The following is a 72089-nucleotide window of genomic DNA, read 5'->3' on the forward strand; positions in this document are numbered from 1 at the left end:
TTGAAGAAAAATTTAGCTTTAAGGGTGTGTCGTCCACCTAACCTACTCCCCCCCCCCACACTTCCTTTGACCCCCCACTCTTTTGGGGCATTAACCGCCTATGCAAATTGGAGTGTTTTGCTGTTTTATAATAATAAATAAAAATTAGCAGTTAGCAATAATTACTATGGTCTACAATGAAGGCTATTTAATTATAAATTTAACGACAAATAGTTAATGTGATAGTCTTTTTTGAGAAAAGAACCTGGGCTCCCTCTCAAACAGAACCTTGGCTACGCCTCTGCAAACTATTGACAAAAAACTAAGGGTTCCACGAAAAAAGTGAGCATTTAAAAGGTTTCCACTGATCAAAGATATTAAGAAACACTGTCCTAGTCATGACTTTCTGGCTAAAGTTCAAATGCTCTATTTTGTGCCTATTCAACAACTGAGGCTTAGTTGATTTTGCTTCATAAATAAAACTTTCACACCTTGTAATTGTGTTATGTATTGTCTTTTGACAAACGTTTAAGCCTGTCGTCTGAATAAGATTCCCGGTTGAGTACTTTCCACTTGATGTAAGTTTGCAAACTCTTATTTCATCACTTGAGGACAAAGCTCTAGTCTTCCACAGGTGTTTTTATAATAATTTTCTTTCAATCTTAAAAAATATTGATTACTGTTCAATCTTCCTATTTTTTTCGCAATAGTACAGCTACTCATCCTGTTGAAGAAAAAGCTTCAGTCTGCCCTTTTCATAATCAGTTAACGTCTTAATTTTCGACATCTTCACAAAGAGCACCAAAACTTCGAAAAATAATTGAAAAAATTACAAGTTAAAAGGGTTTTCACATTCTTATTAATTGCTGTGATATTTATTCCAGTATATGTACATTTAGTCTTTAAGAAATATTTGTGGCCTTAAAGTTGTTACTCAGGCTGAAATACTAACTTTGAATATACCATCTTTTTTTCTGGTAGCTGCATACTTCACAAAACCTGTCTATTGCGTTATTTCTTACAAATGAATATTAATAATTAATAATTCAATAATATTAAAATCCTTTCAATTTCATTTCCTGTTTTCTCAAAAGTTTTTCACTGGCCTTAAAGCTTTTACTCAGGCTGTAATGTTGTACAAAAGACCTGAAAATTCAAATTTTAAATAGTTGCCAATGGCCGGTAGGCACTTTTAGTTTAGCAGCCACTTTTATTAACTATTAGTAGGTACTTTATCTAAAGCTATTTTTTATGAAACAAATTGTACTGTAAAAGTTAAACTGTTGGTGGAAAATATTGGCATATGATGTCTAACTGCAATTTCTTTCATTCCCCCCCCCCCCCCCAACTCAGACATGTGATTTTTTCAGTATTTTTACTGAATTATGTATTTTTTGAGAGAGCAAAATACTGTGTGTAGAAAAGAAGAAGAGTCATTGGAAGCTAAATTCAACATGTTCAGGTAATTTCAAGCTCTAGTTAATATAGTCTGCTTTACACATACTAAATACATGGGAAGGCTTTCAGGTGTAGTAAAATATACTCAGGACCTGATTACTGCACAGGCCAACTTGGCATGGGCCTAGGGCCCCATCTTCCTAAGGGGCCTCGAATTTTTAAAAACTTATGCATAGTATTAAAAAATCATGTATTTTTGTGAAAATAATGAAAATTCCTCTTTTAAATAAATGTCAAACATTATTTTTCGTTGACTTACAAGTGATAGAATAGAGAGGGGGGGCCACCAAAACAATGTGGGCCTTGGGCTTCACTTTTAGTTAGTCGGGCCTGAATATACTAAGAGTGTTGTGTTTGTTCACAAAGCCATGTAATTTCAGTAGTTTTCATCCTGTTTGGGTCACATGTCTGCCAACTGCGTCCAAACTTTCGTATATGCCATGAGTTTATGCCTGTTAGCTCTTGAGGATGTGCAGTGGAAGCAAGGGCAAATCCAGCTTCTAGTTTTGGAGGGTATTATTATCAGGTTGATCATTAGTGATGTTTAGACTATTTTACCTTTTTGACAATTTTTTAAGTATCAGTTTTTGCATTTGATCCCACAATTGAAGACCCATGAACGTTTTTAAGGTGAAACTAATGTCACTTAAAAATCAGACTAGTGTTTGGAATTCAAATGAAAATAACTAGTTTTTGGATTATTAAGTCAGGGGAGTCCATCTTCTCCTAAGGATGATGGTTCCCCCCCCCCCCCAACCTAAACGAGATTTCAAACCTTCTACAATTATATCGTCTCCTAAAAATTTCAATAGCAAAGTCTGTGCCATGAACATATCCTTGTGAGCAACTCTTACTAAGAAACGAGCTGATGTGTGCCTCACATGACTTCCTTTTACTCCAATTTAATGTCATTTTCCCATCATTGATAATTTTAAGGTGATTCAATAGTTTACTCTCTAAATATCATCAACAATGGCCAAATTAAAACCAGATTTTAAAAAAAATCGCCAAATTTGTCGCCAAGTTGGCGGAAAAACTTGGCGATCAAAAGACTGGCGACATATCGCCAAGGTCCGCCAAATTGTAACACCACTTGAGTTTACATTGAAATTAACAATGATTTCCCCCCAAAAAGGGGCAAAAGACCCCCTTAGAAGCCCCAAATGCAACCAAAAGGGGGAGGTGCACAACTAGACCCCACTAGAAGTCTACATACCAAACTTCAACTTTCTTGGACATACCGTTCTTGAGTTATGCGACATACATACGTACATTCAGATGTCACGAAAAACTCGTAACTAACTCAGGAATGGTCAAAATGGGTATTTTGCGTGTCTATACGTTCTTAGGCACTTATCCACGTGTGGTCAAGTCGAGGAAAAAAACTTAACATTCACTCGGGGGTGAGCAAAATGGAAATTAGGTCGATTTTGAGGGAAATTTTTTTCGCGAATACAATACTTTCTTTTTGTAAAAGGGAGTAAAAATGATAAAATTGCAGTGACAATATATTCTTTTCAGATTGTTGGAAGATAAGCGAGTTTCGTACTGTTTCCTATTATTGATAGTAAATATTCAGTTCTGAGACAACTAGCTCCCACCTTTTTTTATGCTGCAGACTTCTGATCTGTATCATTGATTCATTTTTCAAATTATGCTGGTTGATTTTTAAAAACTTCAGTAATAACTTTAAAAGGTTATTGGGCATAATCACACCCTGGCAAAGAAAGTGACACAACTCAAAAAAAAAAAAAAAAAAGAAAAAAAGAAAAACAGTGGAGAAATTCAAAGTTTTACTCAAAGTAGTTTTAAGTGATTTAATCTCAAATATTACAATACGCAGAAACAATTACTAATGTGACGTTTACTGGTCAGTTTGTTGTGTAAATTAATAATTGCATACTTAAAGCTCTAAAATTTTACTTATAAATTATGAAATTTTAATGATGTGTCACTATTGATGATATTGTTTTTATGCCTACATGCACCAGTTACGGCAGCTAACTTTGTGCAAGTTTGTGATAAGAAAGAACACTGAATTTAGGCTTTAAATCAATAGCTAGTCCTTCCTGTCCTTGAAGATAGGCATATGTTACAAACAAAAAATAAAATTTTTAATTTGTGACATTTGCTCTTCTTTTAGGGACTTGTTCATTTGTACCAAAAATTCAGTTTTCAATTTTTTTTTTTTTTTTTAACACTTGTACCTTTTGCTTGTGGTAAAAGTGTTAATCTAATAAAATCTCTATTTTATTTTTTTCTCATAAAATTAGTTAAATATTTATTTTTATTTATTTAGGGTTTGATTCTGCCACATTTGAGAAAACCTGAAGTTTTTCTAAAAGCAAAGGAAATTAGGAAAAATTGAAAATTAAGAAAGATGGTACTATTGCAAAGAATACTTGTTGAGTTCATATTCTTTCTTACTTATTTTATTATCACTAGACCTATGTTGTGCAGAAACTGATTTTCTTTGTTCATCTCTATGAAAATATTTTTTATTTTAAGATTGTTCTTATTTATTTATGAAAAACATTTATTAGATAAAATATTGTTTTTTAATTCAAAAGTTTTGGATTCTTTCAAAACATTTTTTGATAAAAATCATTGTTTCCATACTTAAAATTGGAAAATGATGTGGTCTTTAGAAGAATTTGAATTATTCAAAAAGATTTTCTAGACCTTTTCAATGACATGTGTTCAAGTGTTGCAGTACAGCACCTTTATTTGGGATTCAGAAAATTGGAAAACCAGAAAGCCAGGGCAAATTTGCTTGCTTTTCCACCGATTAAAAAACAAATGAGAATTTTTTTCCCCTTTACTAAGAATATCTTTAAAAAATATATGTACAGTCGGACCTCAATATAGGTCATCCCTCGGGACTTTGAGAATGTGACCTTATAAGCGGATGTGACCTTACAACTGGTTTATAAACTTTTATCAAAAAAAACAAAATATAATGTTTTCAAAACAATATCACTTGATGAAGTTGTGATGTTTTCATCAAGTTGAATCAATCAAAATTAATGCAAATTAATATTTTAATTCAGAAATTAATACAAGTGAAAAAAACCTGTGATTTGCTGATCGAAAAATGGAAATGTGCTTACGACGGACACGTGATACTATAGGAGACTGCCTTCCAAATTTGTATGAATTGCTAAAAGCCATCTTTATTGACCTTGACCCTTATCTAAAAGCTGTCGCCCTCATCCACAAAGCCTGAATAGGACCAACACAGCTAGGGGAAACAAAATGATTCTCTCTTCTTACCTGCATTAAGGGGGGGGGGGTGATGATCCCTCCTACTCACTCCACTCGCCTTCTCTCTGCAGCATTCCAGGGTCTCTACACGCCTTTTCCTAGAATTTGAGGGGATAAAGGGTTCTGTGGAAAAGTTTTCCTTACATTCGTAGGGCAGATGGGCATTTTGTCGATTAAAGAGCATGTACTAGGGAAAATTTGTGGAACTGAATCAGTGAAGCATTGAAATCACTCAAAGAAAGGTAGACAAAAATGACCTTATAAGCGATGGCGGTTATTTCAGATCTGACCATATATCCGATAATCCATAACACAGAATCCCTATTCAATAACTCTGGAGTTTAAGAAAGTGTCCTTATATGCAGGGTGGACCTTATATCTAGGTCTAACTGTATTCATGTACAATTAGATTAATTTGCTCTAAAAACAAGATTCAAAGTTAGAGGGTTTACTTTTACTATTTTACCAAATTACGGCAAATTTTATAAAAAAATTTCCTGAAAGAAATTTGAAAAGAAAACTCAAAAACATGACATTCTCTTATTTTATTCTAACTGAACATCAAGGAAATTAATACTGACAAATTAAAATGCTACTTTTTATTGTATGACCATTAATTTAAGCCTATTAGAGCAAAAGTCTATACAAAAAATGCAGATAATGCCTGCATCCCAGGTTTGCAAGTGTTCTAAATGATTGATCGCATGGAACCTAGATCTTGGATTATTTTTTTGTTCCCTCCCCCCCATATACAAATGACTCAGAAATTAAAAAGCAATAATTTATATAAATATTTATTCAGTGTAAAACAGTAATTTAAAAATTCGTAATTGTGAAAATCAACCCTTTGCAAAAACGAACTCTTTTCAAATACAGTCGGACCTCCATATATCGAAGTAGCAAATTGCCGGAAAAAAATTCGATATATAAAAATTTCGATAAATAGAAACGATCTTATTTCATCATAAAAAAAATCTCCGAAAACATTAAAATTAAAGCTAATTTTCGTGTATGAAACCCAGTTCCTAATTTATACGAGCATCGGATTAAATGGATGTTAATAATTTAAAAATTAACATAAATTACATTTTTGCGCCTTCATACATCTTCATTCTTCGGCAATTCAACTTGATCCACAACATTAGAGGGTTTTCCTTTTGACAATGTAATCGAGAGAAAACCAAAAAATCAATCTACTTAACTTGAATGATTTTTATTAAAGCTAAAATAAGACTAGGAATGATAATCAACAGACAAAAGGGATAACTTGAAACTGATTTTAGTGTTGCTTGTAACAACTAAGATTGGAAATAACATGAGGGAATTTAAGAACTCCAGAACGGAACAACGACTTATCTACACACACCCCTCAATCCCAGATTCCTTATGAGTTTTGTAGCAACCTTCAGTGAACGTAGTTCTGTCCCCTAACCTTCATCTTTCATAAGACAAACAGTTTACAGTGGAAAAAAAATCCACGAATGTCACGAAAAAATTTCGATATATAGAGATTTTTTCGATATATAGAAACAATTTTTCTATGTAATGAACATAGGAATTTGCTGGGATTTCGATGGTATAGAAAATTTTGATATGTGGAAGTTCGATATATGGAGGTTCGACTGTACTAGAAATTAAAAAATCATTCGTTGCAACTTACAAACATACTTCTAATGCTTCATTTTTCTTCTTTTTGAAACGATTTTTACCTAAAACTGGAATGAAACGTTTTTTTAAAAAATGTCTTATGAATCAAATTTTTAGGCTTTTAAATGTTCCTTTCTTTTAATGCTTCCAAAGTTTTAAGCATTTCTTTTTCTTTGTTCTTATTTTGAAATGCATTATATTGCATTGTTGTAATTTAAGTTTTTATAAATAATCTAAACAATGCTTTTGTAGTGATTCAGATGATAAAGATGGTCCTGTGAGTATCCCAAATATTTGATTCTCTACTACTGTATTTTGCATTTCCTATCAACTTGAAGTTTTAATTATAAACAACTAACAATGGCTTCTGCTATTGCTTTGTTTAACTTCCTAATTTATTTCTTGAATTAAGGTGATTTACAAAAGATTAACTTGATATTCCAATCTTATGACATAAGGTCCCCCCCCCCCTTTTTTTTGATGGATTTTAATAATTTCAGTTTTATGAATGTAACAAAAGTCAGTCAATATTTGCATAAAAACCACACCTATGTTTTAGAAATGTGCCAAATTTTAATGAATAAACAGAGACACATTTTAAGTTTCATTCATTTTTCACTTTTTAAATGGTAAAAATTCTAATAACTAAATTTAAAAAAAAAGAAAATGCATATGATGATAACTTTTTAAGCATAACTATAAAACAACTTTTATGCTCATTGATGCATTCTTGAGCATTCATGTTTTTCAGTCACACCTGCTTTGTAATTTAAAACAAAATTCTCTAACATAAAAAAGAGTATCAAATTTTGTTGTTTCACATGATGTTAAACATTAGGCTAGAATTTTGAAACACAAAATACAAGTACAAAACTATTCATATCAGAAGTTCGAATTCCTGAAACAATATAAAACATTATATTACTGAGTTAGTTTTTTCAATAAGGTTGCACTAAGATACATTACATGAAGCATTTCATATTTCTGAATCTTAAGGTATGTAAGTTAGCTTGATAATGATTTGTTTGTCTCATTCTAACTTATTTTTTAATTGTATTGATTTTCCTTTTACCTGTGATATACTTGTATAATAAATCTTATTTGCTTTGAATAATTAATTTTATGAAGCTGATATGCGTGTGGCTTTTGCAAATTCAACATTAATAACAATGGATGGACTAAAAGCTAAGACTAATTTGCATACATACTTAGAATGTTTAAAATTTTAACTAAAAATTAATTTATTTTTAGCACATTTTTCGAAAATTAAAATGAGGAGCTTCCAGGAGTATTAGTGGAAGAATGCATTATTGAAAAATCCTTCTAGTTATACCTCTCATTTAAAGCTTTAATTATTTTATCTCCATGACTACAGATCAGCATGGTTTAGTCTTCAAAATCATGACCACTAGCTTAAAAAAAAACCTATCTTGACCATGTAAATCAAAGTACTTTCTTACAGTGCTACTAAAGTTAAATGCAACTGGGGGGGGGGGGGGGGATTGCATTATTGTGTTGCTCACTTAACATTTTATTTTTATCTGTGTACATCACTTAGTAATCCTCAGAATAGTGAAGGAAAAAAAGATGGATCAAATAATGATTATTAAAATACAATGCTTTTGATGTTATACTATTAAAACTGAATATTACTGTAAATAGAGAGTCTTTTGAAATATACATATTTATACAGGGTTCATTATGAAAGTAATGAGCATTTACTGGCAAAATATATTTATTGATTGTAATTTATACAAATGTTCCAATATTCTTCAAAATACATTCCTCCTGCATCAATAAACTTGCGGAGACGTGTTTGCTAGGCCTGAAAGGCACCCTGAAACTCTTCTAAGGGAATGCCTCTCAGGAACGTTGTAACATGGTGTTGGATGTTTCCCAAGGTTCCCCAATGTTTTCCTTTCTTCTCTCTCGAGTCACGGAAACAAAAAGAAGTCACATGAAGCTAAGTAGGGACTGTAAGGTGGTGTAGGATCACCGGGGGGGGGGGGACATCCATAACGGGGGTTCGTCGGTGACCTCCTCCTGGCTCTCTTTGAATGCCTTGTGCCACTTCCCAGACTGTGATCTTGAAATGCAATCGTCCTTGAAGGTTTCTTGCAGTATCTGGAATGTTTCAGTTGCATTTTTTCCAAACCTCACGCAAAACTTTATGGCGTATCATTGTTCAAGCGAACGCTCCATTGCGTTATGTTACAAAAGTTCAAAACATACTTCAAGCGGAGGCACTTATCTCCGCTCACACTGCTCAAAAGCAACTGACGACTGGATGCATTGAAAGGGCATATCCCGCACCACATTTCCCAGCCGGTTTTACCGTGCTGCCATCTATCGTCGCGTCACAATAACATTATGCTCATTATTTTCATAATGGACCCTGTACAATTTAACGATACCCAATTTAACAATTTCCTAAATTTAATGATACATTTCACTGGTTCAGATTTAACTGCATTGAATGTGTGTTAGGGCAAAGTTAGGTTATGTGCTCTCTGAGGCATTCCACAAATGTATATGCTCCACGATTTAACGATATCCTTGATTTAATGATAACTTTTTCCAGCCCCTTGACAATCGTTAAATGGGGGTTATACTGCATATATATTTTTCTATTTTTCAATAATACATAGCCTGTTCCGAAAATAATTCTCAAATTCATAGTTATACTTAAAAGTACCTCTTTTGTAACAAAAAACTTCAAAAGGCTAAAAAATTGAAAAGGGCCAACATTTTTACTTCTTACATAGTAAAGAAAATATTGTGATCGTAAAAAATTTTCCCCTCAAATTTCGGACTAAATTCCATTTTACTCGCCTCTAAATGAATGTTGAAGTGTTTTTTTAGCCCATCCACACCTGCAAATGTACCTAAGAACATACAGACAGTTGAAATGATCATTTTGACCATCCCTGAGTTAATTATCATGACTTTTCTCAAGACGTATGTATGAATTTCACATAACTCAAAAACTGTATGCTCTAGAAAGTTAATCTTCACTGCTGTAGAAAGTTAAAACTTCAGATGTACACTCTGAGAGGATGTACACTCTATGACCAAAAATATTGGGACACTTTCAAAAATTCACTAGAAATAAGAGACCGGTTGCTCTGTAATTTTTTCACATGAAAGTTATATTTTAGCTGTCATTTTCCAATAAAAATTAAACCTAATATTGATTTAGAAGACCAGCAACAAATTGTGAAAAAAATAAAGGTTTTTGACCATCCTTCATTGTAAAAAGCTGGGAATAAGCTACAAATTATGTAGAAATAAGTTTAAAAAACTATGTAGAATTTATTTTTATATTTTTACGTGAAAGTATCTCTTATACCCACGAAGATATAAGCATTCCTTTCAAAAAATACAAATTTTATTTGAAGGTTTTCAGCTCATAACACCCTTTTCCATCAAATGTTACTAAACATTCAGAATATTTGACAGCATACAAAAGAAACATTATAATCAAATTTGAAATTCAAAGATTGAAAGTCTGATGAAATATGAACGTTTGAAGCAATTAAATTTTCATGTGCAAAAGATAGCGATTTATAACCTTTATAATCTAAAGCCCTAGGTAAATCCTGCAACTCATAGTAAAATTTCAATTCAATATCCCTTAGTTATCAGCGATATCAATAAAAAAGTTATCGACGATCTAAAGATCCGAATTTCAATAATTCTTGGATAGGCGAAAAATCATAAGTGATCGTTCGCTAACCAGCAACACTTTTCTGTTATCGAGTGATTCATGATAGAAACGGATTATTTGCGAACAGTCCCTCAGAATTCATTGATTATTCAAGAATTATTGAAATTTGGCTCATTAGATCGCTGATACCTTTTTCAATTTACCATTTACCTTTGTTAATGTAATTAAAAAAAATGACTAGTCATAATCATATTTTATATCAAATTTTGAAAGCATAATACAAAATACTTTAATAATAATCTGAAACATTATACATATTGAGTCTGAAAAAATGATTTTTTTCAGACTCAATTTTTTAATAAATCCCTAACATTGATATTTCAGAATTTGAGTTCTTATAACTTCTATTCGACAAGGCTATTTTCATGATTAAGTAGCCATTCTTTAACATGAACACCACAAGAAAAATTACCGATGCTACCATCAGACTTCACAACTCTATGGCACGGAATGAGGAAAGGAATTGGATTATTCTTCATTGCAGATCCAACGGCTCTTGATGCAGCTCCATTGCCACAAAGCTTTGCTAATTCACCATAAGATAGTGTTTTGCCAATGGTCACATTTGACATTAAAGTTGTCCAAACCTTTTTTTGTAAAAGTTCCTATAGAGAGTTATTAATGAAGAAATAAGTTTTAAAATTCAGTTATATTAAAGCAGCTAAACTTCAAAGTAAACTAAAAAGTTCTTTTTTCTTTAAAATATTCAATTATATCTCTAGTTATATATGATCTGATAATTTTAATATATTTAGATAAAAATAAATTAAATGTAATAATATGTTAGTGAGCATCTTTTTTTTAAAACTCTTTATGAGGATGATGAATCCTGGCTCGGCTTGATTATTTTATATCAAGGAGTTGAAATCTGAAAAATGAAATCTTTCACTATTAAAGTAAGAAAAAGATAATGGGAAGTACATTTTACCAACTGTTATCAAATGGTACAAAATATTCACTTTGCCATAGAGGTAAAGAAAAGATATCTACTGATCTGGTGATCCCAAAATTCCAGTATCATATCACTATCTTCTTTTTTCCAATTTTATAATTAAATGAAAAATCAAGTAATACATGTCATTTATCAATGAAATTTATTTATTGACAAAATCTACTCCACTTCAATCACTACATTAACACTGATCTGGTGATCCCAAAATTCCACTATCATATCACTATCTTCTTTTTTTCCAAATTTATAATTAAATGAAAAATCAAGTAATACATGTCATTTATCAATGAAATTTATTTATTGACAAAATCTACTTTACTTCAATCACTATATTAACACTATACCATAAACTTTTTACTTTTTTTTTTCATACTTGCTCTGCGGTTAAAAAATAATGCAGGCTGAATTAACAGTTCATTTTACATACTTATAGGTCTATGTTCACTCTTTACCGTTCTTCAGTTCATCAAATGCTTTACTTTACTTCTTTATGCAACATAAAGTGAAAATTTTCAAACAGCAATAGCAGATGAACTGTAACAAGGTCATTCTCCCAAAACAGCACCATTTGGTTAGGGCAGGTAATGGGGTTTGGTTAGGGGAAGTGGCAGGGGAATGACAGAGGAAACAATACATTTTTCTGAAGGTATTGTAATCCCTCTGGGAAAAGCAAATAGTATTTCAATGAAATTTAAAATGATACAATGTGGTGGTTTGCAAAAAGTAGTTATTGTGGTCACTTTTTTCCCTTACACGTGACAAAATTAACTATGAGAGACAGAGTAATGAGTCATTAAAAATTCTTAACAAGATTTAACTTGGGAACACTTGACTCTTTTTTATTTTTGCAAAAAGAACCAATTAAGATTATTTCTATGATGGGGCTACAGCTCAAATGCTAAATTATGGGCTAGTATAATTATTTCCAGTCCATTCTTTGACAGGGGAATGACAACAAAATCAAAGTCCCCCCCCCCCCCCCCCCCCCCCAGAATAGTGCAAATCTTGAAAAGTCTATATTTTACAACATTGCATAATAGTTGTTAATAGATTAAGCAACAATTTCTTTATAAATGTATAGATGGCCCCTAAAGCCACCCCCTCTCATTTAAAAACAAACTAAAATTGCGTTTTTCAAACATTAGTTTCATACATACACTCATGCCTGCACACAGATTGCAGACTTCTTAGAACTAATTTTTCTTTCAGATAGAGGAATGAAATTTATCATGCAAAAAATTATTTAAATGAACAATAATAGAAAGTTTGTTTCATCATATCTTACAAACATCATGTTATAAAAGCATTTCAGCATCAAGTTAAATAAATACCTTTGTGCATAAAAACTTAAAAAAAAAAAAAACGTCAAAAGCACAAATTGCAGATTACTGCAGACACGTGTTTCGGCATTACAAGGATCACCTTTTTCAATGAAAAGCCAAAAACCCATTGTCTCTTATGTCTTTTCATTCATAAGCTCATTTCTTTTGCATTGAAAAAGGCGTTCCTTGTTACGCCGAAACACTTGTCTGCAGTAATCTGCAATTTGCTTTTTGATGTTGTTTCTTATTTTACATTCTTGCATCAGTTTCATTTTTATATAAGTTAATTTGTCACATTTGGAGCAATGACAAGAGTACTGCAGGTCAGAGAAAATGACCAAACAATGATTTTTTTTATAATTCAATCTGATTGAAAATGAAGAAAAGTTCAATAACCTACTCTGTTGGGATAATTTACTTCTGATAAATACAATTAATTGTAGAGACGTACCAAGTAGCACTTTGGCCGAGTACCGAGTACTCGGCCTTTCACTACTCGGCCGAGTACCGAGTTACCGAGTTTCAATTATGTTTTAAAAAGAACCATCGACACACACGTGATGAATTTTGAACTTATTGGAATAGAAGTATAGACCTTCATGTCCATATAATAGTTTTTAAAACAAAATTCCAGCTGAAATTTAATTACGCATTATGTAAAAGATTTTGTTTGTGTCAAAAATTTTATAAAAAGGTGATTTTCAAAATAAAAAATAAACGAATAAATAATAAGTATGATTAATCAAGTTGGAATTAAAACAAATTATATCAATTTATTTTAGTTCTAGTGTGCACAGAAATTTTGGGGCCCATCATAAATGACTTTTCCGGTGCCCCCTCCATATTATTTATCTCTATATTTCATGCCTAGTTAAAAAAATATTGGGCCGCCTACAGGCTTGGGCCAACAGGTGTCCCTTCTCCCCCCTCCTGTTCACGCCCCCCCTTCTAGTCCGCCACACGTAATAATATAAAAATTTCATATTTTTTACACTGCTCCATTTTCAATAAATAAATTTTATTAACTTTGCAAATATTGAAAAGATTTACTCCATTTAAGCATAACAAATTTCATTATTCTCAAAAATTAAATTTGACTTGTAAATTTGAATTGTAAATGATTGCAGTATATTATATGGTTGCACTCCTTTATTAATTTTAAAATCTGCCTTAACAATATTCCAATTTTTACAAATATTGGGTATTGGTCAGGTATCTGATCAAAATTTGGCCGAGTAGGCTGAGTACCGTGTAGTTACCGAGTACTCGGTACGTCTCTAATTAATTGTAATATATTTACATTTGTTATTTTAAATTATCTCCATAAAAAAGAAAAATGCTCATCGCAGTACAGTTTATTATAGCTTAATTTGCCCTTCAATTCACAACAAGGTACATATTCCATTTAATTTTTAAAAATATTTTCCCAGTATTCAAATAAAACCTCCAGTATAGTTTTTAGTATTTCCAGTATGTAAAAAAAAAATCTTGTGCATTGCCAGTACTTCCAGTATTGATAGAAACCTTGATTGAACAATGGTTTGGAGAAGATATCTTGAAAGGGAAAACTTGAAATTAATATTGACTTGCCATAAACAATGAGTAAAGAGACCTTTGTCAGTATCAAATTGCCACCAAAAGGGGATATGCTTAAATAGAAGTGTACGGATCCTATATGCGAAATTTCAGCCTTCTATGAAGCTTTATATTTATGCCAGATACAAATACATAAGTACCGACGTCAATACAAAACTAGTCAAGAATTAGAGATTATAAAAATTAATTTTTTTTTTTTGGTTGCCTATTGTACATACGAAGATAGGTTTGAAAAAAGAAGTCAAAATAAATGCAGGAGTAACTAAATTGGAAATTTAGGTTTAAATTTCAGTGGGAGAATTTTCATGAACACGTCTTTTACTTTGTATAAGAAAGTAAAAAAGAGGAGACAAGTTAAAGAGCTATAAAACTATGAAAAACTGAAAAATTGTTTTGCTGTTTTGATCTTTTATTTTAACACATAAAATTTATTCTGTTTGAAAGTTTTCTCACCCACAAGAAGCATACATTAATTTCACTGAAGGAGAAAAAATATTTTGAAGAATATAAAAATAAACCTAATTTTTGTTTATGAAAATTAGTAGATTGTGAGAATAACTTGTTTATTTTGATTTCATAACTTTTAAATATATTGTAGGGTTGGTTGGGGAAAGTGGGTCATGGGGGTAAGTGGGTCACCCCCCTAAAACTAAAATATAAAGTTTTCAAACCTTTTTGCACTGATCATGTTAAATTTCATCACAGTGATTGGTTTTGCACATATTTGGGATAATCTTTAAGATAAAATAAAACAATAAGATCAACTTTTTTTGTTTCAAAACTTTTGTATAAGGTTTCAAAAACTATTCTCAAAAGGGGTACCACTCACCCCAATCAACCCTATTTTTAATATACAAAAAAATGTATATAGCATAAAATTAACTCAATTAATGAAAAGATTCCAAATCATTTGTTGACTTAAATTTTAGTGAACATCAGAAATTTGAAATTGGTCATTACCCTTTCCTAAAAACACAGTAGGACATATAGGAGGTGAAGTCATTTTAAGGCAGTCCAGAGGTGCATTGAAATATGATTTCAACCAACTAACCACTGCATGTTTAGGCGCTCGCTCTTCTTCAGGCAAATCACTGCAAAGTAAGTACAATTCAATACAAATACAAAACAAACTACCAGCAACCAGTTTTTTAAACCAAACTAGTTGGATTGAATATCTTAGTCAAGATATTTAATCCGAATAGTGGTCAGGTGCCCTCTTCATACCATTGACCCATTACAAAATTACAACACAAGTTTCAACGTTAGTATGAGTTTTAGTTAGCAAAGAGTATGAGTTTTAAATAGCTTTAAAAAAATGTATTGTTTACACAGGTGGCTATTGGTACTGAAAAGTGGGGGTGCAAGAGCAATCAACAACTAAAAGCCATTGGATTTTTAGTGGCAGCAAAAAAAAAAAAAAAAAAAATGAAAGAAAAAGGGGGGGGGGAGTACAAAATTTTGCTAAAGCTGGTTTTGAGAGCATATGAACGGTAATTGATGTAAATCTAACAGTTTAACTTACGTTTTTGTTAGAATTTGATAAATTATGTGAAGAATAACTTACCTCAAAGAAACACTTAGACATGAATTAGACTTACATTGTTTACCCCAAAGTATTTTGAGGTCTCAAACACTTGTTAATACAGTGAAGCACCGTTTATATATTTTTGAAAGGACTGTATGAAAAAAGCGTACAAATGAAAAACCATATAATAGGTAAGATAAATAAATACCTTTGTGCTGAATAGTAAAGTCAGACCAAACAACGTATAGGTGTTGGTTAATGTGTATTAGACTCTGCATGGACCAATTTAAAAAACGTAAAAATTATTAAAAAACATAGGGGGACCCGGGGTAAAATGGGTATAGTTGCGTTTTTCTTGTTTTTATTCTAAAAGACAAAATTTTTAGAAAAGAAAAAATTGTGTTGAAAATGTTTACATATCTGGAAACATTTTGAAATGAGAAAAAAATCTAGCAACTCATTTATACCAGGCTTAACAGACATTTTATTTTTCAGAACACAAAACATGTATTCATAGTGAGTAATAAACTTCTTTCTGAAAAAATTTACAGAAAGAGTTCTGGAAATTTTTTATTTGGATTTGATAGAAGAAGAATTTATCTAACAGAAAACTCAAAAAATAAGTAAATTTCAATAATAACAAAAAATTTATAGTACTTTTAGTTGCGCGGGGTAAAATGGGTATAGCCAATGTTTTCGAGTTTGAGACATTAAATGCATGAAGATTAACAAGCTTAAATTATGTTTGCAAGACAGCTGTTAGATAGTGTTCATGTTTTAAACTAAAAGTATGTTTTGTAAAAGTTTTATTAATAAGTACCCTGTATTTATTTGTTCTATTTATTATTTTAACTACTATAACTTATGCCAATTAGTATTTAAAGGTATTATATTTTTTGATTATTATTGATAGTTTATGATTACTGTAGGTTGGTAATTTACTGTAGCTATACTATTATATACATTTACATTATAAGACATATTAAGTATTGATAGCAAATATGTTGTCTTTTTAATTTCCTTTTAAAATCAACCATGCCCAGAACATAATCTGCGTACAATTTCACACACAATCACAACAGAATCCTTATGCCTCATTGCAAAGTTGTACTGAAAAAACCAAATTCTCATGCTATACCTCTAGCATAAATGTGTACCTCTTTGTCCGCAGCCATTTTCAAGCAATGAAAAGGCTATGAAAAATTTACAAAAGAAATGGAAGAGAGGGAAACACAGGTGGGAGAAGTTTTTACTACAAAGCAGGTGGCTGCAAGATTGTATACAAAACAGGCAAGAAACACAAAAAAAAAGCAAAAAAGAATAAAAAAAATAAATGTACAATTAATAAAAAAGGACATTAACAATAATTGATAAAACAGTCAATGAAGTAGACGTTAAAACAAGAGGTTCTCCCAGTAGTCAAGGACGTAGCCAAGGGTGGGTCCATGGGGTACGGACCCCCCCCCCTTCCCGAAAGACCACTGTCTGCTTTTAGTCAGTTGTTGCACCCCACGTCAACAAAAAATTTTCAAAAGAGAAAAATTTTATGAAAACCGGTAATTTCCCCTTAAATATTCCCATTAATCGGCAATTTTCCCGCATCCGAGACAATTCAGAACACGAGAACCTCGTGAAACTGCAATTCTCTCTTGCGGCCTTTCTTTTACTGTTTCGCGTACTCCATCCGAAAATGACGAATTTTCGTTTCTGCTTTCAACTCAGCTGGGTTGTGACCTTGAAATTCGGCCCCTTTCCCTTGATCCACCAGATTGCCATTGGCAAAGTAATTGAAAACTAACATTTATTGTCACTTTCGCCTTATCCCCAGTCTCATTGGCGTGTTTTTCTTTCTTTCTTTTTTGTTTCGACTCTTTTCCCGTTTGGACTTGATTTCCTAGACACATGCTGCACGAAGGAAGGACAGCCAGAGTGGGGTGCATCTGTGGTGAATCAGTAATTGAAAGTCCTATTATTTTCTGTTTTAACACACAGTATTTTTCCTACTACACACTTATAGGAAACATATCTGGAACAAATTTGTAATCAGAAGAAAATTAAGTTTACACAAACTAGGTAAGTTGTAGTTCCTTTTTAAAGGTTTCTTAACAATACAAGCAATTTTATGTGGTAATGTGTTTTCCCATTTAAAAATTAAGTTCAGACAGAAATGAAAAAGAAATTCTGCACATTTCGTGTGTTTGAGGATGTGAAAAAATGATCATTAATTATTAATTAATTTATTTTTACTGTTTATATTTTTGGGATGATTCATTTCAGATTCATTTATATTTTGATTTATAATCTTATTGAAACTTTTAGTTTATTTTTAACAATAATATGTTACTTATGTCCCCAGAAGCTTACAACTTTTGAACTGTAATCCTAAAAAAAAAGTTCTTTTTTTTTTTTTTTTGAACATTTGTGTCTTGTTTTTAGCTGAAGATAACATTGAGAAACTTCTCTCTCTTTTCTGAGAAACAAACTAGATTTTTTACGGATGTTTTTCCACCCAATATTTAAACCTGACCATGAAACATAATAAATGCCCAAAAAAGAATTTGTGTTTGAAGGTAAAGTAAGTGAATAAATAAAATTTGAAGTTGACGCGTTTATTTATTTATTATTATTTTTTTAAGTTAGTTGAAAAGCTAAGAAAGTTCTGACCACACTATTCAAATGAAAATCCAACATAAATAAAGCAAATTCTCAAGAAAATACAGCAAATAACTATTTCAAGGCTACAATGGAGCTTCTTCATCAGTGCAAAAAGCTCCCCCCACAACAAGAAAGTCGAGAACTGTTCATGTTTCATTTAGTCCCGATCATTGGATGCATGAATTCAGTCAAGTTTAGCAACATGACGCATAGAAAAGATAAAGTCAGGGCTTAATTTCAACCAAAAAAAAAAAAGTACAGGAGCTGTATGTTCTTCAAAATATACACAGTGAAATCCAGTGATAACAAATACCAATGCAACAAAATATCTGTTTCAACGAAATAAATATTCAGTCTTGATTTAATCCCCATTGCATTGCTGGAGTTCTGTTGCAATGAAATTCCCATTAAAACAAAATTTGCAGTCCCTTGAAGTTCGTTATAATGGGATTTCACTACATTTTAACATAATTAATGGAGTGGGGGAACCAACAACAATCTCATGTATCCAGGAGAGCACTCAAATTGTTCAGTACCAGAACATTTGATTTAATGGTGGGAGGTCATGGAGCAGACTGGGACATTGAAATTTTTAGGATGGGGAATGTTTTGAGGGGGGGTTTTTTTGTTAGGAGGACGCTTTTGCTGTGAGATCTTCATAGAATTTGGGGGGACAGATGGGCACCCCAGTTTATATAATAGCATACACTGCAAGAATATGGGCTCAGCTCTATATGCAGGTAACTAGCTATACAGTCAAACTCTCTTATAACGAGCGCAAAGGGACTGTGATTATACACATTATCCAGCCTCGTTCTATAATGAACACCTCATAATCTGAACACTTTTGTTCAGTCCCATGAGTGTTCAAAGAGAATCCACTGTACACACATTTTTTAATGTTTCTTTACTCCACAAATTAAAAAAAAAATGTTGTCATTGCTTGTTCTCTAGATTTATGATTTATTAAAATTTGATTGACTTTGGAATATCAAAGAAAATGTACCAAAAACGGGTAAGCTGAGCTGGAAGTCAATAGAAATTTTATGAATCACATCGCTTTAAGCGGAGTTTGCTCGTTAAAAGCGAGTTATGCTCCCATAGACTTGACATTGTACCAACCAAATATTTCTTGCATCCTCCCTAAATCCGAGTTCTTGTTAAATCACTGGCTGGTTGTAAGCGAGTTCGACTATACTATGCCAAATGCATTGTTTTAACTGTGTAAATTAAAAGTCACTTCTTTTTTAATTTGGAAGCATAAAGAAAAAAAAAATTTTTTTCAGTTTCAATTAAAATCATAACATTGACAGCAAAAACATGGAAAATTTGATGACAGGTAAAATTTTGGGGATGTAAAATTTTGGAACACAAGGATGAAGCAAAAATTTATACAAGAAATAATGGCAGTTTTGGTATAATTTTTTTATGGTTAATGTTCCTTGTAGCCGTGCTTTTACGGAGAGAAAACTATGGGGCAAGACAAAGAAGCACTTTGATATGTTGCAAGTGACATCACTGATGTAAATATTCTGTTTAGGAAAGAAAATGACAGATCATCATTTTTAGAACAGAAATACTGGTGGGTTTCAGGAGGCAATATGAATGAACACAATTGTTTAACGTCTAATTTTTTAAGAAGTAGCTGGAAAAAAAGAAGTGTAGCATATTTGAGCTTTGATACAAATTAAGCTTTCCTTAAGGCACAACCAAACTGCATTGTAATAAAAACAGGGCTGCATATTAGGAGGGAAACCCATAGACTATGACTCCCAGAGCTCTAAGGCATCAAACGGTAAGTGTGCAAGCAAAAATTTTTCCTCCTTTCAACTTCAGAACTTTTCTTTCCTCTTTATTAAAAATATTTTTCTCGTAATTCCAGAGTTAAAATTCACTGATAGAGTTATAAATGAATCAATTGTGTGTCGTGTATCGTAAATGACTGCTAACAACTCATGCCTGAAATTTAATGGCATTTCCCCCCAAGCGCACAAGCAGGGACTTAGAGCTGGAGCTATGTGTCTGGAACTGGAGCTCTAAATCTCCCATTGCTCCAGGGTGCAAGGGATGTCAAATTTTAAAATAAACATTGCTTCAACTATCAATTCCTGTGAAAAAAATTTGAAATGATCATATAATTTTAAAAACAAAACATTTTTGTTTGACTGTATTATGTCATTAAATTTTAGATGTTCCTTTTCATAGTATAAGCTGGAAATTTAACCTGAAACTCAAAAGTGCTCATATTGCTGCCCCCCTTTTCCCCAAAATAAAGCCGATGTTTTAAGTCACACACCCTCTTATATTTTGTCTCAAATGTCAAAACAGTTGTAAAAAAAGTTTTATATAATATGAACAATGGCAACTTGCGTTTGAAAGTGTAAACCAGCTCCGTATAAAAGGTTGAAATGAGAAAAAAAAACTTTTTTCGGAAGTTCAAAATTTCATGTTGAGAAAACATTGCTTTATGGGGCATTCCACGGTATTTTTGACATTATGTAGAGTCCGTAACGTGACCTTTTTTTTTGCCATAACTTTTTAATTTACCGTTTGATTTGCAAATTATTTTAATATTAGCTGGTGTATTGGTAGGAAAAGATCAAAATAAAATAATATGCTAATCAAACAGTAAATTAAAAAGTTATGGCAAAAAAGGTCACGTTACAGACTCTACATAAATGTCAAAAATATCGTGGAATGCCCCTTATGCTTACTGAACATTACGTCTAACATAAATTCAAAAATGTAGTTTACTTTTTCTAGGAAATTCAGGAGAGGGTAGTGAGCACACTTGATAGTCCCTCCACAATTTGTCTCATTGTTTGCAAAATTCCCGATTAATTTTAGTAGGGTGATTTTAAAAGTTATGTTCTGAAATTTCTAGAGGTCTCTTCCCTCCTGGGGGTGAGAGGCATTTACTTCCCTCAATTTTTACTAAGTCCCAATGCAACCGAGTGTTCCACTGAAGCAGGACAAAGCCTGCAGCAGATGAAAGCTTTCATTGATTCCTATTATATTATTTCAGTGAAAGAATTTCGAACGGGGTTGAAAATAAATTTCATTTAATAAAACGTGCAAATAACAAGCAGTTGAAATGAAAAAAGGGGATATTTCAATAATTGGGGTCGTCTCATTTTTGGCGTAAAAATTTTTATTTTGGTAACCCTGCTGATTTATAGTAAACCTATGTGAATAGATGTTTCCGATTTCTTTGTTTTGATTTGCAAAGAAAAATATCTCTCGCGCATGCGCTGGAGCCAAAAATTGACGCCAATGAAGAAAGAACGCTAGATTCCCAATTATCGAAATATCCCCTGAAAAAGCTACTTTTACAAGCAATCATTCCATTCTGATAAAACATAGTAAATTAATTTTACTCTAAATCGAAATCCACTCCTATGCCTACTTTGTCAGGAAGAATAGTTACACTATGAACACCTTGATCGCATTCTGAGATTTCAAGAATTCCAATTTTGCAGAGTACACAAATTTTATGTACATTGCAAGAAAAATTCATATTGGAATTGGAAAATTTAGAAAGACTTGATCTCAATAATATCTTTTAAAATACGCAGCAGACGACACATTTTTTAACTGAGACCTCTGATAGGCAGTTCGGCAGTTGCCACTTTTACCATGACAATGAAGTGTAAAAAAACTATACAATGTTTAAAATTCTAAAATTTCACCAGTTAAATGCGCATGCGCTTAGAATAAACTCACCCAACAAAGCCAAACCAGTTCTTGCCAAACTAAATACTTTGGCTTCCGGTTTCGGAAACACCTCTCTTGGTTGCGTTCGACGAGCTCGACCGGGAGCGACCGGTTAGTTAAACACGTGACAGCTGATGATCACTCGCTTCAATCAACCAATCAACTGCTTAATGGTAACTGCTGTGGTAACCGGTTGATCATAGAACGCTTCGGTTACTAACCAGTTACTTACCGGTAGACCGGTGAGTTTCTTCGAATGCATCGCGGTAGTTTTGGCAGTTTTTTAGGGATGGAAGTTTAGTTCCTTTCGAGGAACTAGTTCGTTTAGTTCATCTCAACCTTGTGAACTAGTTCAATGAACTAGTTCAAATGAACTATTCAGAGCTTTTTGGCGGGAAAATATAGTCAAATGTTGCCAGATAGGTAGTTCTCCCTTTTTAAAGGCCGGGGGGGGGGGGATAAATTTTGCAATTTGCCGGGCTGTGTAAATTTGGGCTGATTGAATTTTCGCGTATTTATGTATATTTTTTGGCGAATTTCCGCGTATTTATTCATATTTTTCGGTTTAATTATCAAAACTAATATTTTTTAACAATCAGGGGTTCCAACCTGGGGGAGAGGGGGGGGGGGGGTCATGGCACAGGCTGCGCCATTGAAATTTTTAGGGGGGGGGGTAGTAGGGGTATTTTTTCTTTTTTTCGGGGGAGGCTCCTGCTTTGGGGGGATTCGTGATTTTTAGAGGGTTGCGCCCTTTGCTCATAGGGGGGGGGGACCCCTTGAGCAATACATTAGTGCATATATACATCTTTACAATTATTTTCAACTCATTTTCTTTTACCATTAAGTATTTATGTTGATTTTTAATTTTTTGCGTCACACTTCATGTTCTGTGTTAAAGTTTCGTCATTTTAGAGATTCGTTGGTCTTGTTACCAAAATTAATGTTTCAGAGTTATTCATTTTTGTTTTCATCCTTACATTTACTGTCAAGAGCATTTTTTAATTCTCAATCGATAGCGTACACAGACTTAGCCCCCCCCCCCCCCCGCTTATAGAATAAGTGTGCAAAAGTTAAAATTAAATAATAATAATAATAAATTTTAACATAGTATTATTTCAGAACGTGCGGCCTCCTACCTCTTGCCCTCCCCCCCCCCCTCGCGCCCAGGATTTTTATTTAACTACTCAAGTTATTTTCTCCCCCACCCCCTCCCTTCATTTCGCCACTAATTCGCTAAGAATATTTACTGGTTCTGCTCTGCAAACAATTCATGGCGACAGAGCTGTATTAACTGAAATGTTTTACTGTATTGGTTTTTAATTCAATGTATTTTATGATATGATTGTGTTCCTTTTTCATTTTCTTTTGAATATTTTAAACTCTCAAATATTTTGTTGAAATATTTTGCCTTGAAAGCGACTGTAGGAATTCGGGGGTACAAACTGATGACGCCCTCTTGCCTCAGGCAGCAACTTTTTAAGGGCGCCCTCATTTGTGTTTTTCTCGTTGAAACTCCTTATAAAAACTCAAAAAAAAAAAAAAAAATTAGACAAGGCACCAGTTTCAAAAGATATACAACGACTAGGAAAGATTGTAGAGCCAGCACTGAAAAGTGATAATTTACTTAACACAACGAAAACGATATACTACATGTAAAAAAAAAAAAAAAAAAAAAACTTACGGAGATTAATTCAAAAACTATAATAAAAAAAAAACTTAAGAGGTCAACAAACTTGACTAGTTGCGAAGTTTTCAAAACACATTGAACAAATGATATTGTACTCATTTTATGAAATATTGTATTTTTATTGTATTTGAAAACAATGATTTTTACGTTGTTGCGGACGTAACACGTACAAGTCAATATTTGTATACTACACAAATTGTTTTTAGAAAGTTGATGCTTCGTTTATGATACAAATAAGGGTTCCTTTTATTGGAATATACCACAATAAAATGCCTAAAAATTCCAGGGGAAAACTGCAAATTTATGCGCAAAAATCTCACACCCGTGCAAATGGATTGAGAAATAAAATAATAGTTTAAAAAACTAAAAAAACACGCTTTCGTAGCAAAATGAACTAAAAAGTGAAAAATAATCTTTGGATGATAGTAGTTGACCAATTACTTAATTTTAATGTAATACAAAAAAGCGCGGGGGGGGGGGGGGGCTTCTTATCAGTTGTCTTGAATTTCCTCCATTTGTTGTCTAAGTAAAAATGTAAATAGATAGCACCCCACGCTCTTTTGTATTACATTAAAATTAATTGATTGGTCAACTATTATCATCCAAAGATTATTTTTCACTTTTTAGTTCATTTTGCTATGAAAGCGTGTTTTTTTAGTTTTTTAAACTATTATTTTATTTTTCTGTTTTTTAGTCTTATGTTGGAGAATTATCAGGCGAAGAAACTATTTATAAAACGAGTGCGAGGTAATATCTTAAAGTTAAGATAAGGGCACCCCGATGGGAAGCTACTGTAAGTCATTGATGTATGTTTACGGAAATCATATTTATACTTAAAAATTTGAGATGCATTTAAATAAAAGTTTTGTTCAACAATGATCTGATCAGCAATGAATTTCCAATTGAAGGCTTACCTAAATTTTGGCATGAAATTAGTTAAAAACAATTCTATTTCATGTTCTAATTACCTAGGAACATTGGAACAAATTTTGTCTGATGCAGAAAAATTAAAGGTTTTTGTAGATATTTTAAAATAATTTTTGCGAGCATTTTTTAATGTATTTTTTAAATTTTTTCCTTTTTCACATTGTTGGATTTATGCCAAAATATTGATTAAAACTGGAGGAAACTAACAATTAATAGAGTTAATTAATTAATTTAATTATAGAATATTGCATTGTCATCGGGTGTGAGGTCGCGTGCCAAATTTCAAAAGAATCCGATTGCAGGAAGTGGGCGAAATTTGAGCTGCAAGATTCCGTTACAAGATACATACATACATACATACAGGCGAAGCTAATAAAAGCGTGTTAAAAATATGAGTTTTAAGAAAGGCAGAACATTTTTATTAGAAAGTACAAAAAAGTCGTTCCTAATTTCTTTTGCACTGTCGAAAGTGGAAAAAAAATTCTTTACAAAGCCTTTTTCTTTTCATTTTAAAGTCCATTTGTGCAATGGAAATAATTTGAAGTTTAAATTAAAAAACAAAATAATAATCTGTCAATTTAATTCTGAAATAAGCGCACCCAATGCATGTGACGAGGCGCACATACTCCGACTATTTCACTAATCACGCCACATCCATCGTGCATCGCGATTGAATTGAAAGGAAAGTCAAGAATATTCCCGAACTTTCCCCCACCCGCCTCTGCTAAACAATAGCTCCATTGAATCTTGAATGACTGAACGAAAAGCAGATGCACTGCGAGAGACACGCAGGAAAACTGGTCGAACTAGTAGATGCAATACTGAACTAAACAGTCAGCTTTTAGTTCAGGGAACTAGATTTCTAGTTCAGTGAACTAGATGAGGAAAAGAACTACTGATGAACTAGATGCCAAATCGAACTAAAGAAATCGAACTAAGAACTAAACGAACGAACTAGTTAACAAATCGAACGAGAGAAAGAGAACTAAACGAAATCGAACTAAGAACTAAATGAACGAAGAACTAAACGAACTAAGAACTAAACGAACTAAGAACTAAACGAACTAAGAACTAAACGAACTAGTGAACTAGATTGTTTTCTACTGAACTAAAAGCTGAACTAGTTCGATTGAAAGACCCGTTCACTGTGACCGGGTCCGAACTAAACGTTCCATCCCTACAGTTTTTCCAACTCCAATAAACTATGGGGGCGCTGCTGTGTAATGGCGGATGAAAAAGGTAAAACAAACAAATGCCGTTACTTCTAACTGTCATTCACTAACTTACTTTGACGTTTAGTGAATGACAGTGTTTTTTCATTGTATTTGTGGCAAGCTTTCTTTTCTTTTCTTCTGAAATTACATTACATCACAAACTATTTGAAGCCTGTAATTTACCCAGTACCATTGTTTGTTTCCTTTATGAAACAAAGCAAAATCCTCTTTGTTCTCGTGTTCATAGACCCCTTTTACACGATTCCCGCTTTCGGACATCGGACGGCAGACATGTGACGCCACAAGTCAGAGGAAAATCGTTGCTCATTTACACGAAGGCGGAAAGCGGGAAGCGTATGCAAATTTCGTAACCGGTTCGGTGTTTTGACAGGGCGTCTGCACCTGTTTGTTTATATTTGCTTCCGTTGAATCTTCTGTTATTTCCTACTATTTTTTTTTAATTGTTAAAGAATTGAAGTGTTTTCCGTAAATGTTGAAGGTTTATTTTTTAGAAAACATGTCTTGGATAGCGCTTTTTTAAATCTTTTTTTTTTTTGAGCCACGCTAAAAATAGAAGTAAAAAATTCTAAATTTGCAAAACAGTGCTTTCCCGTGTTTCGCGGTAATGGTTTACGGCTGTTTTTTTTTAAATCTGTGTGCATATTCAATACATAACATGTGCACAATTAAGCCAGGCTAAAAAAATAAATAGAAGATAATTCTGGGTTCATCGAACAAGCATTCCCTCCCGCCCCCCCCCCCCCTGAAATTCAAAGATTAATTTAAAAAATAGAATGGTCTATGTTTTAGGATCTTATCACATCATGCTGCTGTTGTATGAATGAAAAAATGAAATTGCACAAGGATTTCATAAATAAAATATTTAGAATACTGAAACATATATTTATTTATTTGCTTATTTTAATCAATTTCAAAAATGAGGTTTTTGGCTTGTGCAAATTATTCTCATACAGTGATGTTCCCATCTATTTTTCTGAGGGTATACTCCCAGTAATCCATTACGCACAATATTTGTATGCGATCAAATTGTTGCCTCAGAGCAACAGTAGGATATCTTAATGTTATTTCGGGGATTAGATGTCTTAGTGTTGCTCTGAGGCAACGATATATGTAATATGTGTTTATATGGAAATTTTTGAAACTTGAAGGTATACGCTATATGTCAAAAAAATATTTGAGAATATACGGCATACATGGAATATACCCTATGGGAACACCACTGTTCTCAGTGTGCAAAAGTTTTTCTTTCTGATAGCCGCTCGGAAAACAACAGTTGATAATTTTTGCTGTGTTATTGCTATTACATTTTCAGAACTTGATGATGAGCATTTTTTCATTTAGTGATACAGTGAAACTTGTGTATGTTGACCCCTTTATTTTCTTGAAACATCATTAAAAAGTGTTGAATTATATAATTCATAGTACAGCTCGAGTTCAATAATGAAAACTCTTAAGTATGGCCACCCCTTCTGTGTCCACATTTTCACTGAACGAAGGTGTGGCTTCTCGGAGAGGTTTCACAGTATAATAAAATGCTTGTAGTGATGTATCAAAATGTATATTTTTTTAGAACTGCTTTGCATGTTATTGTGGAATAATACTAACAGTGGTGTTGAAATATTTTTTTTTTTTTTGGGGGGGGGGAAGGCTACATTTAACACATGTGCAAATCTACGTGTATGCAGGCCCGCACCAAGCCTGATCAGCGCCATCGTGCAAATGTCTTTTGAGCGCCTTTATGCATTAATGTTCGAGAAAATTCTAGTTAACTCCTGGGGTGAGGATTTATAGACAAATGCAGTATTGAAAAAATACGTTTGGCATTTATTTGATGTATCAAAAGGAAAGTAATGTATATATATTTCATTTTGAACACAGTGTACGTTTTAACCTTTGAGCAGGAGTTAGTTATCTCTTCATCTCGAAGTTGTTTCGAGTAAGGGTGGATGTAAGGGAGGGGTGATCGGAATTGACTTTTGAATTATGGCTTTTTCTCTTGGAAACCTTGCATTGAGCTGTTGTTAAAAAAAAAGATGGCCATTTTCAGTTAATCAAAGCATTTCCCGCCAACAATTTAAAAAAAAAAAGTCTTGGAATTTGATTGAAATAATTCTTGCTTACTTTAGTCTGATAAGTACTTTTTTGAAAAATGGGAAATGGCTAATATGCAGCCGTTACAAGAAAACAGAACTGTTACAAGAGGCATTGAATTTAATATCTAAAACAAATATGTAGTCCTACCAAAGTTTTTTTTAAATACACAAATAGTAAAAGAAATAAAGGGAGGGGGAGGGGAATTGAATAATTATGGTCAAGTCACTACTTTTCAGAACTAAAAAGTTAACCTAAATTATTGTCCGAAGTACATACTGTCCAACCACGGATTGCATGGAATTTTTATGCGTCCAGATAAGACGAATCTACGTGAATAAGGGGGAAAAGTAAAAATTTGATGCACGTATTCCACTCATTTGAATGAGACTCTGCTTCTGCAAAAGCTGTCATCGATAAAAAAATAATAGATTTGTCCATTCCGGCTGTAAAACGGATGTTTGTCTTTCCATACAATCCGTGGCCAGACAGTAAATGTTACGCACATCTAAATAATATACATATGAGCAAACTATTTTTTATGTACATGATAACACGAAGCAGAGGAATTACCACAAATTAAAAATCGCAAAAAGACGCCAAATTTTGCAAAGATCTGTTGTAAGTTATGGAGCTGTATAAGGAAAACTCCTTATGGGGCGTTCTCCCCATAGGTAGACGAATACCCTCCTATGTGTATTCCTAAGCATTGCACGACCTGTGCACAGTGGCGTAACTAAGGTGGGACGGAGGGGTTGGTCCACCCTGGGCAGCATTTTGCTGGGGGGTGGCAATTTCATGCTCTTGATGTGAAAAAAGTTCAACATTTGCTAATAGGGAAATCATGCTTCTGATCAATTACTGGAGGCAAAAAAAAAACTTTTCGTTATAATATGAAACTAGCACTTGATTTTAAGAAAGTTACTCGAAAACTACCTTATTAAAAAAAAAAAAAAACTATTTTTTTGAGGAAAGTTACAACAAGAGTAAGAAAAGAGAGGTCTGGGCAATTAATTGCTTATCTTTGGGGTAGCATTATCTGTTTCAGAAATTGCTTTAATTGGTCACTTATTACAAAACTTTTATTCAGATCAGAATTAATTTTATGTTTATCTTATAAAAGTACTTACTCACAACTCAAATAATAACTGCGACTAATCTTACTGCTTTATATCAGTAAAATTCCTATAAACAGCGAGTTTCAAACTGAGACATTCATTTAAGCAGAAGGTTTTTAATTAGTGAATTGATGTCTAAGTAAACCTTTCACATTCACATGGAAAGTAATGATTTTCAATACACAACTTTTCCTTCTCATGAATCAGTATGGTTAATCGAACTTATAGGGCTCATTAATCTTATCACCCTGTATCAGTGAAAAAGAAAACCATCCAAATTCTGTAATATGGCAGTATTGGATCTAGGAAAGCGGCAATTTCCGAGTTTTTCAACATTAAGACAGGCACCCCAGCACGGATCCAAAAGGATGTCATTACCCCATTTGAAAGGACCCAAGAAACCATAAAATTGCATACCTAGATCTTTAAATTAGGAAAATTTCCTGTGCAGAGCGCCGGCCTCTAAGCTCCTGCCTTGTGTCACCAAAAGGTTAAAATGCATTCTTAGGGCTAATTTAGAAATTTTTTCTGAATAGAGCATATTCTTTATTTTTTTTCGTAATTAAGTTCTTATTTTTCCTTTAAATACTTTTGACTGTTTCTCAACCAAAGGGGAGCAAATTGAGGAATTGTCCTGGGCGGCAGAAAATGTAGCTACGCCACTGCCTCTGCACAAGATTTGATAAACTGTATTTGTGTAAGGACCCCCCCCCCCCCCCTCCCATGGTTGTACACCGTGGGGTGAAACTCCTCATTTAAATTCTCAAGTATCAAAGGACCTTTGTGACAAATTTGGAAAAAATCTGGCCTTAATTGTGGATTTGTATAAACTATATAGCACATACAATCACTAACATACATCATATTTTGTTTAGATATATAGATTTTACTTTTATTGTTTATTTAACTTTTTCCATGATTTAATTGAAAAATAATCAGTATAAATTTTGAAAGAAACCAAAATTTAAAAGTTACCTGAAAAAATCTAGGTGCTCCTTTAAAAATCCAGTTGGGGTTTTTACAAATGCTAGTTTTACCAACCGCCTTGTCTGGTGGTCAAAGAAGTGACTATGGATGGGAAGTTACTGGGGAGGGGTGGGGGTCATGACGCAGTCTGCACCTTAGAAATGTTCAGAAGTGTATCTTTACGGTTTTTTTTGAGCAATCATGATTGCTTATTGCTTTCATTTGACTGTTTTGATGTCTATGATTTTATTTTCCCACCAGCACCCTCTGCAGCATCACCGTCGACCGGCTCTTCACGATGCTGCTCCCCTAGCCAAAACCGTCTCCAGGTTTGCATCCATGTCCTATACACACGCACATACATACACAACTACTTGCACACACAAATACCCACACACTCATGCCTGCACAGACACCACACACAGACACTCATGCCTGCACACAGACATATACACACACGCATACATACACACATATACCCACATTCATGCCTGGACACAAACACACACCCCTACATACACACTCGTGATTGCGAAAAACATAATTTGAATTCAAGATGTCAAAATTCAAATTATTATTATTTTTTTGACTCTCGCTACTTGCAAGCACAAAAGGAAATGAATATAGAAACAACAAACACGAAGATAAATATTTTACCCTCAGCTAAAGTTGATTAGCAAAACCAGAGGTTTAATTGTGAAGAATGTGAGAGGAAACTATTTTAAACATTGAAATTTTAGTCAGATGAAAGGTGTTTATGGTCATTTTTTATTCAATGATGGCAAAGGAAAAAAAACCCTTGAAGATACCCCCTCCCTGTATATAAACAGAAAAATCAGATAAATATAGCTTAAAATGAACATGCGTAACATGCATTGAGATTGTTTTCCTTTCGTCCACCCACCTTTCACTATAGTTTGACGCTCGCAAGTAATGCCTATCCTTTTCCAAGGTTGATGTAACTTTGGAAAGAAAGATATCGAACAAAATTTCTGCATTTAATATTCTTATTATGTAGCCAACTAATGAATAATAACTTTCTTTTCAACTCCTGTTGAATGCTCGTGGAAAATATTTATCAGGAAATTAAAGAAAAAAGTTGTAATTAACTGTAAAATTTATACCTGTATGTGTTTTTTCCGTAAACTCGAATTTTTTTTAAAAGACCGCATAAACCAAAAACTAGGGATGCACTGAATACCGAACATTAAGTTAAAATTCTATCCTTATCTTCAGCTGAATACTGAATATTTTGCCAAAATTTGTTGTTGTTTCAACATTTAGTACAATTGTTGATTAAAAATAGGAGTGGAACAGAGCTTCATCCCAGCCAAATCATGAACTGATTCAGCACATAACAATTTGTCGTGAATATTTTTTTTACAATAACTAGTACACATAGTATTATGTCCCATAATAAGTTACGAACAATTATGCCCTAGAATAAAACACAGTAAATTTAAAAGAATCCATTGCACTATAAGCGGTCCCATAATTGAGAATATGTACCTACTTGGAAGTTCCTATGAAAAAAGTGACTTTACAACATTTGATTGATAATTATTTAAAGATTTCTTCATTTGTTATGAAATGAAGCTATTACAATATTGCGTAAAACATTGTTTAAACACTTCTAGCTACTAAGGAAAACAATGTCATTATTTTTATAACATAATAATCTAAGTAATATCACAAAGTATTTGTATGATAAACAATCACAATGGTACTTACTTGAAAAGGTTTCAGGTGTAACATTGAAAATCCAGTAAATCTTCTCATTGCCTCCATAAGCAAGAATAAAATTATAATATCTTTTTGCCAGCAAGATAATTCTTATGACAGAATATACAGAAATGATCCTGCCGATAAGAATTACCCAGCTAATTCGTATAGATGCTACGCTGCAGTTCCTAGCATGTTTAAAATCGCTTTTTTTTCCAGTGCATGATGGTCCTTCATAAAAAAGAGGCTCATTCATTTCGCGCGATTATCAATGATTTACGTAGCTTTGTTCAATTTCGAAGTTACACTTTGAAATTCACTTTATCAAAATCATTACCGTAGACACAAAGATGGCTACCTTTTCCCTGATTTTAGAAGGTTTATTGTTACTATAGAAACGAAAGCATGTGACATCAATAGCCAATCATTGCACGTCGGACTTCGCTTTTCTGTCTTGGAGTTGTGGACGATCCACAACCCATTCCCGACGAAGTCAGGCAGGTTTTGGAGGCGCGAAAACTGGTTTTCGAGCTCAAAATGACGTCAGATGTCCGAAAGCGGGAATCGTGTAAATCGGCACTTACGCTCCAAAGCATTACGAGTTCACTTTGAAGATAGAGAAATACATAAATTAATCATTTCATCTCAGTAGCCAGGGGTCGATCCAGGTTTTATTTTTTGGGTCCCCATTTTGTGAAAAGGCAAAATATTTTTGTGAAATTTCGTTATTTTTGTGAAAAAGCAAAATATTTTTGTGAATTTTCTTTATTTTTGTAAAAAAGACCTTCTCGTGATTTTTTTCTTGGAAAAGATTATATTAAAGCATTTTTAGCTGTCGTATCGTTATGAAAAGCCCTAGACAGGTTTCAGGGGTGATTGCAAGTTCTTGAAGAATACCTGAAAGCTGTCAAGAGAAAATGCGCTGGGGGAGGGGGGAAGTAAGACCCTTAACATTTTATTCGTAATTTGACACATACATTACATTTATTGCTTTTTACAAATATACATATGCAAGGCACACTTCCTTAAGGTGAAAGCCTCACAACAGATTTCCTGTTTGCCCCTCTCAAATACTTTAAGAGCATTGAAAATTGCACATGCTGCTGAACGTAATGATAACTCCTAATAAATACAATATGAACAGACTCAAAGGTATCACATATTTCTTAACACAGAAGTGAAATACTCATTAAAGATTCCATGTATGTGTTTGAAAAACTTAAAAATAATTAAAACCCAAAATAATACTGCACCAGCATTCAGCGTTTAATTTTTTGACTTTTGATGTTCTTACAGAGTAGGTATTTCGTTTAAAACTTTGCAATTTAATGATGTTAATAAATATATAAGAAATTTTATTTGTTTGCCTCTTAACAAGGTACAGTAAACATCAAAAATGCGAAAAATTTGTTTACCATGGTCGATGTAAGGAAATCAAGATCTTCAAAACAAATAAAAATATAAAAACAGCATGTAAAATAATTTTATTTTAAATAAAGTTATTTTAGAATTGGATTTTGAAACTCAACACAAATTAATACTAAATATATATTGCGTAATAAAAGTAAAATTTAAGATTTTCCTGAAAACAAGCTACTAATCACAAGTGTCCCTCTCCCGTCCCCCCTCTGACGCTCTCAAGCCAAAACACCTCACGCAGCAAGCGAAAAGATAAGATGGGGGAAGGTGGAAGAGGCTCCCGCGTAGATGCGTACACATTTGCGGTTAAAAAATTTTGTGAAAAGGCTGCCTTTTTATAAATTTTTGCGAAGGGGCTGCTTTTACGACGCGGAATTTTGTGAATGGGGCCGCTTTTGCGATGGGGAATTTTGTGAATGGGGCCGCTTTTGCCATGCGGAATTTTGTGAAGGGGCCGCAAAGCGGCCCCAATTTGGCGCTGGATCGACCCCTGGTAGCTCAATATTAATTATATTGTAACATGTTATTGACATCAAATCACATTAACGACATGCAAGATCGAGCGAAACCATTTTGTAATACATTAACTATAGGCAATTTTTGAATACATATTCGTTGAAATAACAAATGAAATTTGCAACATTGCTAATAACTCAAGATATTATAGTGTTTTCCGCCCAGAACCTCAAATCAAATCTGTCAGCTGGCATGTTTATGTTTTTAATTTTAATAATATACGGTATTTTTTTAATTAACAGAAATACACACTCAAGTTTACGATTTTTGTTTTAAAATCTCGTCAAGTACGTAGTGCTGTAGAGGTATGATAACGTTTCTTCCGAAAAGGTATTTAATTTCACGATTTTTCTTGTTCCCGGGAGAATGCGCGCTACTTGGACTTTTCCACTGATTCTTTTAAATTTTTTTTTGAACTTTCGTATGCAAACATTATTATTACTTTACTAGTGGTACCAGCAGGGCTTTGCCCGTAATAGAAAAATTAAAAGGTCTTTTGGTTCGTCTATATTTACAAATAATGTATGGTGAATTTTCTCGCCAGTTGACTTGTACCCATGTTACGGTTTCAGGTTATGATAATTTTGTATCTCGCCAATTGACTGGTGCCCATGTTACGGTTTCATGTTATGATAATTTCGTAATTTACTCGCGCATCTTATGATAATTTTGTTCTTAAAATTGGCATAGAAAAAGAACCACATCGAATTTTCGAAAAATCGCTTTGAGGTGCACGCCCCCATGCTACAAATTAACTTTGTGCCAAATTTCATGAAAATTGGCCGAACGGTCTAGGCGCTATGTGCGTCACAGAGATCCAGACATTCTCCGGACATCCAGACAGAGAGACTTTCAGCTTTATTATGAGTAAAGAAAATGTACAAAGCAACCACTATATACTGAATCAGTTTCGTCAAATATCAAAAATGTAATATTTTTTTCATGTGAATTTTTACATTAGTTGATGCGTTCAGCACGCATGGTATGAGAATGTTCACTGCAAATTTTTTTTAAAGCATTTCAAACACGAAGATTTTGTTTGTCCTTCTTACAACCACAGAGATAAGAGCACTTGAGTTGGCTCTGAACTTATGAAATATTACTCTAACTTCCTGTATGTTTGATATTTGATATCGCTCTCTAATCCATATGGTTTTTGACAAGTTGGACTGCCAAGTTTTTAATGAATAGTTTTCTCTTTTTAAATTTTATTTCAGGACCTTCAATTGATTGCAGGAAAACTCTTCAGTTGATTTTGTAGCTGCATTTGGGAGAGACAAAAATACTACCATTGGCTATCTATTTGAAATCCTTGCCATAGAACAAGCAGCAGACCAATAAATGTTTTGAATTCTTCCTTGCTGATGTCATTGTCTTTATCAAGTAAAACTCTATTTTCAATATAAGTATTAGTAAATTTTACCGTAAAATCCAGAGTGCCTTCGGCAAATGAAATCGCATGAGTCTGAAAGAGTTGAAAGATTGCTTGCATGATTGGTATTTCCCAGTAGTTTCTAAATAACGTTCTTTTCTGGTGTTCCTATGTTGGAACGATATTTTTCTTCCATCCCTTTTGTTTGACCATCTTTTCCAATGAAAAAAGCTTCATTTTATGAGAAATAATTTTGTTATCTTTAGATATTTTAAATGTATAATTTATTTTAATAGCTATTTTTACGTTATTTGCCACTGTAATTCTATTTTCTTTGTAGTGTGCAAAATCTTTAATAAATTTCAAAAAAAAAAAAAAAAAAATCTCAGTTTTGCTGTCAGTGGTATGGTGACTATAGATTATGACTGTTATCAGGCTCCTCATCAGATTCATTTATCGATTCATCATCAGTAGAAATTTCATCCAACAGCCTTTGCAAATGTCTCGTGACTTTAACATATGTCAGGTAGTGCTACATTTTCGACGAAAATTAAAGAATCACAGGGACGTGCAAGGGGTACTTTACGCCCCATGTAAAGAATTTAATAATACTCCGGTTCCGAGCCAGGCCCTCTGAAGGACCTTTTCTAAACTAGCCTAAAACTGCTTTGTAACTTATATTTCAAAAAATTTGCTGCAGAACCCCTATTTATTTATGCCAAAATAAGACACCTTGTCTGGAAATGATCCCCTTCAAAACCAGAAAGTGGATTCACCCCTTCCTCAAGGGACAGGACCCAAGTTTTCAACTAGGCTGACATGACCTCTCGTTGGCCCAGCATGCTCTTTATACTCTACTAGCATTCCCGAACCCGGCATTGCTCGGGTAGTGGAATTAGCTGGGGTTAACAGTGCTTGGTGCACCTAGTTTCGAAAATCCCCTGTAATAATAATTACTTATTTTAATATATAAAAATCTTCTGTGCGGACGTTTGTCACCATAAGGCTTTTAAACGGCTGGATCAATTTTGATCAAATTTTTTGTGTGCAAGCATGGTTTCAAAGCGCGATGGATCGAATCGGAAACGTTTTTGTTAATTAATTAATTAATTTGAACATTGGATGGTTATACCTCCCAAATGATTAATATTTATTTTAACCTATTGTTGAGCGAGAACTGAAATAAATATTTAACCTGTTGCCAAAGGACAATAAGAAAGCCAGTTCTGCTTTTTGGAATGAAATTTCCTACTGTGATATGTCAATTGAGAATAGTTAAAAACGTAGAGAGAGAATGAAGCCTTCCATTTCTTAAAAGCAACGATTTTAGGTCCCGTGATATATTTTAAAGTAAAGTACTGGATGGTTCACGCAAAACGTGTGTTCTGTCGTCGTAGTTGAACCATGTGACCGGATCGGTGCTTTAGGTTTTCTTAACTAAATGATCAGAAAGTACCGTACCTGGCAACATTTGTTTCTCGGCTCAAATCCATCTGAGTTTTGGCACCAATGTCAAAAATACTTTAAGGATTATCTAATTAATCAGTACATTATTAAAGGATAAAATGATGGAATTTAAAGCCGAAACAAATTTTATTTTCCTCCAGATAAATTACAACAGGGTAGGTCACAAGAGATCAGTGCAGTGGACGATCTTTATCTTTGGTGGAAAGAACAAATTAGACAATATATGAAGTTTAAAAAGTTTTCGTTCAAAAGATCGGAGCACTAATCGATCGGAGTTGGCTTCGCTCACTTATCCGCTGGATTACAGTAACGTGGTGGCTTGGCGACTTTGGCTGTAAACAATAGAGTTGTGTGATCATTTGTTTACAATTTAAAGCTACTGTTAATGTAATTTATTGTATATTTTGTTTATTTGGCGAATTATTTCTAATTGCAAAGAGTTGTTTTTCGTTTTTAAAGAGTTTTTAGTCATTTTAGTTGAAGAAAGCGTTTATTTTACATCGTTAGGGGTGGGGGAGGGATGAGTGATTTTCGCTTATTCAGAGAACTGTTTTTACCTTTATCATTTTTTATACAATATCTTTTTCATTGTTTTCTTCTTTTTCATATGGGGGATGTTGCAACGGGATTTCCCGTTTGTTTTAGATGGGTAGTTAGTTTTTTACACTTAATATCTGAGGACGCTTTTTATCCTTTGAGTATGGCTGAAAGAACAAACCATCAAGTACGGGAGAAAAAATAGTTAATAAAACAACTGCTCAGTGGGCATTAGATAAATCAAGTTGTAATAAATATACGCATTCTGACACCAAGCAGCTTAAAACCTTTTCTTTTTACTTATTTTTTTCAACAAAACTACTTCAAACACTTGATAGTTTATTGAAATTTTTTTACTTTTCAATTTACAAAGTTTGAACAGAACAACATCTGTCGGGTCCTCTAGTTACCTATAATTTTTCCTAATTTTGGGAGGATCCCGGGATCCCTGGACTCCTTATATATATGCCCTTGTCCGTAACCGATCTTTAACTGTTATTAACGATCCTTTTAAAGTATTGATTATCTTTGCAAACACAGACCATCCACATTTTATTGTTATACCTATGTTTAAGCAAGAACTTCTTTGTATATAACATTTTTAGTTTTTTTTCCTGGTGCTATAACATTGGCCGTGTGAAAAAAGTCTTCTCTTAAATCGATCCCTGCTACTTTTAATGTATGTCCTTGTGACTTATTAATGGTTATTGCAAAGCAAACTTTAACAGGAAACTGCACTCTTCTAACTTCAAAAGGATAGTCCGCCTGTGATGATGTTCTTAAAAACTACGTTTCTAGTTTTGAAAAAATAAAAGCAAAAGACAGAAATATTATGATTTGACTTGAGAAAAGCCTCGAAGAATCACGTGAGAAACAAAAACAATATCAAATTTATAGTTCGCTATCGACCAAAAGTTGAGATGAAGTACTGAATAATGATTTGAATGGAGGAAAGCCTTCGAAAATAAGGAATTTGAATTTCAATGATAGGTTTTAATTTCGCAGAAATTAAGAGGTTTTAATTAATTTCTCCTGAACTAATTGAGATTTCAGAAAATCCTTTCTTAGTGGTTACTTTCGTAATCATGCGGACATGCCTGCCAAATTTCAAGTCTGAAGCTTCAGCGGTTTCGGCTGTGCGTTGATATATATATATATATATATATATATATATATGTATATATGTTATCTCAGGACATTGATTTTTATATATTAAGATTATTCCAATAGCCATATATGCGACTTTTCACTAATTGGCGGAATTTCATCAATTTCGATCTTCAGGACAAAATAAAAATTTAAAGTTTAAAATGAAAAATGAAGGAATTAAGCAAAACACTCACCCTTGTGTGGATCAGTGTACAATTCCATACATATTAACATATTTCATATTATGTGTATAAATCCCATTTTAAAAGTAATTTTATTGGTTCAATTATTAAAATGTTTGTCATCTTTTACTGTTATTGTTATCTTTTAATATTTTTGCAGGTGCAAAAATGGCTAGCCCAAAACGTTACTTCATAAATAGTTTGAGTGATTTTACCAGTGGAACTGTTGCTGTACCAAAAGATATTTTAAAAAGAAAATGCTTGAATTATATTCAACACATCTTGAGTAAACAAGGTACAACTTTTGATGACTGTGATGGTGGACTCTATGTTGGACTCATTGGTATCAGTTATATGTGTTATTATGTTTCTCAACATCCTGAATTTCAAGAATATAAAGATGATTATTTACAGAAAGGTCAAGAGTATTTAAACCATGCTATTTCTTATGCCAATCATCCTCGTGTCAAATCGGATAAATCTATGCAGTCTGCTTTTCTCTTAGGAAATAGTGGAACTTTTGCAGTTGCAGCTGCAGTGATGAAAGCTGTTTATAAGGAATCAGAGTATAACATGTTTTTAAATTCATTTGCTAGTCTTGCAGATAACTGTATTCCAATTAATTTTTTGAGATGTGGATCAGATGAATTATTTGTTGGCAGAGCTGGTTACTTATGCGGAACCTTGTTTCTGCAAAAAACATTTGGGAAAAATGTAAGTGACACTTAATGATTTTTGTTTTTATATATATATATTTTTTTTCTTTTAAACAGTATAAAGATAGGATTTTGATCAATGAGGATGCACACTGTTTAACACCTTTTATTTGAATCAGTTGATAATATTTCCACCTTAAAAATCGACCTAGCTACTTATTATGTTTTAGAGTTTTAATATTACTCAGTCTTTTCTATTTTTATTATATTTTGCTATTTTTACGTATAAGTGGCATATGTATTGATACAAAAAATCAAAGTTGTTAATGCCAGGGTTCGTACTGGTCATGAAAATCCTGGAAAGTCATGGAAAAAAAATAACAGAATTTCAGACCTTGAAAATTCATGAAAAATGAAATTTTCATTGAGTCATGGAAATTTATTTCAAATCATGAAAAAATTTCCTGGACAAAGAGAAAGGAACAGTAGCTAAAGGAGCATTAGAAATCTTGAGTGATTTAACAGTATAGCACATAAAAGCTATTAAAAGTGGAAAATTGAACGATCCAAAAATCAAATCTGAATTTTGAAATCTCATTGCATCCACTTCTGTTGCAGCCGCTTTCCATTTTTCGCGATGTGATTTTACTGCCTGGACATCACTTATTTTGAATTTTCTGTTATTTTTAACACTTCTTATGTTTCATATTCTGTAGTAGCAAAATTTCACGTTCTTAGTTTTTCCACGCCCACTCAAAAAAAAGCAATTCAATTGCATGCGAGTTTGATTCCATCACTCGTAAAGACTTTATTATTAAATTTATCGGAGTTTATCTTAATTTGTTGATTGTTTTAGAAAATAAAGATCTTAATTCAGGAGATAGAATACAGAAAAAGAGGAATTCTAATGCTATAAAACAGTAGTGCCCAACATACGGAACGCAAAACTAATCCATGCGACCCACTGCTATGTTCAATGTCGGGAAAACATGTTCTGGAATTTCTGAACCTATTAATTTATATGCATTTGAAAATATGCAAATTTGTAAGCAAAATAAATATAATTTTGAATCAGAAGATTGATTCATTACTGAATGGTTTTTTCAAAAAAGATCAGGTTTAGAAACAAAGAATTAAACTATGTGGCTTTACTTCAAAGAACCAAAATACTGTTAAGTTACGTGGATGATTAAAGGCACTGTTGGACACTAACAGGTAACTTTTGAAGCAAATTTATTGAAACTTAGTGATGATATCATTCAACCTTTGTCCCATTCAATATCATTCTGCCTATTAAAAAAAATATCAAACATTTAAGCATCATTATATTCGCTTCACTGCATTTTTACTTTACTTAAATTTATATGATGAAGACAAATAAGAATAGTTTAGTTTTTTAAGTGTGCACTTATATTTTTCCCATTACGAGTAAGTGCTTCAATGAGGCTGTGATATTCATAAGGACGTTTTGCTAATGCTCATTTCCAAATATTACCAAGTTTGAGGTTAAATAATGCTATTCTCTTTGTGTAACAAGGTCATGAAAATTTTCATTGAAGTCATGAAAATGTCATGGAATTTTTTCATCCAAATAGAGTATGAACCCTGTAATGCTCAGAGTATGACTTAGTTTTATAAATTTTTTTAAAGCTTGACCATGGAGAGATGGCAGATGATCTTTAAGCAGAAATATCATTTGTTTCAGGTTGTTTGTCATTATTTTGTCATAGATAGGATCAGGGAGAATGGGACTCGGCACTTTCCGGCTATTACAAATGATGCAATTATTGTTTCCACTTGAAGGTCGTCCGTCATCTCACCATGGTCAAGCTTTATTAATTAAATACTCATAATTATTTTCATGCTAGTGTTTTAATTGATTATCAACATGCAAACACAAACCTTTAGTAAGTGGCACAAAGGGGTTTGTCGCAAAGGTCTACATTGTATAGGCTATACAGATGACATAACTTTTGTTACAAGACGCAACTGAGTGAGGACTGTAGTTAAGAAGTATGTAATTTAGGCATAATTTATTAAGGAATAATTTATCGTACATTTTAAGCAGGAGCAGTCAAAGTGAATCTTTATCGTTACATTCATGCCATCACGTTTTTGAATTTTTACTTATGTACTGTAAATGAATTTGTAAAGAAGTTTACAAAATTGATCTGGATTATCCATAGATCCAGATCAACAAGCTTCTACTGTTCTTCTCTTTTTTTGTTTTTTAAAGCAAAATGTCTCAAAAATACTTTTTTCGGATTTTTATTTTAAAATTGAAATGTAAAAAAACAAACAACTAATTTGGTCCCGCTGTTTTGTGTGAAAACTGTATATATGGCTGTATCCTTTGTCAAATTCATAAGAAATTTATTGGTTTAATTGAAACACTCTTTTTACTTTACACTTACTTGTAAAAATTCTTAATAATTGGTCAATCTCAAATTAAAAATCATTATTAAAAAGACTTATTCTCTAATTCTAATAGTGGTTGTGAACTTTTATTTATTTATTTTTTGTTTCATTAAGAGGGGAAAAATATTATTTTAATTTTAAAGTTTTATGTTTCATTTAATGTATTTATTTTTAGATTGTACCTGAAGAGAAAATTGAAGCACTGTGTAAATCCATTGTCACAGCTGGACTTACTTATTCTAGAAAAGTGAATTCACCATGTCCTTTAATGTATGCTTATTACGACACCGAATATTTAGGTAATTTTAATGTATTATTTAAAAAATATTTTCTATGCATTCAAAAATAAAGTTTCAGTATGGCCAGGAGGAAAAGAGGGTGTCGAGTTTTGCAAAGCTAACAGAAACAAACTCAAACAGAACTCAACTGTGCCACAAACAACAGATAATATTAATAAAACATCTTCTCTAATAACCCCTGCTTTTACTGTTTGTGGTATTATCTCATATTATTGTCTCAGAACAACAGTAAGATATCTAATCCCAGGAATGACAGTAAGATGGTGCTCAGATGGTAAGATGGTGCCCAGGAATGCTGTTGCATTGAGGCTGCAATATCATACAAAAGATAAAGGCCTATTCGATTGGTACCTGCCATTTACAAGAGAAAACATCTTCATTTCATGCTGGAAAAATTAATTCACCGTACTTTTTGATCACACCTCGTATATAACTCAAAATGGACAATTTTTGAATTGTGGCTTTGTTGTATTAGGTGTACAATATCATCACAAAACAGCACCTATCAACAGCTCATAGAACCCATTTCATAAAAAAATCAACACTGCTTAAAAAGGCAAAATGGGGTCTGAAAATGAAAGTTTGGAATTCTTTGCACGCCTCTATTAGACAAGAATTTTTTTAGACTTATTGCAAGATTGAAAGATGTTATCAGATAACAATAAAAAATATATATTTGCTTTTTATGCCTTCTTCCCCAATCATAACTTTTCTGTTTTATAGCATTAAAAAAAATAACAATAATAAAAAACTAGTATGTTGTGGCCATCACGAAACTTTCTTCTATATTTTTCTTTTTTTTTTCTGATCCCTCCCCATGCTTGACGAGGAAGCAATATTCCCAACAAAAACAAAATGACACATGCAAAAACTTGACGACTATCCCAATGTCTGAATTATTGCAAAAGCAAAGCAAAGAGCGAAAACTGAAAGTTATTTTAAAAGCCTTGCTTGAATGAATTACAAATATTTTATTTGTTAACAAACATAAGATGGCAACAGTTAAAAATTTTAAATCATTGAGATAATATTTCCTACCATTTCCATACAATTAAAATCACGAGAAATACGCAGACGACAATCTATTACGATTTATCTTTCTTATTGTTGCATTAATAAAAATATTTTTATTCGCAAAAAAAAAAAAAAAAATCAACACCTCTTGGAGCGATTGGCGTCAAAATAGAACCAAAGCCTGTTTACATATGGATTCACATATATTCCAAATTTCAACCAGAACGTAGCATTACTTCTTGAGATAGGGCACTCAAAATGGAAAAAAAGAACGGGTGATTGCGCTACCCCCCTTTTTAGCTGTTGACACAAAAATAAAATCAGTTTTTATACCCACTAAGGGCTACTTGCCGATAAATTTTTCTTTCATTCCGTTCATTATTTCTTGAGATACAGCAGTCACAATTGACGACAAAAAACGTTCTATAGCTCAACCCCCGTTTGAGTTATTGACACCAAAATTGAATCAGCACCTGTTCCTGTTAATACCAACATATGGACCAAATTTTGTTTGATTCCGCCAGTAACTTCCTGAGGAATAGCAAGCACGCGTAACTCGAAAAACGTCCCATTGCTCCACCCCCCTTGGAGGAATTCACACCAAAAACTAATGGGCACAAGTTCACATAGGGGCACATATGTGTACCAAATTTCGTTCGATTTCATGCGGTAGTTTTTGCTGTAGAGCGGCCACAAAAAAACTGGTCACACACAGACGTGACACACACACATACACACATACATACACACACACATACATACACACACACAGACAGACAGACATTTTCCAAAAATAGTCGAAATGGACTCAGCACACCTCAAAACGTTCGAATCCGTCAAAATTCGAAATTCGAAAATTTGCACGAATCCAATACTTTCTTCTATATATTAGATATAGAAGAAAGTAAAAATGTTGAAACGAATTTTTTTAAAAACCACAAGCATTAAAATTTTCCTTTTTTTTTTTTAATTTTCAAGTTTGTTGAAGCAATCAAAAGATATTATTAACCAATATTTGTTTTTGTTTTGTTTTTTGAAGTCTTTTCTAATCACCAACTTCCACACTAAATTAGTTCAAAAGTAAAAGTTTTTTTTTCCTGCACCATCCTTATTAGAGCATCAAAAATCGGTACAGCTTGGAACCAGTGACTTAGCAGATTTTTGGATTAAGCAGAGCTCGGAGCTATATAATACCAATCTTCACTCTGAGCTATTAGAACTTTTCTGAGTATTTATTTATTTTCAGTTTTAAATTATAGCATTTTTTCAATTTTATATTGCAGATACAAGGCAAAAACTACTGAATATTGAAAATACATGCCATGAAAACAATATAATAAAAGCTGAGAAATTATTTCTGAAATGTTTAGCAGATCTCATTTAATTGCATCTGTTTTTGAACTTCTGTTGGTGTTAAGTTTCTTTCTTTTTTTTTAAACTTACTTTTAAAATGCTAGATATTTATCTTGTAATGCTGAACAAAACAATAACAAAAAAAAATTGAATTTTGACTTCTTAAATTCTAATTATGTTTATCGCAATCACGAGTGTGTGTGTATGTAGGCACGTGTGTCTGTGTGCAGGCATGAGTGTGTGGGTATGTGTGTATAGGTATGTGTATGTACGCGTGTGTATTTGTGTCTGTGTGCAGGCATGAGTGTGTGTGTGTGTAGGTGTGTATGCATAAGAGTGTGTGTGTAGGTGTGTGTATGTATTGCATGTATGTCTGTGCATGTATGAGTGTGTGTGCAGGTATGCGTGTGTGTTGTCTGTGTGCATGCATGAGTGTATGTGTAGAGGTGTTTGTATATGTGTGTAGGCGTGTATATGTGTTTGTGTCTGTGTACGTGCGTGTATGTATGCGTGTGCACATAGGATATGGACGCAACCTTGAGACGGTTTTCGCTAGAGGAGCGAGGGATGAGTCAATAGTGGTGCTGCAGAGGGAGGCGGGGGGGGGGGGGGGGGGAAACAAAATCATAGGAACAACAAAACCATCAAGTGAGAACAGTAAGCAATGTGATTGCTATATAAAAAAAAAGAATGTTGTAGGCAAATTTCTGAATTTAGGTTGAGGAATTTTTGGTGTGCTAGTGTAAATTGTTGGGGGGGGGGGGGGAATTTTGTTCTTTTGATGCATCTACATGTAATCATCCAACATGTTTTGTTATTTTAGGAGCTGCTCATGGTTTATGTGCTATTCTTCAAATGCTTTTGAGTTTTCCAAGCTATTTGGAAAAAAATCCATCAGATGAAGAAGTCGTTAAACGGTCTGCTGATTTTCTTCTTAAGCTTCAAACTAACAATGGGAATTTTCCTTGTGCAATGGATGAAGTACAATATCCTAGACCAGAATCTGATGAACTCGTTCATTGGTGTCATGGAGCACCAGGTAAATATTGCTGCTTTATATACCTACATCAAGTTGTGTTCCTTAGGTACTCCACATCTTGGAACAGGAATTAAAATGAAAGGAGCAAGTCCAATTATGGGCTAAGCTAAAGCTGACCCAAAGACCCCAAGTCACATGACTTAAAAACGGCGCATTTTGCATGAAACAAGCAAAAGAAACCCGATTTTTTCCAATGCTTTACTTTAAAATCTATCACCTGACTTGGGGTCTTGGTTTCATGAATGAAAGTCTCCACTCCTTCCATTTTATCTCTTCTCAATGCTCCAGATTTCTGAGGTTTTTCAGCCAACATTTCAGGATTTGCAGAGCTAATGATTATTTCTTTTTATCATTATTATTTTTCAAAAAAAGGAATGTTTGAAACAAAGAAATAAAGCTTTAAATGCTTACAGTAAACAATGAAAAATTTAGTATTATCCATAAATTTATATTAAGAAAATTACTCGCATATGTTTTGGTGTTATGAGCAAACTACCTCTTAATTACAAGAGAAGAGATGAGCACATTTTTGCAACTACAATTCTAAAACATGAGTATGCAATATGCATATTTTCATTGAGAATTGGTTCTTAAACAGATTTTTTGATACTTGCTAAGTTGTTACATCAACACCAACTTTTTGGATTTATTTGTTTGGCGTTTCATTCCTTTTTTGTGAAAATGAATAGAAATAAAGAGCACAGATTTCAAACACATTATCCAATAAGTCTATATAATTCTCAACCAAGTTCTTCACAGTAAAATTAAATGAACCTTTTAATTTCTTCAAAAAGTTATGAAACACTTTAGGGGGGATAAATTGACTGTGATTACTTAAGTTTTTTTTCTAAAAAGCTCATATTTTAGATTAATGTATGGTATCTCTTGTTTCAAATATCAGGAAGCTCTAATTTATGAAGACCTTTTTTTTTTGTTCCCTCAATGATTTAGTAGTCTGTAACTATGGCACCTTTGGTTTAAAGGGGTTTAGTTACTGGGCTTTCTAATTTAGATAATGATCCCAGGCTTAGAATGCCTAATAAGAATAGTAGGGTGGTCTCCTAAAAATGAGCTTTTAAAATTTTTATGAGGCACCTGTCCATTTTGGTTTATGCCCCAAAATAAGACTTGAATAAAAATTTCAGGCATAAAATGATTTTTAATGATTACTACTAAACTTCAAATTTGCAAAAATTCAACATTTTTTCAATAATTTGAATAAATTGTACATCAAACTGATAAATGCATCATAAAAATCAGTACCAACTACTGAATAACTGGAAGGTTACCTTACCCCTCCTACAAGATCAACTCATATTCAGATGCAGTGGCACAGCTAAGGGGGGAGGAGGGTTTGAAGTTAAAACACTCTCCCCCAGAGGCATTGGTTTTCACATAAATGCATATTCTAATACAGTAGTTTAAACATATCAAAGAACTGTTTTGATCAAGAAACCCCATCCAGAAGGTATTTTGGCTCAAAAAACCCCTCCTGGCTGCACTAGTGTTCAGATGTAATAGTTAAATGACAGTTTTCATGACCATATACTCACAGCGCAAGCCTTTAAGAGCCATTGTATTGATAATGCATAAAAGCATGGGGCGTGATCCATCTGAGAATGCTGATATTCCTTTGACTTGACTGGAATGAACTTTTTTAGAAGACATTATAGGTTAGGTAATGAAATTATTTTTCGATTGGAATTCATTGTATCAGGAAAAGTTATTGAATAATCACTTTTAATACCAAAAGTTCGATTAGGAACATAAAATGTAATCACTTCAGCAGTTTACCGAATAACTCGAGTTCTGCTATAGTTTTGCTCCAGTAACTTGGATGAGCTCACGTATGTTTGCGTCCAAAGAAGAAAAATTCCTACTTGGCACACCGCCAATAACCGTCATCACAACTTAAGACCTTTTTCAAAGCCCTGTTTCAACAAATGGAACAATGTAAGCTTCAGTTGATTAGAAGTCAACTTATTAGAGTCTGATCAGGGGTGGGGTTTTGGACAGAACAAGTAATTTTTATTATCCAAAACTCTAAAAAAAACTAGCTAAAAGCGTCTTAAACTATTCCAAAGTGTGCTAAAGCTAAAGTGGTCTAATCTAATCAACTTGTTTTTACTGCAATATTAGTAATGCATAAATATAAATAATTATTAGTTGTAACTAACGAATATTGATGATGTTATTCTCTGAAATGTTCACTTTAAAAATTTGTACCTAAAAAAATTGCCCAGAACTGTTATTTAAAAACCTCTTTACACAAGAGTGAATAGTGTTATAACAATAAATTTGCAGCACTACCAAAGTAATTTATTTAAGTTCCATTTAAAACTTAAAGGAATCCTGTTAAATATGTAATATTTAGAAGAAAAAAAAAGCTTTGAAAAAGTTAGTTTCTGCATAATATTTCACATAATGTTTTAACAACTAGGAGAAAAAACTGATAAACTAGGAGAATGTTGCACTCCATACCTAGAATTTTCCATCTATGAAAAAGGGGCATTGGGCATCATAAAAAAGTTTCCTACACTGCTGAATCATCAGCAGAATTTGTCGAATAAGTATTTTTGGGAGGTCACAGTGACCTCCCATCAGGGTGCCTCAAGTCTCTAGTCTAATTTTTAGATAAAAAATTATTGCATTTCTAATAAATATTGATGCAAATGAAAATAATAGTTAACATTTTATAATTACAGCCAGATAGTGATTGAATTTTCCTGAAAATTATTTAAATGAAGTTTATCAAATGAATATTAGCAGCTCAAAGATGATTGAAAGAAATATATATCTTGGTTTTGTTATTTTTTATAGCTACTTTAATGTTTGCAGAATGTTACTCTAAATAACGAAATTAAAATTCTAAAATGCTTTTTTCCCTCTTGAAGGTGTGGTCTACTTGATGGCTAAAGCTTTTTTGAGGTGGAAAGAAGAAAAATATTTAAAATCATGTTTACTGTGTGGTGAAATTGTTTGGAAGAAAGGACTTTTGAGGAAAGGGCCAGGCATTTGTCATGGTGTTGCTGGAAGTGGCTATGTATTTCTTCTTTTGTATCGCCTCACAAATGATGCTAAACATTTGCATCGAGCTATTCAGTTTGCCATGTTTCTTTTTGAGGATGAATTTAAAGCTGCTCGGGTTCCTGACAAACCATTAAGCTTATATGAAGGACTTGCAGGAACTGTATGCTTTTTAGCTGACATTCTTCAACCTGAAAAGGCTCATTTTCCATTTTTTGATGTCTTTTGAGACAGAATTTGCTGTAATATTATGTGCTTTGGGTTATAAATGTCCTTTATGTAGCTTTGATTAAAATTATAGCATGTTTCGTAATTTTTGCAATTGCTGAAGTTTTATTTCAGGAACATGCTAATAACATTACAGACTGATATGCAGATAAATTAATGAAATTGACAAAATTTTCAGAATTTTTTTAAAAATATTATAAAATACTAAATAAAATGTGCATTGTCATATGCAAGAAAATATTTATGAGGTTTAATGCTCCTGCGGGCAAAAAACGTAGATTTTAGCTCTGAATAATAATTGCCTTTTTTTCACCTTTAAGGTTGTTTCGTCAATCCAAAAGAAATTCTAACCAATGCCTTTAACATTGTGTGTCAGTTCTTGTTATTTTAATTTTTGCTTGTATGTTGATTATTTAGTTCAACTTATATAATTTTATTTTTAAACTCATCGTAAAATTTGTCAGTTCACTTTTTCAAATTAATCTATACATATAATAAAATAAGATGTTTGTGTGTGTGTGTGTGTGTGTGTTTGTGGCGCGCATCCCGGGAAAACGGTAAGGCCTAGAAAGATGAAATTTGGTACACAGGTGTAGTTTTTGCTGAAGTTGTGCACCTCGGGCTTCGATTTTTGATATTTTAACTAGAAAAAAAGTTATTTAATGTTTTATGTGATTTTTAGCACTTTTTAGTACTTTTAACCACACAGACCCCGAACCAATCGCGCCAGACAAAAATTTTTCGCACTATAGTGTCCGAAATTTAATTTTAAATACGATGAACAAAAAAATTTTGAAGATAGAGCAATTTTTGTATTTTTTATGAATTTTTGAAAAAACCTTTATTTTGCATTTTTTTCTGGGTTTAATTTTTTTCTAAACGCATCCCGTGAAAAATATAATAACCGCTTTTCTACAATTTTACTATGTAGTAGCCAGAACATTTCGCCCTCTACAGAAAAAAAAGTTTTCAAAAATGTTAAAAAGTTTTTTTTTTTAAATTTTTTAAAGGCAGAACGAAGATATGAGCTTCGCTTCACCGAAGATCCCGCTGACCGCTGCGAATATGACGTACTGCAAGCACGTGATCTAACTGAAGTGCGTAACTTGCTTTTTTCTTTTCTTTCCTTTCCAATGATTCATTCGCTTTGTTTTTCTTTTCAGGTATTTCATTTGTTTCTCCCCCCCCCCCCCCCCCGGATGTTTTGTTAAACATTCGATTTCGGTTAATCAGACGGACCACATCGGATGGTTTTGTTTCCCAGTCACTTTTTTTTTTTTTGAATTTCAATAAAAACAATGATTTTTATACTTTGGCAAACTCCGGGTACCACAAAGACATCAATTTTTTGTGCATTTTAATAAATAAGTAAACGCGCTTTTTTTGCATGATTTTCTTTTTGTTAGGGAATAAGATTGGAGGTTAGATCAAAATAAATAGAGATAGATGAGAAAATTTAGAGATGGATCGAATAGGTGATAGATATACATTGAATGTACAAAAAATGTCTTTATTTTTTTAAATTTTGTTCTCGAATTAATACTTTTTTTCTTTGAAAAAAAATTGTTAATTACTATCAAAGGTAAATTTCCATGGATCTAGAGAAAGATAAATCTACAGGTCGATGTAGTGAGAGATAGATAGACCCCGTTATTTAAAGAACAACAACGGGGGTTGGGGGGGGGGGGCGCCGCTACGATTTGAAAACATTGTTAATTACTGTCAGAGGTAGATACGCATAGATCGTACAGATAGATAGATAGACAAATGCAGAGGTCGATATAGTAGATGGAGAGCAAGAAAGAGACATGCCCGTTATTTAAGGAACTTCAACGGGGCGTCAATGCCCCCCCCCCACACATACCATGACTTTGAAAAAACAATGCTCTCAAGTAAAAGTGGAAGTGGTTTTTTTGTTTTTCGACAAAATTTGCATGAAGTGCAAGCAGTTTGTGTCTCCCCTCCCCCTCCTTTAAAAATATTCCAAACGACGGAACTGGAGATAGATCTAGAAAATATTTTATTTAAATTAATAATGATATAGATATAGATCGATTGATACCGCCATGAAACTTATTTAAGCAGCCGCCGAAGGCGGCAACATTGGCGTAAAAAGGCAGATGATAATATTGATATATAGAGAAAAACATTGATTAATACCGTTGCTAAATTGTCTATGCAGCCGCCGAAGGCGGCAACCCTGGCGTAAAAAGGCGGACCAGCTGGTCGCCGAAGGCGGCTAGTAAGTAAATATAAATATAATTTTAAAAAGGTGAAAAAATAACATAAATGCACATATACACGCAAAATTTCTAATTTAAAGGCTTCGATATTATATATATTGATTTACTGATTATATATCTGGTACACCCTGGTACACGTGCTTAGCCATTCTTACATTTTAGCTCATTCTTGTATGTAAAACTCGCCAAGAGATGATGACGTAGAGTCCGACGACAGAACGAACAGCGCCAAGGGCAGTAAAACTTTTTTGATTAGTTAATCATTTTGATGAGACCAAAGATGTAAGACATGATATTAGGACAAGCAGCAAGACGGCTGCACTCCTACATTGTAATCATTTTTGTAAATATCTGCTATGTGTAGTTTAGTTATCATTAAATGTTTAGTATCGATTCATCTAGAATTATGTCAACAATGAGTGGTGTTATAAGTGAATACAACCATTTTCATATTTATTATCAGTAGCTCGGCATCCCGCAAAAATTCAGAAGTGGAATTGATATGAGGGAACGCCTGCACAAAAGTTCTTTTGGACTAAAATGCTTTCAAGTGTGACTAACCGAAAAACTGTTTGATACCGTTTTCAAAAATAGCAAAAAAAAAGAAAAAAGAACTGAGTGAAATATCACTGTTCCTTGTGAACTATTGGAAATTCTCTTTTGGATTATATTTCAAGCATCCGGAAAATGGGTTCGCCTGGAGGTCCCTCCGAGTGCAGGACGGCCGAGCTTGTGGTGCCGACTCTGGTACACCCTGTTCACATGCTTAGCCATTCTTACATTTTAGTTCATTCTTGTATGTAAAGCTCGGCAAGAGATGATGACGTAGAGTCCGACGACAGAACGAACAGCACCAAGGGCGGTAAAACTTTTTTGATTAGTTAATCACTTTGATGAGATGAAAATTAGACGTGATATTAAGATGAGCAGCAAGACGGCTGCACTTCTACATTGTAATCATTTTTGTAAATATTAGCTATGTGTAGTTTATATTCAGTAAATTACCGCCCATTAGCCAGGCTAAAGCAGAAATACATGAAATACACCTCCAGCTCAGTCATTTCCAGCCGAGGACAGCAGTTTCGTTCTTATTAGCACTCATCAGCTCGCCATAGGAAAGTGACTGAGTTGGAGATGGAAAACCTATTAAGGAAGCCAAGAGTGCCAAAAACTGGTATTAAATGTTTAGTATCGATTCGAGAATTATGTCATCAATGAGTGGTGTTATAAGTGAATACAACCATTTTTATAGTTATTATCAGTAACTCGGCATCCCATATATATAATATATATATATATATATATATTTAATTAAGAACCTAATTGAAAAAGTAAATGATAGAATAAATTCGGGCAATATGAATAGTTGGAACTTCAACCTTCCAATGAGATGAAAAGTTTTGTTTTAACCAGGCAAAACTAATTAGCCATTCATACTAATTTCTTTTCTTGACGCTCTAAAAATTATCATTTTAATAGAAAAACTCCAAAATGTGATTTGTGCACTTACCCACCAAAATCGGGTGTTACTACTCTCTAAATAACTAAATTGGTTACCCAGTATCTAGTGCAGAAAAGGAAAGATTCAAGATATTATTTTGCTTCTTAAATGTTTGACAGTAGAAAAAGAAGTGTACAAAAGAAAGTTTTACTTTTGGTATTGTCTCTAGAGCAGCCACAATTTCCCCCACACCGTAGAAGGCAGGTCAAGCAGTGCTTGCATGTATAATAATCATCATACTGAAAGATTGCAATATATAGTAAACTCCTGATTGTCCGCGGAATTGGGTGGCACAAGTGCCGTGGACAATAAAAATCATAGATAAACCACAAAAAGGCTAAACTAGGGACAAATAAGGTTAAAATTGTCCTTCCTCAAAAACTTAGCTGTATGGATGCATTATACTTTCTTCAAACAGTGAAAATGTATACAGTACAGTAAAAATGTTTGGCATTTTTGTAAAACGGAACTCAACATCAATAAAGAACAAGTGTATGTATGATGAAGAAAACATAAAAAATAAATTAATAAATGAAACAAAAAGAACAAAGTTTAAATTTACAATTTTCGAGAAAAGAAACAGCCATTGGTATTTGATTTTAAATGCAAAAATACATATTCCTGATTGTTACTTGACTTGGCGGATAATCGGGAGTTTACAGTAGTACAAAACCACAAGTTCTGGTTATAATCTCGGAAGTGACTGTCCATGTGAACGATGTCACTTTTTTTTCAACATATTTGACCCTCTCCCTTCACTTTCTTTGAAGCACATTTTGTTTCCCCCTCCTTCCTCTTGTCATCATTTGTGGACACTGAACCGTTCCCGATTGCATACAGGGTTGTCCTATTTTGTCCACCCCAGAGAGAACCTGGAAAAAAAGGTCCCAGACAAAATGCCATTTTGTCCACTTCATCAGTAAACTGAAGGTTTTGAGTTAAATTTTGAAGTTTGAAAATAATAAATAATTATATATTTTCCTATTCAAGAAATATTTTAATGTAAAAATAGCATACATAAATATGTATATAAACAATTGATTGTAAAATATTTTACTGTGAAAATAAAAAAAGTAAGATCAGTTGAAGACGTGGATTGACGCATCCACCGACAAGCTGTAGCAGAAACACATGTCACTTGTTTCTCGATTCTGCAGCAGGTGCAAGATAACCTGAATGTTCCCATGTCAACCAGAACCATTTCCCCTCATTTGGTCGTACGTGGCCTGCAATCATGGCGTCCGCTAAGAAAACTGCCATTGACCCCACAACATAGACAGCAACGTTTAGTATGGTGCCGAATTAGAGCGACGTGGATGACAGAATGGCGAAATGTCATGTTCTCAGATGAATCCCATTCTGTTTGTCCGGTGATAGTCGCCGCATACGTGTGTCCCGTTGACGTGGAGACAGGTCTAATCCGGCAGCAGCTGTGGAATGTCCCACTGTACGACAACGTGGCATAATGGTTTGGGTTCCAATTGCTTTCAATTCCATAATACCTCTAATTTGTATTCAGGGCACTATGACAGCCTAATGATACTTGAATAATGTGCTGCGGCCGATGGCAATCCCTCACCCTTCAAGACCTAATGCAATTTTTCAGCAAGATAATGCCCAACCGCACAGTGCTCGCATCTGCCAATATGCACTCCAAGGCACACAGATGCTTCCGTGGCCACCATACTCTCCTGACCTGTCACCAATCGAACATGTGTGGGATGTGATTGGACGCCGTTTGCAGACTCTGTCCCTGCCTCGTTCAGAAGACGAACTGTGGCAAATGGTTGAAAGGGGAATGGAGAGCCATCCCTCTGGACACCATCCGCACCCTTATTGACTCTATGCCTAAACGTGATTATTCGTGTATCGCTGTCCGTGGTGGTCCTACATCCTACTGAGCCGACGCCGTTCTCGCTTTGTATTCTACCTATCATTTTGAAATTACGATCATTTATTATTCCTTGCTGTCTCTGTCTTTTTTCCAAATTTCATCACTTTCTGACCACTCCTTCTTGGTGTTGCATTTTCAATGTCGAGCAGGGTATTTTACTATGGGGTGACATCAATAAAAACTCGAAAAATATAACAGTTATAAAATATTTTTAGTCTATATAAATCTTTGTTTTGAATGTATGTCTCTAAGCATTTCATTTGACTTTCCCATTGAGTTTATTTTCTGCTATTGTATATAATAGTCTAATCATGCCCAATAGATTATTCACATCGTTAAATTTTATTACTTTTAACCCTTTACAAGGGGAGGTGCGATCTCACAGACCGCTCAAAAGTTCCTCCGATCACCCCTATTTCACTTTTAGTTAGATTGAATGATTTTTCCTAATAGCTCTTTGTTTTGTGACCTTGAACCCCTTGCTTATCAGTACCTTTAGGAATTTCATTGCATTCTTTAGAAGCGGTCTGGGAGACCTCACTTCCGCTTCAGTGTTACAATTTTCTGCAGTAGTAGACATGGGGCTCTTAACGTTAGAACCACGGATATAGGTTCATTTATCTTATCCGTGTTATGCGGAAGAGATGCAAAATATTCTACATGAGGTTGCTATTCGTTTGAAATGTTCATAAACGTTATGCAATGATGTTCTAGGGACAATAAAGTCTGAATTGTTCCTCGAAATACGACGCAAAATACTAATAGTTAAAGGGGCGTCAAAATTTTCCCGTAACGTGATATAATTAATTTTCTGGTACTAAAATGTTCTGTATGCATTAAAGAACTAAAATGAAATCATTAATGACCAATAGACTCATTTTTATTACGAGTAGTTAGTTATTTACTGCAGCGTATGATTTTCTCGAAAAATCTTAATACTCTGGCAAAATTTCCTTGGGAAAGGTAAATTTCGATTAAAAATTCAAAAATATTTTTTCCCCGTGCTAATAAAAATTCAAAGAACATCTGAGAGAAATTACAAGAATGAATCTTAGTTACAAGGTTTTCAAAAAAAAAAAAATATATATATATATATATATATAAATAGAGCGGTCTTTGAGATCTCACCTCCCCTGTTACGGGTTAAGTAAATTATAATCTAAAATTAGCTACACCAATGTGTAATTAATTTTTTTTTAGATTTATGAAATTCTAAAGCTAATGATTCTATTTTAATTAAATGATTAATTCATAATAGAAAATATATTAGAATAATATACTAATATAATTACTCCATAACAATAAATTTATGTATGTATAATCGGTATTTTTCATTTCGTCCAGTTTCTTCCGGCATCCCGGAATTTTTACAAAAAAAGTGGACAAAATAGCAATTCTGATTGCATACCAGCATGAAGTATACTTTTAGATGAAAAGATTAAACAATGATTAGCTGATCAGTGCAAAGTATCGCATGGTATGTTGTCGAAATATCAGAATCAATTACTCAAACCAGTTGAGATAATGACTGAAAAAGTCACTATCTTGCATAATCAAGAAGTCATCTGCATTCTTTAAAGAGTTGTTACACGTTTTATTTTCGTTAGAAAATATTAACTCAAAAGGTATTAAATAATAAAAAATTAACCAATTAAGATACTAGCACAAAACATATTTTTAAGTAGGGGAATGTGAGGCAAAATGAAATAGCGGCAAAAAGCAAAATGGTGAAATATTTACTCTGCTTTTAGCACAACCTGCTTAGTAATATTTTAACTATGTAGTAACACATGCAGTCTACTTCAATCAAAAAAAAAAAAAATCTCTGAAAATCAAATAATGATAATACACTCAATTTTCAAAAATTGATACTCATATTGCAATATTTTGTTGTAATTCAAAAATTATTTTTGTAATTATTAAATGATAAATTTCTTATCAATAACAATTTAAATATTAATAGAGACATCCTAATTTTTGGTGCAGAATTTATTTGTTTAATATGTTGCATTCGCAATAGATGTCATCCTGGAGGATAAAGCTGATGGACACCGTGATATCAAGCTGCCGCGAAACTGTTGTTTACATTTTGTTTGGCTGCTGCGCAGATTGAGAGTGCATTAGAGCAATGGGAAAAGTGCATTTTCAGTCTAAAATTCCAAATCACTTCAATTTTTCAGCTACTGACAAAATGATCCACCAAATATTTAAAAAAAAATGTTTTTTTTTTTTTTTTTGTCTTTTTTTTTAAGGAACACGTTTGAATACATGTTGAAACTAACAAGATAATTTAATTCATGCAAGGGTCCAAACTCTAAATGTAGAGATAGAAAAATAAAATAAATTTTAATTTTACACTCAAAGTATTAACATTTATAGGAGGAAATACTAGTAAATTTTTTATTTAGCTTGAAACAATGACTGAAAGTTTCATCGTCATCATATTGTAACGGATTCGGTGCGACTTCCACTTTCTTGAAATGAAGACACAGTTCTTGATAAAAACTCAGGAGCTTTATTTACACTATGTTCAGGAGAAATCGTTAACTGCTAAATTATTCATCAGCAATTAAGCAATTATCACACAACACCGTAAACTCAACGTTTACACACGTATTTACTTCCAAATACGAAAACAACACAGCGAAATGCCTCGCTATAAACAGAGCAAATACGCTCTCAGTTCGAAATCTCCATCGAAACTAACTTTTTATCCATCGCTAACGGCTTATATACACACCGAAAAGAAATCTCTCAAAGATTCCAGAAAATGCTACAACGTTCTACAACTACACTTTCATTGATAAAATCAGTGAATGAAATAAGAAAAAAAGAATAGGGGGTTGTATACTTTAGCCATATGTTAAGGGGTTGTATATTCATTACGGGAAACTATTTACAGGTTACGTTACTACAATAATTACTATTTACAGAATTTGTAACAATATTTTATGCATGATGGCTAGTATTCAACCCTAATATGTTGTTACAATTGATATTTTTGTCAGCCTAAAATTTGCAACTTCAGATCTGTATTTCAAATCCTGTTGAAATGGTATTTTCAGTGTTAATTTTAATGAACGAAATTCATTTTTATTTGCTTCATGTTAAATGGAAATTTCATATGCCATTTACAGTCAAGTCCCGACTTACGCGAGGGATACGTTCCAAGACTCCTCGCGTAAGTGGAAATTTCGCATTGTGGAAAAATGTATGTTTTTCAAATTGTTTAGGAACATACCAAATTTTTTTAGACATTTGTAACCCCCCCCCCCCCCCTCAAACTGCTTTCAAGCATTCTTCAACTATACATTAGTTTCTTACATAAAGAACAGAACTTTTACTGTATTTAAAAGATAAAAAAGCTGTTTTATTCAACATAAAATACTTTAAAATGCACAAAATGAATGACCGATGGGAGGGAAAGACATAAAATAAAACACGGTACACACTCAGTGTGTAGTAATAATAAAATGCTGCACTATCGTAGTACTGTACAGTTGATACAGTAATGATATGAGTTATAAAATGATGGATTATGCTCCATGATCAGTTAGTTATTAAAACATTTTTAAATCGGCTGCTTCGCCTTTTCTTTTACATTTCCATTTGAGGCATCAATGGCCTCTCTTCCTGATCACTTTAATCTACAATACAAGAGCAGCTTCCATTTTCATACTACAGTGAAACCTGTGTAAGTTGACCACTTGCGGTGCAGTACTTTGGTGGTCAACTTAGACAGGTGGTCAACTTATAAAGGGGGTAATGATTTTTTTTTTTTTTTTTTTCATTTCTTGCACCATTTATTCATTTTTTGACTAATTGGCACTTACTCTTTCCGTTCAACTCACTTTCATTGCTTAACATCACTTTGAAACAATAATTTAAAATGTTATTCAAATATTTTAGGAGGTTATTTTCTCAGAATGACGTATAATGTGTCATGTAAATTTAAAATTTCAGTAAATTGATCAAAAAAAAAAAAAAAAAAATCATTGTTCATAAAAAGTTATTTGATATTAATAGTTCCTAAAAATTCATAGCTAATCAAAAATAAAAATTTTTTCGCTTTTTTTCTCATATACATTTAATACATTTATAACCATGATGATCTACTTTTCAACAAAATAACTCCTTATTGAAATTTGGTGCACTTATTACACACTAGTTTTGGAAATTCCATATGTGTCAGCTAATTTTCTCTGGATTTCTCCCTTTCAATTAATTATAATATCTGGAAAAAAATACTTTGAACTTTTCTACTGACACATGTTTTCATTGAACAGAGAGTACAAAAGGTAATCTTAAATAGAACAACAAAAGAAAAACAATTTTTTAGAATAAAAGGGTTCTTAGTAGTTTTTCAATGTGGGGGTTAAACTTACAAGGAGGTTTAGTTATGCTGCTGTTTTATTTAGTTGGTAAAATGCTGGTCTGGCATCAAAAATATTCTTGGGAAGATATAAGAAAAATAATAAAATAAAATTATTTGCTAAATTAAGTTTTAAAAAATAAATTAAGTGGTCAACTTACAAAGGGATTTTTACAATACTCCAAACCAAATTTGGGGTACATTAGTGGTCAAGATAGACAGGTGGTCAAGATAGAAAGGTGGTCAAGTTACAGAGGTTTTCCTTCATTATACAAGATAGGACTAATTCCGTTCCTGACAAAAGCGGTCAACATAGACAGGTGGTATTTACTTTGCTTAGACTTTGCAAGCTTCAATATTGAAACTAAGTTCTGAACATTTACAGATATCTTTTTGTTTTGATTTTTAATTGTACATATGGTAGATTCGCTCATATACTTCTTGTGGTGCTACCGACGACGTTTTGTAGTTGTTCAAGCAATCGAGAATCTTAACCCTTTTTTTTGGTCTTTATATAAAACAGCGCACTAAGGTACCATTACATTTCATCAACTTTAATGTTTAGAATGAACAGGGTTCGTACGGGTGATGGAAATCCTGGAAAGTCATGGAAAAAAATAAGCAAATTTCAGACCTGGAAAAGTCATGGAAAATTGAAATTTTCATTGAAAGTCATGGAAATTTATTTCAAGTCATGGAAAAATGTCCTGGACAAATAGAAAGTAACAGTAACTAAAGGAGCATTAGAAATCTTGAGTGATTTAACAGTATAGCACATAAAAGCTATTAAAAGTGGAAAATTGTACGATCCCAAAATCAAATCTGAATTTTGAAATCATTGCATCCACTTCTTTCGCAGCCGCTTGCCTTTTTTTGCGATGTGATTTTACTGCTTGGACATCACTGAAAAAGCAGTTTAATTGCATCCGAGTTCGATTCCATCACTCGTTAGAACTTTATTATTAAATTTATCAGAGTTTATTTTAATTTGTTGAAGGTTTTAGAAAAATAACGATCTTTAGTCAGACGAAAGAATACAGAAAAAGAGGAATTCTAATACTCTAAAACAATAGTGCCCTACATACGGCCTGCAAAACTAATCCATGTGACCCACTGCTAGGTTCAATGTCGGGAATCAAACATGTTCTAGAATTTCTGAACCTGTTAATTTATATGCATTTGAAAATGTGCAAAACAAGTATACTTTGGAATCGGAAGATTGATTATTACTGAATGGTTCTATCAAAAAAGATCTGGTTTAAAAACATAAATAACTAAACTATGTGGCTTTACTTTAAAGAATCAAAATACTGTCAAGTTACCTAGATGATTAAATGCCACCACACAAGATTTAGTGTCACTGTTGACACTAAAAGGCAACTTTTGAAGCAAATTTATTGAAACGTAGTGATTACTCATTCAACCTTTGTCCTATTCAATATAATTCTGCCTGTTTATAAAACAAATATCAGACATTTAAGCATCATCATATTTGTTTCACTGAATTTTTACTTTACTTAAATTTATATGATGAAGACAAATAAGAATAGTTTAGTTTTTTAAGTGTACACTTACATTTTGTCCATTACGAGTAAGTGCTTGAATGAGGCTGTGGCATTCATGCAGACGTTTTGCTGATACGCATTTCCAAAAATTAGCAAGTTTGAGATTAAATAGTGTGTACAATGTCATGAAAATTTTCATTGAAGTCATGAAAAAGTCTTGGAAAAGTCATGGAATTTTTTTATCCAAATGGAGTATGAACCCTGAATGAAAAAAACTAAAATAAATGAAAGATATTGAGTGGTTATTTGATGCACTAACAACACGGTGAAACTAGTTTGATATAGGAATTTTTGCTGTCAGTGACGCTAAAGGAATGTAATAACATTCAGGAAATCAATATTTAGTTGTCAATAACAAAACCGATACTTCCTTCCAAAAAAAATCGTATTGTGGATGAGAAATTCGCGTTAGCTCTAAAATTCGTTACTTGGGAAAAAATAGGCGTTATAGCCATTTTTGCTAAGTTTAATTGTTGCGAGAGTCGACTGTATTTCTGTTTGAATTCTTTTCCTTGTACATGTTGACAGAAAATTCTGTTTTTTTTTTTAATGAGCAAGAGTTTCATCATATACTGTGTACTACAACATTCTACCGATTTCTTTTCTTCAACTGAATAAGTCCTTTCTTTTAAGTAATTTATGTGTTAAGCTTTTCTTAACTTATATGTATAAGATAGCCATATACAATGAGTTCTCAATCTGTACCAGGATAAGTGATTGCACTAGTAGAATGAAGGGGTATTTTTTGAATTTAAATACCATTATAGAAATGTCTCTTTCATGCTGTCTGTGCGATAAAAGTATGAATGCTAGACTTTTTCTAGTACACAAAGGTACTTTGAAAATATTCAGGTTTACTCGTGAATAGGGACACCACTTTTTACCAGAGCCTGGGCATCACTTTCGGTTGATTGGGTCCTGCAAGTCAAACTGTATTGAAGAAGGGCTATCATCACCTGTTCTTTGAGGGCTGCAAAAAAGCTAGCTACGTGTTCTAAAAAAAGATCAGATTTGCTAGCTTTTCTAAAACAGACCAGACTGGCCTTTTTAGAGAATATTAATTTGTTGAGTATACCTTAGGTACTGTAATGTAAGTTGGTGCATCTGGCATCATCCGATGAAGGGTCCTATCGGGGACTCTGGGTTCGAGACTAGGGGGGGTTTTTTGTTGATGTAGAATTGCTGTAAGCTGAATGTATCGTGTGCTTGTGTTGTCCAGTGTAATAAACGTATTTAAAGCACTTGTGAGTAACATTACATGGTGGCAGCGTTTTTAAACAACAATGTATCAAATACCTGCGCCTGAACAATTCTCTTTTCGTCCTGACGACTGGCAAAAATGGATAGATCGATTTGAGCGGTTTCGATCAGCGTCAGGCCTAAGGACGAAGTAGAACAGGTAAACAGTTTGGTTTATCTAATGGGCTCGCAAGCTGAAGATATTTTGTTATCGTTTCAAATAAGCAAAGAAAATATCAAAAAGTATGATGTTGTAAGAGAGAAATTTCAATCTTATTTTATTCCTACACGTAATGTAATATACGAAAGATATAAGTTCTATACGAGAACACAAGATGAAGGTGAATCGGTAGAACAGTTTATCACATCGTTGTATGCATTAGTATCCTCATGTGAATTTCCTGCTAGTTTTCAGGAAGAAATGATTAGGGATAGAATTGTCTGCGGTATTCGCGATAAGAAAGTTTCTGAAAATTTACAACTAGATACAAAGCTTACTCTAGAAAAAGCAATTACGACAGCCCGCCAAGCGGAGATAATTAAGAATCAACAACACATTCTGAGTGATAATTCTACATCGTTTAAAGTGGCTAACAGAGTTGCTGTACCGCAGAATAAGAAATATAAACATAACACTCAATTTAAGAACTCGAAAGCTGCCGATTCGTCTAATTCAGAAACGAAAACAAATGCATGTTTCTGGTGTGGTAAACCTTATAAACGTACCAAGTTAGACTATCCGGCTCGAAAAGCTATCTGTAACCATTGCAAAAAAGTAGGTCACTATGCCAATGTGTGTAAAGCAAAATTACATGTAAATGAAATTGAAAAAACACAGTTGGAGAGTTTGAATTTCATAGGTCACATAATGGACACTAACAATAAACACAATCATCCAGGAAATCGCTGGAATGCTAAAATATTGCTGGAAAATACACCTTTGGAGTTCAAAATTGATACGGGGGCTGATGTGACGGTGGTTCCCAAAACTGTTTATGAAGAAAAATTACAATATATAAGATTAGAAAGTTCAAATAAAATTATCTGTGGTCCCGATGGGAGGAATTTGAACTTGGCTGGGATAATTCATGTTAAACTAAAGAACAAGAATTTTAGTTATGAAGATGAGGTGTATATATTCAATAATTTGCAACACCCATTGTTAAGTTGTACAGCAAGTGAAAATCTAAATCTCATTCAACGAATTTTTGAACTGAAGTCAAAATTAGATCCCCTGCATGAATTTCCTAAACTATTTCAAGGAATTGGGAAAGTTAAAAAGCCATACCGTATAAAGCTAAGGGATGATGCTAAGCCTTATGCAGTTTCGGTACCACGGCGAGTTCCAGTAGCTCTGAGGGGTAAATTAAAAAAGCTATTAGATGAGATGACAAAAAATGAAATTATAGAACCAGTTGACGAAGCCACGGAATGGTGTGCGCCGATGGTTATTGTTCCAAAAAAATCAGGTGATATAAGAATTTGTGTCGATTTATCTGTCTTGAATGGAAACACTGAAAGAGAATATTTTCTCATGGCCTCAGTTGACTATAGTTTGAATCAGTTTAGTAATGCTAAAGTGTTCAGTATCATAGATGCTAATGCAGGTTTTTGGCAAGTAAGCTTAGGTCCAGATTCCGCAAAATTAACTACTTTTATTACACCATTCGGAAGATTTAAGTTCAAGCGTTTGCCCTTTGGAATTAAATCAGCTCCGGAAGTGTTCCAAAAAAGAATTCGTGAAACTATTCAAGAAGGTCCTGCTGTAGTTGGTCTCATGGACGAATTTGTAATTTTTGGTGCAACCGAAGAGGAGCATAATCAACGACTACGTGAAGTTCTTTCGAAACTCCAAGCTGCGGGGTGGACTTTAAATCCTGAAAAATGCCAGTTCGCAAGAGAATATATTACTTTTCTTGGACATGTTATCTCGGGAAAGGGTATCAAACCTGATTCAGGAAAAACAGAAGCTATTTCTAGAATTCCAACACCTAGGAACATGACGGAATTAAAAAGATTCTTAGGGATGGCAGGATTTCTGAATAAATTTATACCAAAGTTTGCAGATGTTGCGAAACCTCTTTACAAGTTGTTAAAGAATGATGTAGCATGGATTTGGGGGCACTCTCAAATAACGGCATTCGAAGAAATTAAAGAGAAACTGTGTCTAACTCCTGAATTGGCTTTGTATGATCCAACGAAAGAGACATTCATTTCAGCAGATGCATCGTCCTACGGTCTTGGTTCAGTTCTTTGTCAGAAAGACAATGGTAATTTACGTCCAGTTTTCTACGCATCTAGAACATTGTCCGACACAGAGAAGAGATATGCGCAGATAGAAAAAGAAGCATTGGCTATCGTGTGGGCCTGTGAAAGATTCCATGATTTCATTGTGGGGATGGAAGTTCACATCGAAACAGGTCATAAGCCTCTTGTGCCCATTATGATGTCTAAACCATTAGATAATTTAACTCCTAGGCTCCAACGTATGAAGTTACGAATGATGCGGTACTCTTATACCATCAAGTACACTCCAGGGAAAAAACTCTTCATTGCAGATACCTTGTCTCGGAGTCCCTTACCAGAAAAAGGAAAGGAAGAATTAAGTGAAGAAATAACTGCTTATGTGCAAATGGTTATTGAAAATTTTCCATCATCAGATGCCAGATTGGCAGAAATATGGTCTTTACAGAAAGATGATCCGGTCTGCAAGCTCCTGATTAAATTTTCTAAAGATGATTGGCCTGACAAGAATGAAGTACCTGAAGAATGTCTAAAATACTGGGCATATCGTCATTCAATCTCTGTTCAAAATAATTTGTTAATGAAAGATTCTAGAATTATTATACCTTCAAAACTGCGGGAAGAAGTTCTAAATAGGATACACGATGGTCATCTTGGAATAACAAAATGCAGAGCTAGAACTCACGAGTCTGTTTGGTGGCCAGGTTTATCAACAGAAATTCAGAATCTCATCTCAAAATGTCACAAGTGTATTCAACATCAAAGATATTTCAAAGAACCCCTACTTCCATCAGCATTTCCAAATAGACCTTGACAGACGGTTGGAGCTGATCTTCTCAAAGTAAGTGGTAATTGGTATCTTATTATGGCCGATTACTACTCCAGATATATTGAAGTGGTAAAGTTAGAGAGCCTTTCTTCTGAAGCAGTCATTAACCACATGAAGTCCATATTTGCACGTCATGGGATTCCAGAAGTGGTGAGAAGTGATAATGGCCCTCAGTTTTCCCAAGCAATAATAGATTCTAAGTATCGGAAATTTGCCAATCAATATAAGTTTTCCATTGTAACATCTAGTCCCAAGCATGCTCAAAGTAATGGTTTCATTGAATCTATGGTAAAAAACTTTAAGTTACACTTTGTAAAAGCTGAAAAAGAGGATCCTTATCTTATGCTGCTTGCACTAAGAGCCACGGCACTCGAAAATGGGCATAGTCCAGCTGAGTTTCTAATGGGAAGATGTTTGAGGACATCGATTCCTACACTAAGCGTGAAGCTTAAACCCAGAGCATTGGATGAGGAACCCTTACTTAAAAAAGAAGAAGAAAGAATTTCGAAGCAGAAATTTTACTTCGATCGACAATATCAAGTTAGACAACTTCCACAACTGAACATAGGCGAACAAGTGTGGGTGTCTGACAGGCGGACATACGGGAAGGTAAAAGCGGCTCACCAGGCTCCCAGATCATATACAGTGGCTCCCAAAAGTGTTCGTACACCTACGACTTTCAATGAAATAGGCCCTTATCCATTGGTTAGAATTAATATTTCGAAATAGGTATTTTATTATAAGATCTATGATCTATTTTTAACAAAACCACATGAAAATTTTTAATAAAACATTAAAACTTAATTTTTTAAAAATCAAAAACCAAAAAGTGCCGGAAATTTTATCTCACAAAAGTCTTCGTACACTTTGAAAAAATGTCAGAAAATTAGTAAATAATATAACTTTTTACCAATTTATTATTTAGTAGAATATCATGCAGCTGTTAACAACAGCTTTTAAACGTCTGGGAATAGATTTCATTGTTTTTTCTTCCTTTTTTTGTGCAATTTCTGAGTAAGCGTTTAGTCGCACTTCGAGCCTTACTGTTTCCAGTTCGCTTTTCGTTTCAATGGTGTATTTTCGTAATCTAGCCACCAGGTATCTCCAAATATATTTCATTAAGTTTAAATCTGGCGATTAAGCAGATATTTCTAAGCTTAAGGGCAGTTTTTGATCATGGGCGGATTTATGGGGGGGCAGAGGGGGGCAATGCCCCCCCAGTTTTGGGAGGACTTCATTTAGTAACAACACATCTTCCAAAAATCTTGAAACTAAAAAAAAATCATGACTTTTTCTTTTTTGAATAGTTCAATGAAAATGAAGAGAAAAGCGAATGTCCTTTTCTGATGGGAGAAAAGACAAGAGGAAAAAAACCCGAACATTAAATACAAATAGTACAGCTGTCACTGGGGTGCTGAAAATGTGTCTGAATTCACTATTTTGGACTGAAAACCATTTGGGCAAGTGTATGAATGAAAATATAGGCTAAACGAGCTATACATTCAGCTGCAACACTTATAATAATTGATGATTATTTTAACAAATTAGAACCTAAAGCAAAGGGGAAAAAACTCCCTCTTCCCTATTCGCGCTAACAGAACGATCTACTCGTTATAATTTTTGTCCACATTTAAAGTATATTTTATTTATGTTCTTAGTAGATTAATTGGCCTTTTGAGGAATTCTAAAAAACATAGTTTTTTTCCTCCTCTCTCTCTTTTTTTAAGAGAGAGAGAGAGAGAAAATAAATACTATCGCAAACTGAATAAATTTCAGTTATCTGAGTATTCTGATAACATGAATCTTTTTACTTAGAGGGAGAGTACAATCAGGGCCGTCGAGAAGGGGGGGGCAAGCCTATGCATTGCATAGGGGCCCGTGAGAGATTTGAGGGCCCGCGAAGCGGGCCTTTGAAAAAAAAAAAATCCCTCCCACCACTTTTCCTTTCTTTAAAAAAGAAAAAAAAAAAGAAAAGAAAAGAAAAAGCTTTTTAGTTTGAAGAAACTCTTTCTCCTAGAGATTACAAGTTTTCAAGCTTGCAATTTCGAAGTGAGAATTTTTTTTTTGTCCTTACCTTCAGAGCCCACTATCGACTCTATCAACCAAAAATAAATATGATTTTTTTTTTTAGTGTGTAAATTACAAGGCTTAAAAAAAAACAAAACAAAACCCGCTTATTTCTGAAAGATTACCAGAATTGTAGTGAAATAGAAAAGGGGTAAAAAATGAAAAAAAAAAAAAAAAGCGCTTGCATTTTTAGCGTTTGAAACCTAAAACATTGGCAAACAACTCAGTTTGATGAAATATTTTAAAATATGTATTGGTTTGAGTTTTAAATTCAGTGATACAAAATGAAACTAATTCTAGCGTTGTTTCAAAAGTAAAAACGGTTGCCTAAGGTTGGAAAACATTTTGGACGAAGCACTTCTCATCAAATGTCTAAAAAGGAAAGGGGCACTGTTATGTCACTCAAGGGTGCCCACCTAGGGGGGAGGGGAGCAGGGCCATTAAATTTCTTTTGGGGAGGGGGTGCCCTTTCTCTTGGGGGGGGGGGCTCCCCTGTGCCACTGTATTAATTAGAATCAGTGTTGAATTTACCAATAAGCTAAACAAGCTATAGCTTTAGGTGAACTTTCTGAATGTAAGAGGGTGTTACTTTCTCATTAGTATTTATTTTTTAAATATTTCCACCATTTCTTTTAAAGAATTTTATGCATTGTTTAATCTAGATAATTTTTCAATTGATTCAGCGTTGTGTTTGTCGGTAGGTAAAAGGGATAATCAAAACTAACGGGGTCGAAAAATAAAATATGTAACCGAAAGTCGATGTGAGCAAGTGATAGACTTTGTGTCATATCGTTTCTTCTCTCTCGCTTTTCCTCTCTGTCAATAAATATCAACGATTTGTTGAACCAAGGGCAATTTTTCTTTTGTATTGCCTTAATTTTCAAAAGAGTGCATAAGTTTAAAACATTTCTGTATTTTGTTCTATAATTTTTGCTGATGTTTTTGTAGTTCAAATTACCTCTTAAAAGACCTCAAAATGCAGAATTTTTTAATGCATTTTTCAAAAACATTTACGGGGGAGAAACGACCGGACCCCCTCAAATTTGAGGTATTCTACCTTCAACTCAAAGGAGGTCCCTGTATAACTGTCCTGAAAACCCTCCTCGTCCAAGGTAAAAAAAATAAAATAAAAAAATAAAAAGACAGTATAACAAAACATTTTTTAAAAACACATTCACGGCTATATCGCTATATGTGCCAGAGGAAAAGACACATTGTTTGGAAAAAAACTTAAAAAATAGCCTGTTTTGCTACTAATATAATGTTGTCCGAGCTACGAAAAAGGTCCCCCATACTTAAACTAGCCTAAGGCCCACTAAGTCAAAATCCAGCCCTGTATACAAGAATCTCTTTTTAATAACATTACAAAGTTTGATTAAGAAGAAGCAGAGCAAAGCAATTTTAATTGAGAAAAAAAAACTTTCAGTTAAAAAAAAAGAACAAAAACACCTTTTTATTAGACCTAGACCCATTGGCAATATTTAGGATATTTATGTAAAAGCAGAGTGAAGAAAGAGGAGATTCAAGTAAAAAGTTAGGTGCCCTGAAGAAAGTTGCATAGCGGCCCATAAATCCTGTTGACGGCCCTAAGTACAATTTTACTTACTTTATAAATACTGTTTAAAAATTAAGGTAAGTCATAATCGTCTAAGTGAGTCAGTCCTTGTCATTATTGAAATCTAAATAATAGAGTCATCAAAAGTTTTGGAAAAATTTGCTGAAATTTAGTAAAAGTCTATAAAAACCTAACAAAGATTGGTAAAATCGTAAAAATCCATTAACAGTAAAAACTGACGAATTCGTAAAAATTACGAAAAAAACAAACAAAAATTTGCAGGTAAGAGTGAATTACAAACGGGGCTAAATTTGCCTATAAGATAAACAAACTATTGCTTAGGGCCCCTGCGTTGAAGTGGGTCCCTAACTCTCAAAAATATTTATGATTCGTTCCTTAAAAGATGGAAATTGCTTGAAAAAACTAATTTCATTTTTAAGTACTTGAAAGCTTTGAATATTTGGAAACGTGTGGCTACAAACCTTGAATTTTAAAATTTCTAACAAATGGTAGAGGGGTGGAATGCCAAAATATGTCAAATTCAGCTCCTTGCCACATCCTGTATTAAAAATGTAAAAATCATGATTCTCACATTAATAACATTATTTGAAATAAATTTTTGTGACTCATGTATTTCATATCTTGCTATTTATTCAATCCCGGATGCAGTATTTTGGAAATTCTTTTGTATTGATTGCTTTTATCTTACTTCTTCTGCATATTGTCTATCCGTTTAGCACGGAAAAAAATACGCACTACTTCTATTAGTTTTCTGCCCTACTTGCAACTGAAGAAAAGTTGTTATCATGAGAAATCTATAGTTTCTTTTTTCTTTTAAATTTAAAATAGCTATTTCTCACAAAATTAGAACAGGACTAAAAATTTACAATAGAACACTAAAATATCAGAAACTGGAAAGTACAAATGAAGAGCGTTAAATAATTTTATTTATTCTAGAGTCCTTGAAAATAATTAGATAAGTCTTTGAAAATCCTAAGCAAAGTGGGCTCCAATTTCTACTGTATATTGTTAATCTGTTTAGCTAGGGGAAAAAAATGATACACTACCTCTATTTCTTTTCCTTTTCTGCACTACTTATAATTAAAAAAAAAAGTTATGAGAAATCTATAGTTTATTTTTTCTTTCAAACTTAAAATTACATATTGTTCAAACTTACAAAGTTTGAACAATACAACTGTACAATCTAGTTATCAATTTCTATGTCTATCCAATTAACCTTTATAAGGCTTCAAACTGCAGAATTTTATATCCATTTTACAAAATTTTCTCTGGGGGAGAAACCCCCGGCCCCCTAAAATTGAAGATATTCTATTATCCACTTAAAAGGGAGCCCTGCGTCACTCTCTTGATACCAGCTGCCTCTCTTAAGGTCAATTCAAAAAGGACCTCATGAAAACACACATTAATGAAAACGACACACAGAAAAGTAAAGCATGGACTTAGGCATCACAGGAAACAGACAAAAACATGGGAGTGGGGAAAATAAAAATGTTGCTAAAAAAAAAATCCTGCCCCCCCAGGAACTCAGTCCTAAATCCGCCTATGTTTTTGATGCACCAAACGCAAGCGTGTGATTCTTATCGTTATCTTGATAAAAAACAAAGTTGTTCCTAACTACCAAATTTTGGGCTAATAGTTTAAAATTGTTTTTTAAAACATTTAAATGAACAGCGTGATTCATTATTTCATCAAAAAATTCCAAATTTCCAAGTTCTGATGCTGATATGCACCCTCACACAAAAACACCTTCACCGTCCTGATTAACTGATCCAACTAAGTTCTTAAGATTAAATTCCTCATTTTTTTCTTCCATGTACAATTATACAACAATTTAACCCAAATTGTTGAATTTATTTTCTTCTATAAATAAGACGTTGTTCCAAAACGTTTTGAGCTTATTTATCATTGATTTTACGACGGAAAGCGTTAGCTTACTGTTTTTCGCACGAACAAGAAAATTTTTGCGGGAAGAGATCCCATTTAATCCAGCTAATCAGAGAAGTTGGCGAACAATTTTAGGTGAAAATTAAACGTAAAATGTTTCATTCAATTCTGCAGAAACTTTTTCAGTTCTGAAATGTGTATTTTTCATATTTTTCTTAACTGTAAACCTCCGATCACGCTTTGTTAACTTTGCCAGTTGACCTTTTCTTACCTTGTTTTCGATCCGATTCTTGTCTTTAAAGCATTTTTTCAGGCACTTCACTATAGAATGGTATAACTTAACTAATTTAGAGACATTTCAAACCAATTTACGGCTACTGTGAGGGGAAAAAAAATCAAATTTCGAATCGTGTTTGTAGTTTTCTGCGCATACCTGCCATTTTAAAATAATAAGCAGAATATTGGGGAATAAATAAACAAAAAATTAAAGGCAAATGACTTTACATTACAATGCAAAAATAATAAAAAAAACACATGTGATTACAGTGTCATTACAATGCAAAAATAATTAAAAAAAACACATGTGATAATTTTAATTACGAATTTATTCGAAAATATTTCAGTGTACGATGACTTTTGTGGCATATTTTTTCTCTGTCTCTCCGTTCTTTGACAAATTTCAAAAACAAATCTGGCAATATTCTGAAAAAAACTACTGGGTTTTATTCAGAAAGGCATTGGAATGGTGTGAAAAAAAAATTGGACTTCATATTCGATTTTAGTTTTGCGTTATTTTGGTTTTACTACAAAATTTCCAGGTGTACGAACACTTTTGGGAGCCACTGTATAATCGAGACTCCGCGAGGGGTTCTTCGAAAGAACCGCAGGTACCTCCATCCCACAACGGTGCCAAAATCGTTCTCCTGGGATAGTGAAGACGCCCCTATGAAGGAGGACAGTGCTCCTGACTCTACAGTGGGGTATGGCAGCTCCCGGGTAAAAGATTCCACCAGTAATCCAGTGGACATTACCCATTCTCCTAGTGGCGTTCCTGACATTATACCATATAAGACTCGGAGTGGTAGGACTGTTCATGCGCCGTCCAGACTGAACACTTTTAGGGGGAGATGTAATGTAAGTTGGTGCATTTGGCATCATCCGATGAAGGGTCTTATCGGGGACTCTGGGTTCAAGACTAGGGTTTTTTTTTTTTTATTGATGTAGAATTGCTGTAAGCTGAATGTATCGTGTGCTTGTGTTGTCCAGTGTAATAAACGTATTTAAAGCACTTGTGAGTAATATTACAGGTACTGTTGACATTTAACATTTCAAAGTAGGAATTAATAGTTATGCAAAACAAAACTTTTGACTACAGAAGTCAAATCCAGATACATTTCAGAATTTTCTATCATTTCCATATTTTTCATTCAAACAAAAATTCTCATGGTTCTGTACAACGATTTTTTCTCCTGGAAGGCCGTGCCACCTCCAGAGAGATGCCTGAAAGAAACACTGTAAGTTATCATGAATGACTAACTGGAAAAATGTCAACATTTGCCAGTGATTGTCAATATATGTAAAGCAAAAAAAAAAAAAAAAAAAAAACCCTGGTGAATGACCAAATATTCCTATTAAACCACCAAGTGACTGTTGAAATTCTCCAATTTCTGCCTTTCACAGTGTAACATATATTCTAATTAGCAAGAATTTCCCCAAGAGTATATCAAATCAAATATAAAAAATATTTATTTATTAAAGTACAAAAAAGTTTATAGCTTTTGGATTTGACTGTCGCAGACAGTTCAAAGAAAAAAGAAAAAAAGAATGTTGTTTACTTGAACTACGTTATATAGTATTAAAACAAATTCTCTCTTGTACATATACAATACATGTGTCGGTAATATAACATCGATAAATGACCTCTTAGTCATTAATTACAGCAATTATTTGATTTAAAAAAATTCCAATTGTAACACATCAATATCAATTAGCAGCTGTTAATATCATTATCAACTGTCATGGTAACGATGTTGCATGGAGATAAATAATGCAATAGGCAGATTATTTTATAGTTGAATGGAAATTTTAATGAGCGTCCCCCCTCCTCCCATGTATAGTAAATTTATAAATAGTCTATATATAGTAAAGTTCAACTGATGATTAGCCAAATTTGAAGATATAATTTGCTTTTTTGTTAAATGCCCAAATGCTTCTATTAGTTCTACGTTACCGTAACTTGGTCTAAATATCTCATACAAGTCGAAACAACTACGCTTTAAATTAAGAATAATTTCGAATTAACCTTAGAAATAGATTTCCAGTAGCTAAATTGCTAAAAGCAAAGACTTCTCATTAGAATATGTTAAATAAAACATTTTAATAACGTCAAATGTGTAATTGGCAAAGCAGCTGAT

The 72089-nt window shown here is 33.3% G+C and overlaps 2 protein-coding genes across 5 annotated transcripts in view; one reads left to right on the plus strand and one right to left on the minus strand.

Annotated features, from left to right (window-relative positions):
* Nucleotides 1-25633: 25633 nt before the first annotated feature.
* On the plus strand, nucleotides 25634-48743 carry LOC129222208 (lanC-like protein 3). 4 transcript variants are annotated; one of them, XM_054856680.1, is made up of 6 exons: nucleotides 25634-25692; nucleotides 34738-34903; nucleotides 38388-38941; nucleotides 41477-41600; nucleotides 44791-45006; nucleotides 47901-48743. In XM_054856680.1, exons 2-6 carry the CDS (start codon nucleotides 34885-34887, stop codon nucleotides 48260-48262), a joined length of 1275 nt encoding a protein of 424 aa, XP_054712655.1. In that variant the 5' UTR covers nucleotides 25634-25692; nucleotides 34738-34884; the 3' UTR covers nucleotides 48263-48743. The 4 variants fall into 4 exon arrangements, with proteins under 4 accessions (XP_054712655.1, XP_054712657.1, XP_054712658.1 ...); XM_054856682.1 differs by lacking the exon at nucleotides 25634-25692 and adding an exon at nucleotides 25821-25841; XM_054856683.1 differs by lacking the exon at nucleotides 25634-25692 and adding an exon at nucleotides 26022-26041.
* A 22699-nt stretch (nucleotides 48744-71442) lies between these two features.
* Nucleotides 71443-72089, minus strand: part of LOC129222070 (palmitoyl-protein thioesterase 1-like) — a 1831-nt gene continuing 1184 nt past the window's right edge. Inside the window, exon 1 of the mRNA XM_054856502.1 lies at nucleotides 71443-72089. This exon is cut by the window's right edge and continues 1184 nt beyond it. The gene's annotated coding sequence lies outside the window, so the exon portion shown is untranslated.

This window comes from Uloborus diversus, chromosome 5, assembly GCF_026930045.1.
Source record: "Uloborus diversus isolate 005 chromosome 5, Udiv.v.3.1, whole genome shotgun sequence".
Taxonomy (NCBI): Eukaryota; Metazoa; Arthropoda; class Arachnida; order Araneae; family Uloboridae; genus Uloborus; species Uloborus diversus.

Excerpts from the sequence above, each read along its gene's own strand:
- LOC129222208 (XM_054856680.1), top strand. Across the intron at positions 38,942-41,476 it reads AAAAAACATTTGGGAAAAAT|ATTGTACCTGAAGAGAAAAT; the intron begins GTAAGTGACACT and ends ATTTATTTTTAG. Across the intron at positions 45,007-47,900 it reads TTGGTGTCATGGAGCACCAG|GTGTGGTCTACTTGATGGCT; the intron begins GTAAATATTGCT and ends TCCCTCTTGAAG.